The sequence below is a fragment of the Manis javanica genome, chromosome 7, assembly GCF_040802235.1.
Source record: "Manis javanica isolate MJ-LG chromosome 7, MJ_LKY, whole genome shotgun sequence".
NCBI lineage: Eukaryota > Metazoa > Chordata > Mammalia > Pholidota > Manidae > Manis > Manis javanica.
The window spans coordinates 138,809,163-138,880,963 of record NC_133162.1 but is presented as its reverse complement, the minus strand read 5'-3'; the positions used below and the strand labels follow the sequence as shown (position 1 = coordinate 138,880,963).

Sequence of the window (71,801 nt, the reverse complement as noted above, 5' to 3'; positions counted from 1 at the left end):
TTCTTGCTTATTTTCCAACGTATGGAAGAAACGTCTATGCCTGATGCTGATGCATAGCTGGGCAGTGTGATTTTGGAGCATGCTGTCTCAGCCTCGACACTGTTGACATTTTGGGCCAGTATTTCTTTGCTCTGGAGGCCGCCCTGCACCTTGTAGGAAGGTTAACAGCCTCTTCTCACTGGAAGTCAGTTGCCGTTCCCCAAATGCCCCTGGCAATTAAAATGTTCCCAGGCATTGCCACATATACCCTGAGGGCAAACTGACCAAGCCAAAAACCACTGATTTGGAGGAATGTTTACATTCTCCAAAATATTTCCCTCTCTTCTCTTATCTAGAACCTGGCTCTATTCTCTGCCTCTTCTTCCCCTTGCCTTTCCTCCCCAGTGCACCCTCTTTCTCCACCACAACTATATCATCACCATCCCGCTGTTTCACAACTAAGCAAAGGATACTAGTCTTTCATGTAAAACCAAGCATGGATTGAAATTTAAGGTATGTATCGGGGAATGACGGGTGAGAAGTCTGGAAAGCAGATGGCCAGGCAGGATCATGGAGAGTCTTAAATGCCACAGTGAGGGACTGGAAATATGTACACGCATCATTATAGGTATATCATGTAATGCATCAGCAGGAACATAGCTCTCAAAGGAATTATAACCTAGTTGGGGAAATTATGTACTCATATGGGAAAAACCACACAGCTACCTACTTCATGTACCTGACGAGTGGCAGGTCGTAGAAACAGACGGAAAAGAAAGCATGTACTTCATCATTCAAGCCTATAAAAAGGCAGTTCAGGCAAGAGGAATGAATTAGAAGAGACAAAATATGACTACCGTGGCTTTTGGTGAATTTGTTTGACGTGCCTGGAATATTCGAAGGGTGCAGAAAGTTGCTGTACAGGAGTAGGAGAATGAATTGGCTTTCTGTGGCTGCTGGAACAAAGTATGACAAATTCGCAGCTTGGAACAATGCCCATTTATTGTCTCAGTCCTGTAGGTCACAAGTCCAGGTGCTTGCTGGCTCCTCTGCTCTGGGCTTCACGAAGCTGAAGTCAAGCTGTTGGCCGGTGTGGGCTCACTGCTGGGTTCTGGGAAGAAGCAGGTCACCATGCTCACTCCGGTAGTCCTCAGAATGAGTTCCTCGCAGCCACAGGGCCGCCCTTCTGCCATGCGAGGCGATGTGTTGGCAGGGCCTGGTGGTCAGGCGCGGACCTCTCTGGGGAGGGGGCATTATCCTGGCCCCCACGGGGGCACTTGTTGGTCAACAGCGGGCTCACCCACAAGGCTTGACCAACAATGGGCCTCTGTGGGAAGGTTTTGTGTGAATAATATTTTAATATAAACTTTATTTTGGAATGACAATTGGATACATAAAAAGGCTGTGAAGATAGTAAGAGGGTTTCTGTATTCCTGTTACCCAGCTTTCACCATAGTCATCTCTGATCGCCATCCTGGCACTTTTATCACAAAGAGCACCGGATGCTGGTTCGTGATCGCTAATGAAGCTCCAGACGGTGTTTGGTTTTGCCCACTCTACGCCCATGTCCCCCCGCGGTCCCATGGTCCCGCACACAGCCCGCCCACCGCCACCCCTCCTGAAGCTCCTCTGGGCTCCGAAGCTCCTCTTCTCGCCCTCCCTGACGTTTGCTGGCAGCAGTGTGGCCAAGTATCTTGTAGATTTCCCCTGTCCTGGGGCATCTGACATTTTTTCTCATGATGAAACCTGGGTGAAGGCCCTTCTGGCCACAGTGTATGATGGCGCCAGGGTGCCACACGACCTATCTGGCAAAGTCACTATTTTTCCACTTCCCTATTAAGATCCTTTCTGAACCACTTGCTTTGTACATGGGCAGGAGGGATGAAATGAAAGGAGGGAGTTTCATAACAAAATTTGTCACTGTCTGAGTGAACTAGATAGAGAGCTGTGGCTGGAGAAAAGAGGAGGAAGATTATTAGAGCTGGTGATGGTCTTGAGAGAGGGTTGGGGATGATTCCAAAACACGCACAGGAAGACGATGGCCAGGTCCACGGCATCGAGGTCTCAGGGGGATGGTAACTCGGGGATGACTTCCCCTTGATGGGATGCGGTGTCAGGAAGTGTCCTTACCTACGGGACCATCAGGGCAACAGCTGAGTGTGTGGGGGGAATGCTGTAAAGAAGGTCAAGGGGAAGCTGAGCGTACTCGCAGTGAAGATCTGCTGACTGGACGTGTGGTCAGAGGTCTCCAGGCCCGTTCACCCCAGAGTGGCTGCAGCTGGTCCACTGGCGCCAGCCTCCCACACTACCTCCCACTACCATCTCTCTGGCTGTCCTCACCGTGACTCCAGAACAAGAGCAGCGGAGGACAAAGGGCGCAGCCTGGCAGAGAGGTAACCTGGGCCCTTTGGCTGATGGACCCCAGCACCTGCCCGCTCACTGCTTCTCTGGGAAGTCCAAGGCAGCTGCTTCCCTTAACATTAAAAATTCAGGGCTTCAGACCTGAGCCAAGTGCCCTGCAGCTGCTCCTGTGTCCCCTCCAGGAGCCCTGCACATGGAGGACTTTCCTGGCAGCCCAGAGCGGTACTCCTGGGGGCAGGAGCCAGGTGAGATGCTTCTTTTTGCTTTTGTCAATTACCTAGTGTGGAACAGAGAGCCCATCACTCAGATCCTTGGGGAAAACAGTCTGGCACCTCGGGGCCTCGAGTGCAGACCTCGCTGTGTCTTTCCAGCTGGACGCCTGGGCAGGCTGCTTGATCCTTCGGGGCTCAGGTTCCCCTTCTGAAGCGCCAGGGAAGCAGTGCGCACTCCGCAGGGAGCCTGTAAACACCGTATGTGGCCATGTGCTGAGGGTTAGTAATGACGGGCACTTACACAACATATGTACTAGTGTCAGCCTTTCCACCAAGCGATCCTAACTTCACCCACTCAGTAATCCCTACAACAACTCAGTGCCGGGGGAGGCACTGTTGCTCAGATCAGGAAACTGAAGACTCTTTTCATAAGTGACTTAGCCAAGGTCAAACTGTCAGTAAGGGCAGGGGTGACACAAAAACACAGACAGCCGGCCTCTGGACCTCTCTTCCAAAGCACTGTGGCATGTGATCATTGTCTACATAGCACATGGAAATAATTAATGATAGCTGTGGTTATTGACAATAAATCTTCTTTATGATATTAGGGCCAGGACAAGAACCTCTCTTTGCTATTTTAGCCGCTCCAAGTCAATGCCAGATGTTGGTGCTATAGCCAACGGAGAGAATAAGTCTAAACAGGAGGTGTCTGGGAAAATATTGGCTTCCCTTCAGAACACAGCCCCAGAATCCTGAAGGTACTGCCATGGAAATGCATTAACGAGGAATGTGGGCTCCGAGGCCCTTACTATCATCACGGCAAGAGGGAAGTGATGGACGTACTGCTGTCTCTCAGCTCGTTTCGGGGAGCAGACAGCATTACCTGCCCTGCACCATCCGCTGGGCCTCTCCTCGCCGTGGCCACCACCTGTGCTGGTCTGAGCACATTTGCCAGAGAAGCGACCAGACCCCCTCTGAGCCGTTGGTGCTGGGCATTTGCTCAGACTTCTGCTCCTGGGCTTTTCTATTACCATCGGACCTGGGCAGGTGGTGACTGAAAGACACTAGTCGGGTCCCAGGGGGTCCCCCGCTCTCACTCCATAACAGCCGTCTGGGGTTTACCCCACCAGGATGCCACCTCCTCACCTTGTGTGCGGGTCTCTTGGCGAGAGGAGTCAGAGGACCAGGAAGCAGCCGCCACATGAGGCTTAGCAGGACTCTAATCAAGTCCTCTGGTAGGATTGTTCCTCACTGGAAACAAGGATCTCCAAACCAGAGTCTGGAGGTACGGGGGTGGGAGGCACAGGCCCCTCCCACAGGTGACGGGGTGCTAGGGAAGGTGGTCCCTCTTCCTTCCCTGGCTTGGAGCCCCATGCATTTTGTCTGGTGGAGCCATGTGATGGTCGTTCCTTTGGGAGATAGACCCTGTGGGGTGGTGGACCCCCTCGTATGATAATCTCTCCTTGCTGGCACATCAGCTCCCCTGTGATGGGCCTTCCGTTGCTCTGCGAGGCTGGCAGCTCGTGGGTAGGGTGGTGGGTGGGAGAGCAGGTGGACCTCACGGTCATGTGCTCACTGCCATCCTTCCTGTGTGGTAGAATGTGCCTTCTTGTCTGATGCAATGTGAGGTGAGGTCCCGTGCTCACCCTACTCAGGATGCACGTCAAGTCCAGCCAAGAGCAGCTGCTGCCCTTCCGAGGGCAGATGGGCCCTGTGCCATCAACCGCCCAGGTGCTGATTGATTTCCTGCACAGCTGCTCTATCTCAGGGGCTCAGGGTTGGTCTTAGCTGGCATCTTGGATATTGGCAGGAACTGTGGCTAAGTGGCTTGTTGAACGGAGGTCTAGGCTGCTGGACTCACATGCAGCCTCCGTCCCACCATCCATGATCGCTCATGGACGCCCCCGGTGGGTGTCAGCAAGTCACACACGCACCTCGGTTCAGCGCCCAGCCATGTGTCCATCTACACGAGTGTCCTGGGCCTCCTGCTTCAGGTCTGGGTGGCCTACCAGGCCCTTACCATTGCCCAATAGGAGCCCGGATGTTTTGAGATTGGGCCACTTCTAAGCCTTCCTAGACGGTAAAAGATGCTAAAACAAAATAGCTTCTGAGCACATGAGCCCCTGGTCCAGATAAAGAGGCCAAATGTGTCACTCTACAACCTTCTGGTAAAACTGTAGAAATATTGATGGGTTGATGTAATATTCACTCATGTGGAGGGCCTTTTCAAGAGACTAAGGGTGTGCATTACACACATATACACCTGTCCATGAACTCACAGGCCCTGGACTGGGTTTAAGAGGAGCCCCCCAGGTATCTTAGCAGGAGCCCAAGGAAGAGGGGGGCTTGCATGGAAAAGGTCTGTATGTGTAGCTTTTCTCTAATGGACTGAAGTCCAAGGAAATTCACAGACCAACATAACATTTGAGGAATTTATTTAAGCTAAAAAACTGCCAGTTAAGACTAAAAGAGACAGGGTACAAAATGAAAGGAGGCTGTCATCTCTTAAAATTCTGACAGGAAACAGAGTGGTTAAAACAAACTTCTCAGTAGCACACACAGCTTTTCCTTAAGAATGGAGGGAGGACCGAGGGGGAGCCAGGACCCAGTGGGCAGAGCCGTGGGCCAGAGCACCGTCCCCAGGCCCTGAGACCTGACACAGAGATGGTCGGCAGTCCCAGCCAGATGTCAGAGTCCGAGCAATTCCTTTGCAGCTTCCACTTCCCACAGGCCGTGGGGATGCGGGGTAGCTCGGGAGCAGAGGGCCTGCCTCTCTGCTTTTACAGAGAGCAGACTGGGGGCAGCTGCACTGAAGGAGCCTTGTCCACATCTGTGCCCAGCACAGGTGATGAGGTCCTGGGGTCTGAGCCTGGTTGATCCCGACAGGGCAGATGGGCAGGGGAGCTCTGTGGGGAGTCTTACAGGAGAACTGATCTCACTCAGGATGGCTCCACCCTCATGGCCCAATGCACCCCCAAAAGGCCCACCTCCAAATGCCACCACCTCTGGGGGTTAGGATTTCAGTGTATGAAATTTAGGGGGACACCAGCACTGAGACCAGAGCATCTCTCTTCACTTGGCCTCTGCTGTGCCCCCTTACTTCTCAGACCCTTTCCTCTCTGACTACACAAGGAGTTCTAAGCTTAGTCCCTTCTCTGCCACCCGTTTATTGTGCATCAACAATAGTCGGGTGGGTAGTAGGTTACCTTCGGTCTCTAGCTGGTATTTCCTCATCTCTAAAGTGAGGACGTCACGCTGAACCACCGTGCAGCCCCAAGGCTCTGTGCTTTTATGAGGGGAGGGACTGAAGGGAGAGGTGCGGCAGGAACTGACCTCACCCAGGATGGCTGAGTGGGACCTCAGCCCAAGCCCGAGTCACATGCAGATGCACTGAAGTGAGGGACTCTTGGGCCTCCCTTTTCCCTGTTGGGTAAGGTCGGGGTGTTTTTTCCCAGAAAGAATAAAGAACTCCTGAAGGAAGCTGTAGAGGGCTGATGGTGCCCAGTGTTACTGCTGCTGGGGCAAAATCCTTCACTCGCCACATCTCGACAGGCCGTCGCCTCTGCGTGGGACCTACTGCACTAACGCCATCTTCCTCCTCCCACACTGAGAATGTAACCCTAACACCTTAGACGTGCATGTTCATCTCCCTCCCCTTCATCCAAGCGGCGTCACCCCGTCGTATTCTCTGCAGGACTGGTCAGCAGGCCTCCATCTATGAAAACCTTAATGGGAAGTGCGATTCAGAGCCGCATCCTGCTACACGGGGAATCAGACCCGGGACTTGGAAAACCATCCAGTGACCGTCTCACACCCGCCCCCAAAGGGCTGCTTGGCTCGCCAGTTCTCCTCTCTGTTCTGTCTTCACACGTGTGAATTGGAGAAGAGAGAAGAAGACGGTTTCCACAGACTCAAGCTAATGCTGCACAAAATATTTAAACGTAGCATTTGAAGTGTATATATACACATTGGGTGGGTTTTAATTTATGTAGGTTCAGGATAAGATCCTTTTCTCCTCGAGCCCAGCCCTTTCACCAGACAGACTTTGTTCCAGGCACTGACCTAGGGTAGCAGACAAACGGGGGTCCCTGGCTGAGCTCATATGTGTGTGTGTGTGTGTGTGTGCAGGGCATTGGCAGTAAGTCAGCAGAACAAATGGGGAGAGAGAGGGAGTGTGCCGTGCGGGCACGCCCCATCAGCTAGTGTGGCCGGCGATGGTTATTCAGGAAGTGATTACTGAGCTTAGCTCCTAGGGAAGGAGCAGCGGGGCTTTGGAAGGTTTCCACTGGGGGTGGATGGCTTGATTCAGCCCGGAGGTGCCAGGCAGGCAGCACTCCACAGCTGGGCATGGTCTTAGAATTAAAACCCATAGAGTTTCAATAAAATTTAGCAAGGTCATTTAAATATAAAAAATCAAGTTAGATGCTTTTTCTTGGAAATTCAGCCCTTTTCTCTGATAGGTATGAGGACTAGAATTTTCCACGAATTGAATGAACTAAATCTGCGATTTTGACCAAAATACATCTGGAGCATTATAAAACATGTGATACACTGGAAAACACCTCTTTGGTAACTATTAGAGTTATGATAACAATTGCCAGATGTCCACATAACAATAGATAAGGGGGCCGTGGGTTTCACAGCTGTCCCACGGGGTCTATGAGCAACAGCCTCAACGTCAGGTCCCCTCCTCCACCCAGTCACCATCCTTCTGTTTGTATTTCGTCTGTCTGTCTTCACATAGGGAGAAGAGCAGTCTCTCAAAGTCTGCATACAAAATACAAAATAAAATTATTTTAAAAGAAGATTTGAGTTCATAGAATACTGCAGTGCACTTACTCCTTGAAATACGGTGCATTAACAAGTTCTTTGCGCAAATGGATTGACATTTTCAGCCCATGGCTCTGCCTCACATCCTGGCACGATCTACTTTTACAGGCATTACGCTCCAGGTATACAGTGCGTGTCTGCAAGGAATCAGAGCCTTAGGGAGGTAAGTGGTTGCATAAACTAGTGGATTATTAATGAGCCTGCAGCTCAGTGAAAACATAATTAAGAGTTTATTCAGAGCGAGAGGGACTCCAATCAGGGCAGGTGATGGAGGCACATGTTCAGCCCTGAAGCCTCCACCAAGGCCTCCCTAAGTGCCTTTCACGTGAAAGCAGATTCGGAATCAAGCCAGTTTCAGAAATATCTTTGCTTAAAGGGAAGTTATATTTAATGGATACTTTGTAATATTTACACCCATTGTCAAAGGGAGAGTCCTGGTGTAGCCTGGGGATTGATTCACCTGTGCACTGGGTGGGCTGCAGCCCCGGGGATGTGCTAGACTGCCCAGGTCTGCCCAAGCCTCGGTCCGAGGGGTGCATCTCCCCTCCGGCTGGCAGCACGACAAGTGAGTTCCGAGCACCGAAGGCTTGCTGGGATGGGACAGGCATGACCTGATCACGTGTTTCCCCTTCTCTGAACTTTGGAAGCAGGTTTGCACAACGGAGAGTCACCTACCATGTGAAAACAGTAGCTACGAGAGGGACCGAGGTAAGCGGGGACTGCGGGAGCAGAAACACCCTTCCCAGCAGAAGCCACGTGGGCTGGGGCGACCCGAGCCGCCGAGGCCGCAGGGTAGGCGATGTAAGACTCCCATGAAGGGAGGGACAGAGACTTGGGGATAGAGGGGAAGAGAGGAAAAACGGGGCTGCCTTAGAACATCAAAAATAGTACAATTACGTGTAGGGTGCTAATAGAAATGTGGCTGAAAAAATGAGAGGGAGATTAGAATCTGGAAGACTGAAGGATTTGCTAAAGCGGGCAGCAGTTTGCAGAGGCGGAGTCCTCGGTCACCTGGAGATGGACAGGAGAGCGTGGCTCCACCATCCAGGTGAGCAGGGGCAGCCACGGACACCCACTGCCTGTTTTTATGGTTCAGGAGCTGGGAATCGTTCTAACACTTTCAGGTGATCAAGAAAAACGTCAAAATAAAAATCATATTCCATGATGTGTATAAATATGTGAATCTCAAGTTTCAATGTCCATAGCCAATTCAAACAATGCAACCCCACCCGTTTGTATTGCCTGCAGCAGCAGACTGGGGTAGTTGCGTCCGGCCCACATATTTACTATCTGACCCTTTCCAGAAAAATGCTTCCACTCCCTTGCTGGCTCTCAGCCAGCACCACATGGTGATTCTTTCCCTTGTGTAGGCTGGCTAGTCAGACCCTTGTGGTCAGCTTCATCACCTGTAAAACTGATAAGGGATATATCTCAGGGGACTATGGCAATGATTGGAAATAGTCTCAGTACGTAAGCATTGACCTGGCAGAAACTGTTAGAAGTCATCAGACCTAAGCAACCCGTGACCCTCCTACTAAGGCAGCCGCTGACCTGTACTTTGCACTCTGCCACCTTCCCTTATTTTTCATGTTTTAAATGACTCAAGAGTTCATGCTTTTCTTCTACAATAAACATCTCCTGATGGTGGAATATCACATTGACTTTTTAAAATGCTTGATAAAACAAAACACGCAAAAACAAACAAAAAACCCTAGAATGATGTTCCCCTTCAAACTCCTCTCTAAACATGGCTGACTAACTTTTTCCCCATTTCACCAACCTTCTGTATCTCTTACACCCCTCACTTTACCTCGCTCTTTCCTCCCGTGAAACCCTAAGCAGGGGTGGACACTGGCTCCATGTCAGGAGAGCTTGCAGACGATTCTTCGTCTGGTCAGGCCGGGCACGTCATTGGCAGCAGGTCTCGCTGGCCACCGCCTTCCTCTTGACGCTCTCCTCTCGGACCAGCTCTGTCCCGGCTCCTCCCGTTTCACCAGCATCTCCTCCCAGCTGCTGGGTGACGCACAGCCTTACACCAGCCCCTGTCTTCCTCCTCCGGCATGCCTGCAGCCACCTCTCTCCTCTCGCTTTCTTGCTGTGTATTCACACCTGTGCATTCGGTCACGGTCCCCACGCCAAACCTCCTTTCCACAGATGGCCTCCCTGACATCCCTTGCATATCCCAAAGGTGCCCCAAACTCACCTAAACAGCCCAAGACCGAAACAACTTCCAGGCGTGAAGCTGCTAGGATGTAAGACCATGTTCTTGCCATCTGGGGACAGAGGGACAGAACTGACGTGGACAAGCTGTCAGTTAGGCTCTGGGCTCCTGTCCTCAGTCGGTGATTCCACCCCTCTGACCTGTGTAACCAGCTGGACACACTACACCCGTGTATTACAGGGTAGTCCACTCTCTGGTCAAGGGCTGGACGGCAAATAGTGTGAAGTATGCAAAGAAGATGTGAAAAATCAGAAGTGTTTAATCGATGAAGGAATGAGGGAGGAGAGGAGAACCCAGGTGCTGGGAGAGGACGGGGTCTCCTCAGGGTGCTGCGGCGTCAGCCTCCCCTGTGCCCTCGCATTTGGATCTGCACTGGAAGCCTCGCAGTTATTTAGAAAACTGGTTCATGATTGTGCGTCCACAGATCACAGGTGGTCTGGAAGCTGGATGGAGGAACCGCCTCTGCTCAGGTGGGGTAATGACACCCTTTTCCTCATTTAGAGAACATGTTCATACAAAGGGGAATTTTCAAAATTTTAAGTTTCTTGTGATACATTAGTATCCACCCCAGTTTATAAACAACTTAACATCTCAAACAACATAGTCATGAAAAGAAATTTAGAAAATACTAGTCAAATATTCAGATGGATGTTCTTAGGTCAGCTTTCATATTTTGTTCTAGAAACACTTTCTAAATTTCAGGACAGAATTCAGTATATTAATATTTCATAATGTTCTAGAGGAAATGGTGTGACTTTCTGGTGCTCTGGCACCTCAGCGAGTCTGAGAACTACTTGTTTACAATCTTCTGTCGTCGGTAGATTGGAGCCGTTTAATTGCCTTGTTTTGTCTTGTGTTATCAAGCTGCTGTCCTCATGCCCACTGAGTCCTTGACTAGTGACACCGAGACGGAGTCGGCACTTCATGCTGGGCCAGTGGGAGAGAAGGAGAAGGAGGGAGGGAGGGAGGGAGGGAAATAATATGTCGTGTTTTCAGCAAATTAACTGATTTTGGATCTCGGGCCCACCATAGACTGGTTGTATGCCTCATGATTCATCACCAACATTGACCTGAGCTATACTTCTACTTATTTACTTTTATTTTATTTTTAAAACCTGATTCACTGTGCCCCTTGTCCCCAGATACACTCCTCTGTATTTCATTCCTCTCTGTCGGCATCTGTTAGTTTCGATGTGTCCTTGATTCTGTTTCCATACTGTTATTTGCATTTATGCATCTATGAATTATATATAGCGGTTTTTTTGGGGGGGGATGCTTTTACTAACTTAAGGAGTATTGTAATTCTGATTTTGTACTTATAATGCATCTGAGATCCATTTTAGTATCGTTAGACCTAGTTCTTTCCTGAGATTGCTGTATCATATTTTGCCATTTTAATGTAATAGTTTAAAAATATAATCCCCTCATTCCCATTTAAGTTTTTTCCACACATGGTCATTACAAATAAAACTGTGGCACATACTGAGAGATTTTATGGGGGTGCATTTCCTGGGGGTGGTCCCTCTAAGGTAATGTTCATCTTATTTTAAGGAAATACTTCCAAAGTTCTCTGCACAATGGTTGCATCAGTTTTCACTCTTATTAGTGCTAGGCAGGGGTCTCCTATGTTATCAGGATTTGAAATTGTTTTACCCACATTCTTTTACCAATCTGATGACTTGTGCAGCTGTTGCTTACTGCTACTTTTAAAGAGTTTTTCTCTTACTTACTGAGGAGGAACTTTTATTTTCATATTGTTAGTAGGAATTTGGGCTTCACCATTATTGAGTTGCCTGTTTATCTCCTTGCTCAAATTTTTAAAAATAGGCTTTTCTTCTTTTTTCTCCCTAAATAATTTGTGAGACAGACATATTATCCTCATGCTTCCACCTGACAATTCTTCTTTATGGTTTGTCAGTGAAAAGATTGACAAATGTTTTCTTTTTAATGAGTTATGTCTCCTTTCCCTGGGTGTGTGATTCATAATCAGAAACATGCCATTTTTAACAGCAGTACTGAAGTGCCCTTGCATCATAAACTGCACATAGTCATGCAATTTGAGAAATTTGACTTACTAAAGGGGATATGTGTGTACCCATTACATGCATGGTGTAATCTTGTTAGTTATTTAGGCTTCATTTTGTTAATCTTAAATTTTTCTCTTAGAGGTTTCATCCTCTTTTTTTGCTGCTGTCAGGTTATGTTGTTTATTTTACTGTTGGTACTGTGTATGCCACTCTGTTATGTTTTTCCTGTTTATTTTTTCTTATGAGTATTGAGAAAGACTTCTGATATTTTGTTACTTAGCAATTTGGCTGAATTACTTTTTATTAGCTTTAATATCTTGTCAGTTTTCTTTCTTGTAAGTGATGTGTCAGCTGCAAATACAGTAACTACATTTCTTTTCTTCCTATCTTAATTGTTTTCCCCTATTGCAGGCATCCTGTCTTATTACTGACTTCAAGTGAAATGTTCTTTCAGGATGTGTATTAAGTATGATGTCTGCTGTGAGGTTTCTATAAATACCATTTGTCAGATTAAGAAAATTATTTTCTATTCCTATGTATCTGTAGGTATTTATTTGTAAGTTTGTGAATATATATTAACTTTATCAAATGTCTTTTGCCCTCCAAGTTGTGATTTTTCATTCTTTTGTACCTTAATTCTGTTAATTTGATGAGACAAAGTGATGGTTATGTGATTACTTCTCTGGTTTTGCACTCCTGAGATAAACCTACACAGATATGAAATTATATTTTGCTTAATACATTTTTTGGTTGCATCAACTGATATGTTAAGATTTTTGCATTTGTGCTCAAAAGGAAAATGAGTCCACATTTTTCTAACTCTTTGAGTTTTATTGTCTGACTTCAGTGTCAGTGTTATATTAATTTCATTTAAAAACCTGGGAATTTTCTCTCTTGTTCTAGTTTGGAAACAACTCCTTTCTGAGTATGACTTTTTCCTTTGAAATATGGGAAAATCAGCCTGCGTGCCGTTTAGGTCTGGGAATTTGGGGAGGTGGGGGATTGTTGATAATTTCCCATTTTAATACCTATTTTTCTGTTTATTTTTTCTATCCCTTGTGTCAATTTTGGCAGTTAGTGTATTTTTTACTGTATATATTTATCCATGTTAAATAAATAGACTTCTGGATTGTGGCTTAAAATCTTTTCCAAAATGTTCTCCTGTTATTTTTAAACCCTTCTGTATTCATGGCTACTCCCCTGTCTGCCTCTTTCCTGTTCCGGTGATTGATGGCCCTACTGCCAGTGTTGACTTGTGTCCTGTTGACACGCTTTTACAGAAGCCTGACTTACCATGTGTTTGCGATTAGATCGTTTCCTTCTTTGTGGACTTGTGGTGTTTAAAATATTTTATTCCTTCTCTTGCTTCTTTAAGTTTAAGTTTATGATTTATTTAATTTCTTGAGGCAAACACGTAAGGCCATTCATTTTTGATATTTCTTTTTTCTCATAAATACCTTTAAGGTTATCCTTCTTCTGTATAAACATTTGATAAAATTTAACTGCTGTTTAGTCTTAAATATTTCAGAGTTTCCTTTAACTTTACCTTTAACCCATTGGTTAAATGGAAGTATACCTTAAAATTTTTTAACTTGAGAATACTTTTAGTTACCGATTTGATACTGATTTTCAAATTTGTTTGAATTGTGATCAGTGGAAATAGTTTGTATGTTGAAATGTATTGAAACTTCCTATATAGTTTATTTTAATATTCCACATGTTTCTAAGATGGATAGAGTGTCCTAATGAATGGCAAAATTACAAACACATCAGTTATTGTTCTTGTTAAACATGCTACCCACTTCTTCTAAAACCTAGGATAATTTTGAGATGGTGTGTTTTGAGGCATGTGTGTATATGTGTGTGTGTGTTTCTGTGAATTCCAATACATTTGTAGATTATACATTTTTCCTAATACTTTGTCATATATTACATATCTATTACCACATATGTCATATGTTTTATATATATATAGTATAGATCAATATATTGTGGTTATTATATCCATTTGTAGAGGTTTTTCATTAATTAGTATACACTGTTCTTCTTTATTTGAATGTTATTTTGCCACATTAAAATGATCAGATTGAGTTACTTTGTTAGTTACCCCTTCTTTTTTCCTCCCTTTGGTTCCAACCTTTTTGTGATCTTTTTTCTTCATACTTTAAAATGCAATGTTATTGGTTCCACTTCATTGAAACTTATGAGTGAGCAAATCCATTCATATATCAGGATGGAGAGAAGCGGGTATTTGCTGCCTTCCTTCCTATTTTGTCATTACCACACTTTCTTTTTCTAATTATTGCCGCATAGATCTTTTTTTTCTTTCTCTATGGCTGATTTCCAAATTATACATTCTATATTTTTACTGTAGCACCGAGCTTTTAAGGCTTGTCTGTGTACACATTTTCCTCACTTATTAAAGATTATCAGCACCTAAATACGCTCTCAGGAAAAAGCTATGGTTTATCAGCTTTGTCACTAACTCATCATTAACCTTCCCAAACCGTCACACTGACTTCCCTGAAGTTTTAATCTCAGATGTTACAGATATTCCTGGTTTTTTTCACTATCAGAAATAAATTGTACAATTATATTTTATTAGTTCTAGGACACATTTATAAAAAAGCAGCATTTGTTTTTGACTAAGACTATGTTGCCATAGTTGAATCTTTTTCTCTCTTGGTGGCACCTAAAATAATAGTACATCACTTAATGTCATCTCTGGTCCAGTTAAATAGGGTGAATTGATGACCTTTGGTTCCCGTTTTTCTTGTTTCCCCATGGGATGGTTCAATACATGATGTGACACTTCTCAGAGTCCTTGAGTCCTAATCGTTCTGGGTCCTTGCACCAGCTTGTCGGGTGAAGGCTCGGCACTCTGCCAACCGTTTCAATAAAAATCCAGTAACACTTAAAAACACGTATACTGATCTGCAGGCACAGCACCAGCCCTTCGTCCCCATTTCCCCTTCCTCAGACAGACGGGCGCTTCAGCTCTCCCACTGGTTACATGGTGGGTGCCGGGACGCAGGCGCGGGGTGCTGGGGGGAAGCTGGTTGGCCTCACGAGATCTTCTGAAGCCGTCATTGTCCATGTCCAGTGTCTCCGACTGCTTCTTGTTCCCAGCTTGTTTTACTTCATGTTTGCAAATGCCTCTTCTTATTTCCAAAATACTGATAATGCTTTCAGCCCCGCATCGAACTGCTGCAGTCTTGCTTCTTCTGCCACGGTGAGTCTCTTTCCGCGTTTCTTTCACAGAGTCTGACCTACGTCGGTGTCCCGTGGCCCTTTGCCCCGAGCTCAGGTTTGCTGTCTCAGCTGTCGGCTGTCTAGGCTTGTTCTCCTCTTGAGAAAATGGGGGCCTGGCCGCAACCCAGCAGTCTGGACTGATTCCTGTAGCATGGGCTCAGACACCTCATTTCCCACGACATCTTTGTGCCCAGGCACTCTCCTCCAGGGACCAAGACACTCCTGTCTGGTGACCCCGACCGCAGGTCGGTGCCCAGCCCACGGGGAACGGGTGTGGGTGCTCGCCGGCTGGTCGAGGCACCTGTTCCTATTGGCCCGACATTATCTTCCTGCCTCCAGAGACCTGGGCGAGGTGGGCCTTCGGAGGCAGCGCATTCTCGCACCTGATTCTGCTACTGGACACTTCTGGCCAGCAACGCCTGCCGACATCTTTATGCAGCATCGAGGAGGCTCCGAGTAGCTCCGGACCCCAGCGCTGCCCCTCGTCCAGCCACATCGCCATTAGTGAGGCCCGACCGACCTTGGTGCTCCTGGCTTTTCTCTAGGCTTATTCCAGTTGGCACCCGTGCCGACACCATTTTCTTTCGTGTCTCCAGTGTTGGGTGAGTGGTCGTGTGGACAGCTGAGCATGATTTGCCAGCTCGACCCACCCTGGAAGCCCCCTTCTGTTCCCTCTGGTCATGTGAGTCTCTCCTGTCACCAACACCCTCCCCTCTAAAGAAGACGGATGGTGAGACTTGATTCCTTACATTCCGTGGGAGGTGATACTTTCAAAAAGATTCAGAAAGGGTACAAAATATTGGTGTGACATTTCAGGCACAAAACAAGCTAGATATACATACTTTATTATGGGATAAATGTGCCTCCTAAATCTCGGGATATAGGAGAAGCCTGCTGTAATGTATATAACATCTCATGGTCAGAATCGCTCTCGCTCTCCGTGTTGGACATTTCATGAATAAATGAATAAATCTAGGAAGGTCTTGCCGTGAGCCTTGGAGAATGTCCTACAAGACAGAGCTCACAGAGGGCTTTGATCATCAGGGCGGACTGCAATTCACGGGCATAAGGAGTTGGCATGCTAGTCGTGCAACAAGGAGAATGTTACACCAGCCATAAAACACGTTGCTGTTTCCGATTCTCATTGTTGGTTTACTCTGAAAAATTTATTCTCCTTGTTGCTGATATTTGAAGTCAGTTCCTTAAGTAAACTATTAAATGTGATGCAGAAATGAACTCAATGACTTCTGTGTCAGCAAACCAAGGTCTGTTTGATTTTCTGGTTTTACATGAGGTTGAGGATGCAGACAGTGTTAGTCAAGGTAACGGCGTGAAGGTGGGGCATGTTTTTGATTACAGTAGCACTGCTGAAGCTTTTGCGAGGCTTTCCTTCTTCAGACATGCATGTCCACACACCAGGATGCTGTGTTAGGCAGTGCAAATATAAGCCACATAGATGACTTAGTTTCATCTCTCACTTGCAGTCCAGCTCACAGCCTTTTATGTGAGGCTCACTCCACCAAATTAATTTATTCACATGCTTTCCCTCAAGTATGCTTCGTGCTACTGTTCCATCCATTTGCTTATGAGAGTTTTGAGCATGAGAAACCTTTGCTCTTGTTTAGATACATCCTGATTGTGTCTCGAAGCCCACTTCTCTCCCTTTCTCAGGAACTTTCCATGTCTCTCTGACTCTGTGTGACACCATCCTTGCCTCAGGGCCCATGATTTTATGTCCGTTCCAAGTCTCCATCCCTAATGTCACCAACCCCTGCAGTTTACGGCAGGGAACCTGCAGTCGGAGGCATCAGGTTGGGGGATGTGCTTTAGTGAATGGAGACAGGCAGGGAGACTTTGAAGGAACACTTCGAGTGGAGAACACAGAGCCAAACCAGTTCTCAATCAAATGGAGGAGATGAGGGACAGGCCTCAAGAAAATATCGGAAGAGAGAGTAACAGGGAAGAAAAGACAGAAGCCCACTGGGCTGAATGGGGAAATAAAGGCGATTTAGATCAATTTGGAAGCGGTGAGTTAACATCACAAACATCTTATTCAACGGCCTTGTTACTGCACCTGTAATTGTACATTCAGGGGTAGCTTTCTTGGAGAAGGCAACCCCGAGGCCAGGGATCGTGTCTGTGTGCTCAGGACTGTGCATCAGAGCCCGGAACAGAGTCTGGGGAGGGCAGGTCCACTGGAAAGCACCAGGGCCAGACAAATAGTGTTCAGTTAGAAATAAAACAAAACTCTCATTTCAAAGATTATGGTGTTATTCTGAGAAGAAAGTGTAGGCACTTAATAGGCAGTGACTCACTGTGACAAAGAGGAACTCAGCTCACCATGAGGCAAATGATTGCTTTATGCATTGAAACCAAAAGGAAAGACTAAGTTCAGACTAAACTTGAAGCAGCGCAGCAAACATGAATCAGCATCTCCACGGACGAATCGCCGTCTGCGCCTGGATTGGGAGAACCAGTGCCCCGCTTATTTGGCCAAATGCTGCCTGATTTATCCCATGGTAACTGTATGTATTTATGTGGCCTGCTTGGGTCAGCTCCACAAACACTTGAGATTGTAGCTGGGTTACAAATACTCGCCATCCACAGTACCACCAGCAGGAGCGACTGTGACTTGGAATTCCGTGTCCTGGTTCTCAGGAGCCGGGGTTTTTCCTGTGAGGCTGCTCACACATCACCCCTCCCTGCAGTGGGCATCTGGCCCCTTGCTGCTGGGTTCTATCACTGGAGGGAGAAAATACACGGATTTGTTTGGTGCGTGACAGTGAAAAGCCGTGTCGGGTTCGTGGAGGTCTGAAATGTAGATAAACAGTAACTCTTCAAGAATTTTGCAACACCATTCAAAGACATAGTTATGCCAACAACACTGGTGGGACCTGCTCCGGGCAGAGGAAGCCTCAGGCAACTTTGGGGGAGAAACATGCATAAAGTGGGACAAACACAAAAGCATGTAACACAGTGAGCGTGACATTAGTTACTTACTGGCTGTGGGGAGCCACATGCCAGCAAAACAGAGTGTAAGCCCAAGGGGCTGCTGGGCAGAGCAAGTACCTTCTCTACAGAGTGAAATTTTTAAAATCTTGTTTTTCAGACTTCAAATTATAGCGATTATTTTTACCAATTTCTTTAGTAGTTATTCAGTCTTCTCCAAAACATAATTGAAAATTTAAAACTTGAACAGAATACAATTGATAACACACCCAAAAGCTGCATAGACAACAAACGATAATCAAAGGACCAATATTTCAGACCACAAAGCAGACAGAACAATGAGATCAGCTCACTGAAGACCCATCAGGTGCTGTGGGCGGACGGAAGGACGCGGGCGGGGCGTCTGTCTCCAGTGCTGTGGGTCTCAGAAAGCTTGCTGGGTCAGAGGCAGGAGCTGTGCCCAGCCTTATTTGGTTTGAACAATCAGAAAAACCCCTGAATTCAGGCACACCGTAATAATACAAGAGGTTTAAATATGTTTGATATGAAAAGTAAGTACAAGAAAGCAAAAACAATTTGCTTTAGGCGGTGAGGAAGGGGAGAGGGACACGACTGGCATGAAGTCATTTTATCTCCTGTTAGGGAATTAACACTGTCTAAAGAAATACAGGCTTATACATGTGTCATCTATGCATGGCTGCATAGCAATTCACACCCAACTCAGTGTGTTTAAGAAAAACATTAAAAAAAAATTAACACACAGATCTGTGAGTCATGAGGTGAGCTGGGACCCACCGGGTGGATCATCTGTTGGTCTTAACCGGAGGCTCTCCTGTGTCCACAATCAGCTGTTCCATGCGGCCACATCCCGCCCTGAGCCGCCCCCTTCACATGACGAGCGAGGCACGTGCACCACCACACAGGGCTTCCCCAGGTTCCGACCGCTTCCCCACGGCTGTGCCCTGGGGCACAGACCTGGAGTCAGTGTGGGGGGGAACTGTGAGAACGTGGCCGTGGAAAAGGTGACTCGTGCTCTACCGTAAGAATATGACATGATGGTCCATATCAAAGTATTCACACAACAAAAACACAAATGTTCTTAATTATCAGAAGAAATTTCTGTCCCGCCCCAAAGAGACCAGATATAAATATACACACAGACATATTCAACTTATATAATATATTCAATTTATAATACCAGAAAGTACAACATAAAACAAAGTTCTACCAAATGTGTCACGGCAGCACACTTAAATGGGCTAAATTTCTCTACTGAGAGATAACATTCTCAAACCACGTCACATAGTAAAACCCAATTCTATGCTGTATCAAAGATATTAAAAAAAATGATTCAGAAACATTTAAAATATAAAGGGGCAGAAATATGCTAGTGACATTTAAAAATAAAAATAAAAAAGGGAATTGAATTGTTTTCAAAATAAATTATAATAAAAAAATTTTAGTCAAGGTAGAATTAAATAAGAAAACAAAGAACCTTTAACTATATAATGGGACTGAGTTCTCAATAAATATATCATAGTGTTAATTATTTATATACCAACAGCATAGTAACTTATGATCAGTCTTCAGAGAGCTTAAAAACCAATTATTAGCACCAAATCAATCTTAAGAAAACCATGGTGGAGATACACAAATGTAGAGTCATTGCAAAGTTGGTAGACTCCAGAATTTTTTCAAGTTTATTTAAAAGTGCATGTTTTAAGGAAATTGGGGGAAAACATCCAGAAAAGACTAAGACTCCCTTTCCCAAGTATTTTTTACTCAACGCTTTCTCCTCAGCATTTGTTCTGATTAGCAATTGCCTAAATGTCTTCTTTGTGTCTAACTTGAATTGTTTTTACAGTAAGTAAATCTATGTTTTTATTTTTTCTTGTTCTTCCCTCAGCATAAAGGTAGGTCCTTTACATAATGATAATTATGTAATTGGTACATTTTATTATTTTCCTTGGGCTAAACAGTCCTATTTATTCCTGTCTTCTCCTGTGCATAATATCTGGTTGAACCTAGTTTGAATTAACTATGCCTTTGCTATTAGTGAGGCCGCTATTGCACTTTGCAATTCTATTTCAAAAACAAAATGCTTAAATTGATTTGTTGTGGTTTCAGTGAATTATTACCAATCAGTCTGAGGACATAAAGCCAATTCCTGATGCCTGCTCCGGCTGGAAGTGGACCAGGGCCTCTGCCTTTTCGGCCACCCAGTGCCCCTTCCCTGGCACACCCTGTCTCTCATTACCTTGTCTGCACTCAAATCTATTTTAGGTTTCTGCACAAATGGATGAGGGTTCTAATTGAAATGTGAACTTCTATGGTAGATGCATTATGTTTAAATCACTTCCACCCAATCTCATTGGAAACCCACAAGCAAAAGATGTTCCCATATTAACAACGGGGAGACTGAGCCCAGGAAAATGCCAGCACCTCCCCAGAGGCCACACCGCTAGGTAGTGATGAAGCATCCGTGGAGCTAGATTCCAGGTTGGGGCTTCCCACCCCTGGACGTCATCAGATGCCAACTCCAGTCATTTCACTTCCAGTTCCGTGATCCATCATCTGGAGCAGAGCTTAAATCTTTCCAAAGTCCTCAGGGTATCCATGCAGGTTCTAAACGCAGTGACAGCCTTGAGGCTCTTATGTCTGTTTAGCTTCCTCCTTTCCATGCACTTGTGTGTGTGTATTTGAGTGTGTACATGTGTGTTTGAGCCTATGGAAATATGTGTACATATGTGTGTATGTGCACGTGTGTAAGCCTGTAAAAATGTGTGTGTGTGGGCATATGTGAGTGTGTGCACATGTGTGAGCCTATGGGAATGTACGTGTGGGCATATGTGAGTCCCTGAGCATGTGGGCGTGTGTGTGTGTGTGTGTGTGGACAAGTGTGTGGGGGCATGTGTGAGGCATAAGCCTGTGTGTGTGGGCGTAAGCGACAGTGGTGGCAAGTGTGAGTGCACGGATGGGTGTGTATGCCATGTGAGAGTGTGCTGCATGAGTGTGTTTGGCAAAGGGTGGGCAAAGGTGTCACATCCTGTGATTTCTCTCCAGTCCTTAGATTGTGGGGACAAAAAGGCCTCATTGTGCACAGGCAGCCTGCCCGCCTCGGGCCCTGTGCACTCTCTGCACCCGTTTCCCACTGGCTGGCTGCGGCAGGAGTGAAATGACACTCTGACCTGCCACTGCTCAGGAGTCCAGATGCCCCCGCCATGTCCCTTGGACTTAATACTCGGGCACCGCCAAAGTTTCAGCCACACGTTTCTTTCTGGCTGTGTCTTGGCCTTGAGTGTCTTCCTCTGTCCCTCTGCTCACCTAATAATTCTTATTTACCCCTTAATCCCTATTCTTTCTTGATTTCCTTTCAGGATTAACTCACTTCGCAAGCAGCCATGGGCTGGACATGAAGCGGCATTCGAGTGGACGGCTGTCAGCAAAGAGAAGCTACTCTCTTCTTGGTACATTTTGATGATTTTCATTTTGCTTGATAAAAATAACGTTTTGCTCCTCTGGAATAAAACCAATCAGGGTTTAGTTTCTAGTTCAGCCACTGGTCGGCTTTTATCAAGTTCGTCAGCTTCTCTGACCCTCTAGTTCCTTGTCTGTAACGTGGGGACGAAGGCGACCATCTCTGGAACCGTCAGTCAGACTGAAGCGCTCAGGGCAGCACCGGTGCCATGAGAGCTGGGCCTCGTGGACGGCGCTGTCATGACCATCGCAGTGATGTGACCCTCTTATTCAGTGCACTTGTTTTCCCTTGTGGTGGACACAAATGCAGCCTCGCTGGCAAGAGAACCCAGGGCTTCTTCCCCTGGATCTTCTTGTCTGTGTCTCCCATCGCCTCCCCCTCCTAAGACAGCCGTTTTCCACAACCGACCCTCTGCTCCTCTGTCGCTCACATGTTTGTCCCACGGGGCTCAGAATGTCACCCAACTCCAGGACGGCTTGTCTACTGATGTAAAAGTAGGTGGCCATTACTCAGGACCGTTCTCCATAACAAGTAAGGTTCTTATTTTCCAAATGAAATCTTTGTTATAAATAGTTTTGATATTTGGTAAATGGGAAACAACAGTCTTTCGATACCTGACAGTGAAGTAGAGTCTGTTTTTCCACAGGTCAGGTTCCTGGTGGGCGACCTGTTGGCAACCCTCACTGCGTGGGTCGCAGTCTGCAGTGGGACCAGAAATACGACTCAGAGTCAACAGAGGCCAGAAACGTTCAGAGGTCATGGTTCCTGGCAGCTGCTGATGTGCAATATCAAGCTGCTTTAGCAAACCTCTCCTTATTCTTGCAGCCAGATGCTACAGAGCATGAAAAACATAAAACATAATAAATAAAAAACATCCCCTTTCCCACACCTGCCACCCTGCCACCTCCATAAGTGGATGCCCCAAAGAAAGGGATTTAAATGAGCTCAGGGACCTGATAAAGCCCTCCCAGGTCAGAGGTGCATTGCGTCTGCACACCTAGGGGGCTTGCTCAGCTAATGTACCTGTTTCATAAATTACTCTGGAGGAAGTCACTTCATTATTCATGACTTAAACGTTCCTGTTGCAAATGGTGATCTATGTCATGTACCGTTGCATTACCAATTCAATGACTCTTCTGTAGGGCAAACTCCCTGAGCTGTGATGAGGGATGGGGCCGGCTGTGCACAGCTGGATCTGCTGGGTCCGGGGCCAGAGCCCTTCAGGCTGCAGCGGCTGGAGAATTTATGAAAAGGCTCCCAGGGAAGGTGTCTGCCAATGATGGGAAATTGATGGCCACTATCTAAACATGGAGCAGCCGCTCATCATTTACAATGTGGCCATCTTTAATGCGCCTTCCTTAACAGATAGCATTTCATGGTTTTTGGAATGAATTTGAAGGTAGTAGAGAACAAAGTCTGCCCTGCAGAATCCATCACAATAATGTTCATTTTCTTGTCACTTTCCATTTTCTTTGTGTTCTGAAACCAGTTTTGCAGGAAGAGATGCTCCAGTATGTTTGAGGAGGTCTTTTTTTTTTTAATGCTGGTAATATAAAGGGTAGACTTCGAGGTTGATATGGTGGTAAGACAATCACGTGACAGAACTGAGCTCAAGGTCCCCGACGGCTGTTTAGCCTCCTGGGGCTGAGCACCCACTTTGCGTAGCAGTGTAATAAATTCTCTGCTGTCTCTGTACTAAGATGGGAAGATGCGTTGGTATAACTGGACATGGCCAAGGGTGCATTTCACGTTCCGGGCTATCTAACGCTCTACATGCCTGTGTACTAGAGAATCACCAACATTTGCTGATGCCCTCATCTTAGCAGAGAAACCATCCACACAACTCATACTACACATGTCAGGCTCTCAAATAAGGGCAGGGCAATGTCTTTTAAGGTGAATGCTGCCGGCTAGTCCACCTGCAGAGTGGCGTTACTGCCAGAGTTGGGCTTCTACTTTGGGAGCCCTTCTAACCACAATAATATAGAAATCACAAACTCAGAATTACTTTGAGGCCTTGAAAGAAACTCACCAGTTTTCTGAGGATTAAGCTTCCTAGCTGCACGATGATGCCCCTCTGAATCCAGGCTGCCTGCTCTGCATTCCCAGCCATGTGGGCGGTCACTTCAACAGCGTGGCTTCCTCGTGGGCGAACCCAGGCTAAGTGCTGTGTCCTTAGGAAGTGGGTGGATGGTGGCTGTGTTCAGAAGGGGCCACACCTTCCAAAGGGACCAGTTCCCCAAAGGAGCATGTGAGTCCCTTTGTGAGAGCTGATCTCCCAGATATACACCCACCTGGCATTTTAGGGTCCTGTTTTAAAGTAGCCTCAGTGGCCAAATTTCCTTGTCTTTTAAAGCAGACACTACCAATGAGAATACAATACACATTTAAAATTATTTAAAACTTCTGCTCTGGGCTAATGTAAGCCCTTTACAAGACTGGCTCTCAAAGTTTCGGCAGACACATCCTGAGAATGAGCACATTTTAGATCATGGTTCAGCTGCATACATGTGCATATATACACACATTCATATTAGAGTGTGTGCACTTATCACATGTGAAATACTACATGCTTACTGCATACACTGGACTCTTATAAATGTCTAATCTATTTTATTTTATTCTAGTTTGTTAAATAATTCTATCTCCAGGTCTAGAATGTGTTCGACTGGTTATCAGGACCGCAAGTGGACGGCATGGCCAGTGCGAATCCCTCCATGTCTCTGCCTGTCAGCCCCTTTCTCTCCCCCGTCCCTCAGCCCCCAGCTCTCTTCCCCCCCATGTCTGTGCTTTATTGTTTTCCCAGGAAGGGCACAATGTAAATCACAGCTCTGTAGAATGAAAATCTTAGTCTTTTCCTTCAACTAAGACCTCATTAATCAGGAGGAGAAATTTGGGACAGAAAAGAGCATTTTTATAGCACACAAAATACCACCACTCCTGTTGCTATTTAAATCTGTTTGTTCCTAAGGAAGGCCAGGTGCACTGTGCCGATCTAGGGTGGAAGGCAGGGTGCAAGGATCAGTCTCCAGATCAGCGTGCTTCCTCACCGGGTCAACCAGTAGGAGCCTCCAGACACCTACACCTACTGGGGGCTGGGCTCTGTGAATTACCTGTGAAGGGTAGGAGTCGCTACTCCCATTTGCTGGGACACGTCTGACTCTTGAGGTGGTGAGCGCCATATCCCCCGTCCCTCCCTGAGACAGACACGGGAGCAGAACCCACGGCTACGCTACAGACCTGCCCTCGAGCAGAGCTGACATTGTGGACTCGGTTCAGGACAGGATCTGCTTTGTCCTCCACCCACCGTGGCTAAGGACTGAGAGTCTGTCATGTGCAGGAGCTGAGACCGAGTGTCTGATCGCCCTGAGTGAATGACCGAATCAAACAGCTCATGCAGCACCGCCTTTGCCTCCTCCCTCAGTCGTGCCCCTTGAGCCCGCGGCGTCGGCAGCAGGTGCACAGCACTCACCTCCTGTAAGCCTCCTGCGCTCTCACTCTGCTCTTCTCTGGCTGTTTTCTCGGGCATTCCACAGTAGCCCTGGTCACCTTACGTTCGCTCTCAGATTTGTTAGAAAGTACCACGATCATCCTTTACAGTGAACAATGTTTAGGTCTTTTAAAGTCCAAAATCTTGAAATATAAAAATGAAGACAGGTGAAAATAAATAAGCACCTCAGAACCTGAGTTGCATCTGCAGGGCCGGGTCCCTCTGTTCCTCAAATCTCCACCTAAGAGCGACACAAAGAAGTCAGAGCAGAGGCTGTGATCTGGCAAGTGGGCTGGTGACGGGCCCAAGCGGCTGTGTCCAATCACTACTTAATTCTGTCGAGTGACAGTCATGTCTATGCAGACCCCCACATACATGAAATACTGTTCAGGATCATAACTCACAGGTACTTCGAAAATGGCCAAAATATGGGTAAAAATGAGATTCCTCAGAGTGTTATTTAAAATATATGGTAGAGTTTAAATAAAATCTCACTTCTTTTTAATATGGAATAGAAACATATTTCTTCATATGCAGGAACTATTTAAATGAGCAAATTAATTGGATTTTGAAATACACCATTTTCTTTGATCAAAATTAATTCACTTGCATTAATTTTAAGCACCTGGAACATTTGTAATAATAATGTGAATATTTGGCCTTGGAGATTAAAGAGGAGTAAAAACAAGAAACAGAGGCAGAGTCAGCGTAGGAAGGAACGTAAAGAAAGAAAGAAACACGGAGCCTGAGAGAGCCAGACACCCGGGTCACAGCCGGATGGCAGAGCCAGGGGGGGAGACAAGTGAGGCTGGTGTTATATTCAATCCCCCCGGTTAGGAAGGTCAAATCATAATAGAAAAATACAGGTAAGTTATAGATCAAAACATGTGAAAGGTGCTATTCTGTACATTAATCAAACACTCACTAAATGAGTGCCTACAAACTACCAAGTGCCCTTAGTCGCTGCTAACATTTGAATGGAATCCCTGGTCTCCGATCTCAAGAAGTTTATCATGGTCCCCAACACTGCAAGTTGTCCCCGTGGGGCATGGTCACGGCCAGCTGGTGCAACCACAGGCTCCCACGTGGGGCGCTCCCCGCTGCCTGGGCCACGGCCATGTACGTATTTGGATCTAGTGGAGTGTGAGCAGGACTTGCACAGTCACATCCCTGGGGCACTACTTAGAAGTCAGCTTATAGCTCCTGTCTCTGTCTTCTGCCTATAATTGGTGGAAGCACCATAGTTGCCACAAGGCCAAAGCAGCCTGAAATATGGTACCGTGGGGACCACCCCCTGTGCGAGCACCTGACCCAAACAGACACCCAGTAATTGAAGCATGAAGCTTTCTTTAATTTTGTGTTAGGTCCTCGAAGTTTAGGAGTTGTTTGTTAGCTTGGAGTAAGCCTGCCTTAGCCAGGACAGCCCCTCTCCCGAAGCACCCATCGCAGGCGCTGAGAGTCTCTACACAACCGGCTCTCCTCCAGCCCAGCAGCCAGCCAGACAGGGCTGCACTTTTAAAAATGCACATCTGAACATGTTGTCTTTAGATGATCAACCTCTAGTGACCTCAGTGGCTTTTTGTTGCTGAGGATAAAGTCCAGCTCCCTAATATACCCTCCAAAGCTGGGCAGAACCTGGTCTTTGTTCGGCCTCCCGCCTCATCACGGACTTAGTCTCTCCACCCCCTTACTCCAGACATGCTGATTTCAGTCCCCGGAAATGCTGAGCCCCCGACTCCTTTCTCTGTTACCTGAGCTTTGCTCTCTTCTGGACCTGGTTAGCCTAAACCCTTCCTTTGGAGCTTGAAACAGTTGTCACATGGTCAGAGACAGATTTCCCCAGCTGAGCCAGATGCTCCAATAGCAGCCCTTCTGTCATACGACACACGTCCCTCAGTAGCAAGTTTTCTGTTGCAATTTTCACCATAATATATGAGTGCATGACCAACGTCTGTGCTGTCCACTACAGCGTAAACCCCATGATGTCAGAAGCGATATTTGCTCATCATTCGTTCCCCTGCTGCAAGGCACATTGGTGACACAGAAGGTTTCCACCTGTATTTGACAAATACTTTCAAATATCTGATAACCTCACTGGTAGGAAAGACATGACCAAGCATCGGTGTCTCCTGTAACCATCCATATAGTTTCTAATGACCCAAATGAGATTATTTTTAAAGCTGTCATATTGCTCGAGTGTCTGTATGGGTTTGTGGGCCCATCGGCATTTAAAGAAGCACTCACCCGAAATATTCAACCAGAACCATGAATTCCATTTATTTGCAAGAGCAAATGAAAGATGACCTTATTCTTATTCTATAGGATATTGGAGTAAATAAAAATTCTGGGCTGGTTGAATTATTAATAACCACCCTGCAGAGCTAGAGAGCAGAGGTTAGAAGTGCAGGACCACGTCCTCTGCCTTCTCTCAGTTAAGTGCTTGGGAACAGCACCTCCTATCAAGAGATTCCTTTACATTGTAAGGTCACTTTCATTTCAGCTGATCCCTGAAACACCCCTGGCTGAGTCAGGGCAGCAGGTGCACCTCTGACCACAGCACAGAAACCACGGCACAGAAGAGTCAGTTGGTTTGAGGAGCTCAGCAGTTTAAGGAAGTAGTCGAGTCAACGCAGCCCACCTTTCCTGGCTGCCCACCCTTGGGCTGTGCGATCACTCAGGCACCTGAGGATTTGTGCAGCGGTGAAATTTATAGCTGACAAAACAGCAGGAGCGGGAGGAGGCTGGAAATGAAGTCATGAAAACCATGAGCCTTCCACTCTCCACTTACTAAAACAAAGCTACAGAAACAGTATGTTTAGTAAAAAGATGTCATACTCCGATGAAAGTAATGTTTACCCATGATTCATCTCCATTTAGTAAGCATTCATTGTTTGCTTAGTTAATAGTATTATCATTGTAATTATTTACCAGAACTTAATTGGGAGACACATTTCCAGGTAACTTCTGCTGCAACTCCAGTCACTACTTTCTGCAATAATTTTTCACAGAGGCATTTGAAAAAAAAGATAAAACAAAAAGGTGCCGGTAGTTACCAGCAGCCAGGCCGAGCGGCCGAGCCCGCGCTTTGCGGAAGAGCTGCCCGAGGACGCCTGCCGTTAGAGGGGCCGGCAGGGGCCCCAGCCTCCTGAGCGCGGTCCCAGGCTGGCGGCCCCGCTTTCCCGCGGGAGTTCCCGCCGCGAGGACGTCGGCGGGAAGAAACCAGCGCCGCGGCGTCCGGGAGGCGTGGGGCGGGACGGCGGTTCACGGGGCCTTTCCCACCAGAACGGGGCCTGACGGAACACGCGGAGGTCTGGGCCACAGCGCCCCGCGTCTGACACCCGCTGCTGTCACCTGTGGCCCCGCTCAGGCGCCCCTCGGGGAGCCCGGGTCCCGGGAGCGCACCTGCAGGCGGGCACCACCGGGGCGGAGGGCGGGGAGGATGGAGGCGAGGAGCCCGTCCCTGGGCCTGGCACGCCGGCCGTTCCGCCCACTGCGGCCCCAGGGTGCGATGCTGCCGTGGCCTCGGAGCCGCCGGGGGAACCGGGTGACGGGCAGGCCGCCCTCCGCGCTCCCGAGACGCGCCCCCGAGACGCACCGGCCCGGGCGCCCCGCCGGCGGCTCTGAGCGCAGGAGGCGCCCGCAGGCACGCAGGCCCCGCCCACTCCGGGTCAGAGGGCAGGGTCGGGGGGCACGCGGATGAGACGGGCGCGCGGTGGCCGCGGTGGGCGCGTCTGCGCAGGGACGTGCTTTCCCCTTTGTCCGGCCATGTGCGGCTTGTGGCCTTCCCGCCCCTGCCCGAGCGGCCGTCTCTGAACGGGGTCCCAGCGGACCTCCCGCCGCGGGGCCCACAGGAGGGCCCGCCAAGTGCGCCCACGGGTTCCGAGTGTCTGCAGCCCAGCGGGGATTTCTGTCAAACAGAACCAGCGTTTTCAGGACGCATTTCATGGCTGAAGAGCTCAGACGTCTGGGGAACATTATCTGCAAGAGGAGCAATACCACTCATTCCAGGGGAGACCAGACGGGCGGGCAGATCACGGACGTGCCCCGCCAGGGCGGTCAGGCCGAGCGCCTCAGGTCCCGGAGGTCAGTCCAGGAGGGGACGGAGAGGGGCAACCTTGATGGTGCTGTGTCAGAACCGTCACATGCTTTGTCCCACGTCACAAGCACCGCAGCATGTCACATACAGCTTAGTATCTTTTTACAGTAAACTGAGGGTCCGCCCGAGGCTATTGGTTTAATTCAGATTTGGCTTAGTGAATATTCATTAATCTAGTTTATTTATGTGATTTAATTTAATCGTTTAAGAAAAGATGAAGTCTGGTTCTAATATCAAATTACAGTTTAGTTTATGTGTTCTTGTTTAACATCTAATTTTAACGAGTTACATAAAACACACATATTAGAGTCTGTAGTTCAGCAAATTAAGCATTTCATTTAATATTTTGTTTCACATTTCTGTTTGACTTCAAGACACCCTGAGATAATCTGCACTGGAGCGGACCTTGCCTGTCATCTAGCCCGACCCTGCCTCGGCAGCCCTGACGTGCAGCCCGGCTCTGCCCTGGTGACGGGCGCTCTGGTGGGGCTGCCCCGGCGTCTCTCCTCGCCCAGGGCTGCGCTCAGTCCTGTCTTCTCCACCTGGTCGGGCGCTGCGACTGCTCTCTCAGCACGCGGTAGGCCGAGAGTGAGCACCCCCTCCTCCACGTCAGGGCCTGTACTGGCTGAAAGGTTGGCGGTGGTCTCACACACCTGGCAAGGCCTCCTGGTCGATCTGAGAATTATACTCGGGAGAGAGGACATTCTAGGACGAAGGGTCAGCAACGCAGCAAAGGAGAGGGGGCGCTTGAGCTGAACCCGTGAGTTTCTAACTGTTAGTGGTTTCAGAATGATCCTTGTATTCCCTTTTGTTCCTTTTCCTGAAGTTCTCTTTTCATTATTGTGTTGCATTTGAACTTCCAACGGGAAATAGTCATTTGTACAGAATGGAGCTGGGTCCCTGGGGCAGAAGGGGCTTAACCTAAAATATAACTGGCAAGGCTTTGTGGCAAGGTGGGTGGACACACAAATTCCTCAGCTTCTCAGGAAAGAACAGAATCTGAACAAAAGGCCAAATCTCTGAACCTGGTCCAGAACTGATCCTTAGAGAAGCCCCTCTCAATACAGCAAGAATTGAAGCTCGAACTGAGGAAACTAGCCAGAGCGGGTAATCCTCAGAGTGAAGCCAGGCCGGGGCCGAAATCAAAGAACAATATTAGAAAATGCTGCAATGATGAGAAAGAAGCACAGCGAGACAGTGGAAGGGAGTGGCGGACCGTGTTTCCCTTTTTGCTGGACACACAAGCCAGGCGTGTGGGCTTTGCAAACTTCCCTAGAGATCAGACAAGAAATTACAGGCTGCAGAATGCAGAACGCTGGGTGGGCAGAAGAGAGGGCTGGGGCACCAGAGCTGGTCTAGGCACTAAACCCCTCTGGACCTAGCAGCAGCCTCCTTCCTGGTGTCACAGGGCCACCAGGGTGCTCGCCTGCCTGTGTCTGGGAGGTGGCCACCTTACCCCACAATGCTGCCCTGCTGCCTTGGGGGTGCAGCCTGGAGGACAGAGGCAACGACCCCACAGCCCGGTGCCCAGCCCTGCAGAAGGGGCAAGGGGTGCGTTTTCCCAGGAACACAGTCAGGTTTTACTAGTCCAGGCACCCTGCACACCAGCGTCTGTCACTCTTCCCGCTTGCTGAGTGGTGTTGGAGCTGTGTGGCATGTGCAGGATCTGCCAGCTAAGGGGAGGTTGAGTCAGAAACACGTCTGGTTTGTCCTGTTTATAATTGCTCAGCTGCAACTTCATATGACTTCCGGGATTCTGACCCTTCACATGCCAAACCAACTGGCATCGTGTCCCAAGGGCATGGGGCCCAAAGTGTACCACAAGGTGAGTGTGCTGTCTGGCCCCAGCACACAGGCACATATGTATGTAGCCACGTGGAAACAAAGTTTGATACGTGAGAGCCAGTCAAGGGGAATTCTTGCAAATCGTGTAGTTCATTCAACAAATAAGTGATATATGTTCCCTAAACTTGAAAGCAACCCTATAAAGTCACTTGGCACTGCCAGTAACTTAGGCAGCAAGAATAAACTTTTCTAAACGATCAAAAAAATAAGAACAAAGAAACTTAGATCAGGTTGCCAGAAGAAATATCAAATTATCTTTCTATTCCCTTTATAGATAATAGATGTTACAAAACTGATATCATACAAAAAGGCCGTCAAAGAGTTTGCAGGGCAGAAACGGGAGGAACTGCGGCCTGGAGACGTCAGCCAGTGAACAGCAGCAGTGTGTCTCCTAGATCGTACAAGTTTATTCATTGTTTTACAATTTGTATTTGTATTTTTTATCATTAACATCCCAAGTTAACTTCATTTGGAATTTTGCTCTTTTTCTTAAAAAGTTTGAGTCTCTGGCCCCTCAAACTGATATCCGCCTTCACCTCTCGCCCTGCTTACATTCTGTGGCATCTTCCATCCGAGTTCACGTCTCTGTCACCACCTGGGTGCTGAGGGCGAAATCTGAGTAGTCCCAGTATTCCCAGCACCCCATGTAACGAGGCCCAGCAGCTCTTCCGTGTTTTGCTGGCTGAAGACGTAACTGGTGGCTGTCAGAAAGAAGTGCGGATGGTGGCTCTACATTCTGACAGGAACAAAGCTGACACTGGGGCCTGAGCTGGGGTACAAGGGGCGCTGTGGGGTGCCCCACAAGAGGTGACAGGATGGGGGTGGTCCCAGCTTATAGGAAACGCAATAGGGTGTGCTTGGGAACAAATGGGAAAGAAGCTCCAGGCCTAAAATCTATAGCCTTCCTTCCCTGGGAGGAGGAGATTTCCTGCTGCAAATAATGTAAGGCAGCAGCTTCTTTTCAGTCACACAGTAGGTGGTCAGTAGACACCACGCCCACCATCCCTGATGACCTTCCTCAAGAACTGGTTTGGGCCCCCACACGCAGGCTGGTGCAGGGCGTCAGCCCCACACAGGCAGGCTGGTCTGGGGCATCAGCCTGGTTTAGGCAGAGTGGACAAAGGTGAGACTCTGTGCCCCACATGGGCTGAGTAGCGGGGCCGACTGGGCTCACGGCGTTGGGTTGGAGTGGGGGTGGGGAAAACGGGCCTCGAGGACAGGAGGGCCCAGTGCCAGGGCTGCTTCGGGGGCCTGGCTTCTCTCCCCTCCCCTCCTTGCCTGGCGGTGGTCCTCCCTCCCCATCCGGGGATGAGACAGGGTCCTGGCTCAGTTGCCCCAACGGCTTCTTTTCAAAGGGAGCTCTTTAAGGAAAATCCCTAATCGCTCCGCACCTTGATGGATCTTGCATTTGGTCAGGTGCACCCTCTCACCCATAACCCCTCCCTCCGCCGTGTGGCTCGCCCACTTACCGACATTATGGCAATTTTCCCTTCACCAGAAACCTCCCCGAAGCGTCTCCTTAGGAAGCTCTTTGCTTGATGTTGCTGACATGCTAATGGGAGCGGTGGAGGGCACTGAGAGCCGGAGGAATCTGAGAGAAGCCGGCGGGGCGTTCCACGCTCCAAACCCCGTTGTTGATTGCTAAGTGGAAAACAAAACGACTCAGAGCAATAATTAAAAAGTTTTGAATACAAAGTTTGAATCTGAAGAGGCCTGTTGTTCTAAGGAAGAGGTTGGCGTGATGGGAGAACAGCTGGCTCACACCTGAGTTCTGTGGGGCCTGTGCACAGAGCTGGAATCAGGAGTTTGCTCATTTCTACCTTTACTCCAAGGCTGAAGCCACTTCATTAATTTGGTTATGATGAACAACCATTTATTCTTGAACTGAGCGACCTTGGAGAGAAAGTAAGGCATAGTCCTTAATTCTGAGGCATTTACAGTTAAATAAGGAGAAATGATTTTGGACACAAATTGATGGCTGATGGAGGTGCTCAGGGTCGCAGCTGCGGCATGTGAAGGACTATTCGTGCGGTGGTGCAGGAAGGTGTCATGGCGATTCCAGACCCCACAGGGTTCCCTATGAGGAGGGAGAAGGACTTGAGCTGAAATGGACAGACCGGACATTGATCTGTGGAGACCAGCCAACAGCAGCCGGGCCCATTTTCCCTGCACGCTTCTCCAGACTGAGAGTGAAACCAGATGTTTGCTTTCTGTGTCCCTCTCCACGGAGGGAGGTGTCATCTGCGTGGGGCGTCTTCCCAGAGGGTGCGGTTGGGTTGAGGACGTGTGGACCCTCGTAGGTGCCCGTTGTTTCCAAGCCTGGAAAATCCAGCACCATGGTTGTGTGGAGGCCACATTTCATTCCTCCCAACATGGAACCAGATTAAAGGTGTTTTGAAATATCTTTCATAAAGAAAGAGACTAAATGGAGCTTCTCCTCAGAAGACCGAGCGTCCCCCACCACTCCAGGCCACCTCAGCCTCGCTGCAGATGAGAGAATGTCCTATAATTTTCTGTTAAGGAGTCTGCTTAGTGTCAAGTGCGAGGCCACACACAAGGGGAGAGGAGCTGCAGTGAACTCACTGGAATGCGTGTTTCCTAGGCTGCCTCCTTCCGGGGATACACAGGGCTAAGACGGGACAACACAGGACTTTGCCCCGCTTTCATTCATGCCCCTCATGCGTTCCTCACATTTTCTCTCTTCTGCCCCATGGCTGCCCTGATGCCTCCCACTGCGTCTTCCTCCAGCCCGTGCATCGATAGCGAAAGCCCGGTATCCTCTGCCACGGTCCACACAGCCCTGCCACGCTGTCTCCCCACTGACCCAGACCCACAGCCATGTCCTTGTGTCCCAACTCACTTTTGGCTGGATTCTTTTCCAGAAGGAATCTTGTTTTCTCCTGAAAATGGATTCCCAATGGCTCATCCCACTGCCTTCTAGGCATGCCGGAAATTCCAGGGTCTGTGGCAAGTGCACAGCCTAGAAGAGGCCTTTGGGGTCAATACGTTACGGTGGCTTCGCTCTTTGTACGTTGCCCCAGGTAAGCACTGCGTGGCAGCTAGTGAAGGGGAAGAAGGGATGGCAAACCCCAGAATCAGTCAGTGACTCTGAAACACGGGCTGAGCACAGGAAGCGCCAGGCCCTTGCTGCTCCACTTGCTGGGCACTTGCAGCTCTCGGGGGAATTCTGCCATGAAATTTGGGAGCAAAGGAAGGAAAACCTAACATTTATAGTTATATGCTGTGTTCAGCAGTTTAATCACTAAGGTACACCTGTAATGTATGTTTTTCCTTTTTTATACACAAGGAGCTCAAGTCCCCAGCCAGTGGTAAGGCTCTGAATGTGTGAATCCAGGCTGTGCCACCACCCAGCCCTGGAGGTTTCTTCTGCTGTCACACACTGTGCAGGCTTTAAACACCTAAACTGAGACCCCACAGTTCTAGGGCCATCTAACAAGGTTTGGATATTAAGCCACAAAAGTAAACATATTTTAGGGAAAAGACGAAGGTGTGTTTCAGAATCTGGTATCGTAAAACCCTGTGCTGCTGTCTTACCCACGACCTTGCTGACGTCTGTCTGGTGTCCTGAAGCCGGGCAGTCTGGTTCCAGGATCTGAGCCATTAAGTGTGAAGTTTGAGCAGAGTGGACCTTGGCAAATAGGAGACTATTGATTTATTTATCAGGACCTCCCCGTTGATGAAAGGGAAAGAAGGGATGGCAAACCCCAAAGAATTAAAGGGGGCCCCAGGGGCAGGTGAGGGAACACTTCCAGTGTTTTGGAGACCGTGCTTTTTGGCACATGCTGGACTCTGCTATTGGTCAGGCTGACCAGCAGGCACAGACCCCATCAGGGCAGCCGTGACAGGGCCATTTCCCTGAAACCTGTCTGTGTCAGCAGACTGGGAGAGAAATGCAAGGCAGGCCGACCTCAGGGACGGGAAAGAATGTGGCGCGGGAGCCGGACCGACCTGGCGTCAGGGGCTGGGTTTGTCCTTAGTTATGACCTGATCTTGGAAAAGTCGCTTCACCTTCCTGTACATGAGCTTCATTAGTGATTCACATGCATTTCACCGTGTGGATCCTGAGTCGTTTGGCACAGCTGTGATGGGAGCACAGCTGTGATGGGAGCCGCGGCAGCAGCCTGGCTGCAGGCACCATGAGGCCTCGGTACCCCAGCTGGAGCAGCGCCGTGTGTAATGGGGCAGCTCCATATCCGTGGACGTAGTAGCTCCGATTTCCCTTTTTGGTTTCATTTTGCTGTAAGGAAACCATGGAAAGAAAGTAATATTTTACTCAAAGGAAGTTCAAAAGTTAATATTTAAACAAATGGAGATAGTTTAAGCTAAGAAAATGTTCCATTTGGTTATGATTGTAGAACACAGCTTGACCGGTAGTATGTATGTTCAGAATTTAGTTTTCAGCAGTATTTTGAGAAAATGATTCTTTTCTCATTTGCGAATGTTGTGTACTGTCCATACAGATAGCCTTTTTGGCTTAACAGGCATTGTGGGTAATGAGGTCATTAAACACAATGTTTGCACGGCTCACACAGAAACCATCTGTGTCTGGACTGTGTGTGGGTGGGGGGCGGCCTCTCAGATGGCTGTGGAGAACGCCAGACCCTGGCACATAAGCTCCTCTCCTTGGCTGTGGGTGACATCGGGAATATGATGGGGTCCCACCCTGTTAGATTACTAATGAGTTGACCTTGAATTAATTGAGGAAATTGCCTGAGGGGGCCCAAGTTCATCAAGAGACTCCTTAAAAGGGACTGAACCTTCCTGACGTCTGAGATGCAGAAGCCGAGGGGGTGGGAAGGGGGCTGCAGAGTGGCTAAGGGGTGGGGGTGCCGTCTGGGGGCTGAGAGCCGCCAGCGAGGCAGTGGGGCTGTTCTGCAACCACAGGAAATGAGTTCTGGTGGCAGCCTGGGGTTTGAAAGCAGTGAAGCCTCCAGTGAGAATGAGGCGGGCCTGCCTTGAATGAGCCCTTGGGAGGTCAGGCTGGGACTTGCCAGACTCCTGGCCCTCAGACACCTGGAAGCAGTGGTCTGTCTTGTTTCAAGCTCTTACAATTGTTGCAGAAAAACAGACAGAATATGCGTGCTGCAGTTTCCGTTTCCTGGGGAGCAGATTCTGGAATGGGGATGAGTAGGAAGGGAGCTTACCGGGAAGCTGTGGCATCAACACCAGGAGGAGAGAAGCGAGCAGGGGTTGAAGACGGGGGAGCCAGGCTGTGCCATAGTGACCGACCTTCGCTCTATTTCAGTGGGAGCTCCGACACCAGGAGGTCCTTCGGACTTGCCCTCAGCTGCGTGGTCTGTCCTTGGCCAGTCACTGGACGCAGGCTGCTCCCGGAGAGGGACGTCACCTTGGGCAAGGTAACTTTCTTCAGCTGAGCACAACTCCTGGACAGCCCTGCCCACGAGAGCTTCCTGGTTCCGTACTCCCTCAGCTAGCACAGGGCCTGGCAGGGGAGGGCGAGGGTACCTACTTCAGGAAACACACCTGGTTACACCCCTAGTTTCTTAAGGATGGTACCGTAGTGCTGCAGTATTTGTTTATGGTTTAGTTACTGTGTTGTTAACTATGAAACAATGAGCACTTACTACCCACCTGGTTCTCTTTCAGGTGGTTTGTATACAGAACAGCAAAGCCTCCTGCTTTCCCGGGACGCATGCAACAGGGAAAAGAAACCACATGGCTGGACAGCACATGGCAACTGTTGGGGGCTCGGGGGCTGGGCTGTGGTTGCCAATAGGGTGGTGCAGGCGAGCCAGCCAGGCCTGAACAGGTGTCGGGGGTGGTTGCACAGGACGGGGAACACCAGGGCAAAAGTCAGGGAGGACTGAGCCAGCGTGTTCACAGCACTGGAGAGCCGAGTGCGGCAGAAACGGCAAGTGGGGTTGGGGGGCAAGGGCGAGAAGCAGCGGGAGGCTTGTTCCCAAGGCCTGTGGGCCTTGAGGGTTTGGTTTCATCCAAAGGATGAGTGGGTTTATGGCTGAATGATGACTGAATGCTCACTCTCTGTGCACCGTGTCGGCCTTTATCTGTGTATGTGTTGCTCAGTCCTCTCAAGGACTGTGTATAAGACAGTATCACTGGTGTCCCAGAGTCATTAACGAGCACACTTGGGCCTTAGGAAGCTGATGAACTCCCCCAGGGTCATCAGACGATGAGCTGTGACGTGTGTGCAGGCTGTCTGCCTCCTGGGTGGTGTCCACAGCATCAGGTCCCCACTGAATGGCTTCTGATAGATTTTGTAACCTGCAAACTTTATGAAAAGGCCTAGACAGACAACCCAGAGCCCCACCACACCCACCGGTAACTAGGGGGAAGCTTCATGCCCCCCCATCACTGGAACGTGCTGTCACTCAGCTGAGGACATCTCTGTAAGTCATCATTTCCCACATCATCTCCATCCTGGGAGCAAGACTGCTTCCCCAGGGGGCCGGGTGTGGAGGAAGGGAGACGGGCCGAGGAGAAGCCGGCAGTCAGGCCCCAAGGCAGCGGGCCGACCCAGGATGCTGGGGCGCAGATGGGCACCCACATGGCCGGTCTTCCTTCTCTGACCTCAACCACATGGGCGAGCCTGCTCAGGGCAGCTAGAGCAGAGATCCTCACCGTGTCCACCATGCTGGCAAGGCCCGAGGGACATGCTGGTGGCTGCTGAAAGGGAGAAGCAGGCCACTGCCCCAGCCCGTTCTCGAGAGGCTGGAGGAGGGGCTTGGTCCTCGAGGAGGAGCCAGGGTGACACCCCATCACTGGCATGGCCCCACTGCAGAGACATGCTCAGATCCAGGGGTCCACGGCTCCTGTGGCTGACCGTCCTGCGGATGCCCTGACCTTCCCACAACCTGAGAAGGCTCACAAAGCTCCTTTTGTGGGAGGAATGGCCTAGAACTGGGAGTCACACATATGGGGGATTGCTTGGTTTTCACTTTTCCTTTTGATTTTGTTGTTAAAGAGGAGTAGAGACAGGAGATGTGTGAGAGAAGGTCACACCCCCCAGGAGCCCCTCATCCACACTCACCACTCTGCTCCCTTCATGCTGCTGAGGCCCCCCCCAGTCACTCTCTGCAGGGAGGGCAAACGCCCCTGTCACAGGTGTCCTCTCGCTGCAGCTGAGTGGCTGCTGATGGCTGGTGAGGCTGAGATGGTCCCGTGGGAGCGAAGCACGGGGCCCAGCTTAGAGGCCTTCCCATGTCCTGTATTTTAGTTCTGTCGTTTAGATTCTGTGTGTTCACTTCTGAAGCTCCCAGTAAACTAGTCTCAAAACACAAAGGGTCAAAGTTGTCTGCCTCCCCACTTTCCACCATTTGGAAGCCAAGAATGTGCAACATGCTTCACTGCCACAACCCGTGCCTTCACCTGGGAAAGTCGCCAGCAGCTCCTACTCCGTCTGTAACAAGGAAACAACCCTCTCGTCCGTGGACCCGCAGATCTGTGTGTATGATCACGCACACCTGCAAAGAGGCGCTCTTCGCAAGATCGTGTTTCCTGAGAAAGCGGGGACTTGGATTTTCATACAAACACTTTGTGATTTTTACCCACGTTTTGGAAAATATTCAGTGGCTATTTCCAGGATCCTGAAACCCAGCGGACCCACATGCCCTCCTGCCCCACGACCTCCCTGGTCTGAGAGCTGCCCCCTGAATGTCTGGTGGGACGCCTCCCATCAACCATCGAATACGCAGAGATGGCCCTGACGCTCAGGTGTATCGGGAGTTTGAAAACTGGCTTACCTTGTCTTTGACACATGAATCCCTTAAAATACTTTAAAACAAAGACATACAATTTAACTTCTAATGGAAGGCAGTGTGATTCTCTAGGCTCTGAGACTGTTAGAAGATACGGGCTTCCAGGAGCTGTCACCCAGCCACAGCACCGTAGAGCTTATCGGTCAAAACTTGTTGATGGGCATGTTTTTCACTCACATGGCGTCAGCTCTCAGGAAGCGGAGACGATTGCAGGGGACACAGAATCTCTAGATGGCTCACCACTAACCAGGAAAAATTATCTGGATAGACAGGTAAAAAGCACCTTGGGAGGAGTTTATTATATTTGTTTGCCCATTAACTAAAGTGTTAATTTATCTATTCAATAATCACCCTTGATTGAATGCCTATTGGGATCCATGAATTAAGGATACAGAAATGAAAAACTCAGACGTTCTCTGGCAGTAGAGGTATACAGAAAAATAAAAGAATTTCTTATGTAGTAGCATGAGGGCTTCCCTGAAGTACACTCAGTGAGACAGGGACAGTACAGGCTGGAATCCTGTCCCAGGCACTTTTTCAGATATGAGTATGAGTATCCAGGAGCCCAGGAGTGGTTGTCCTGGGGTGGCTGCGGAGGTTGTCTGCACAATGTAGGGGGCAGTGTGCCTGGAGCCAGCAGGCGGCTGGGGTTCGAAACAGCGGAAATTCACAAGGGTGGGAATGGACGGGAAGCAGCAGGAACAGTGGTGGGTTGGGATTGGGGCTGGGCCAGTCACTAGGTCTCAGCCCTGCCTGGAAGTCTGCACTTTACCCTGAAGACACGAGGGACCACCAGGGATGGACAGGGAAGTCCCGTGGACATTTCTGCTTTGGGACGGGGCTGCACACAGGGGTCATGAGAGCAGGTTAGACACTCTAGACTAGCATGGTTTCTTCATGAAATAGAATCCAGTGGATGGAAAATAAAATTTTAAAAGAAGCCAGGACTGGGACTGTCTCATTCACTATCTTCAGGCATAGAAGAGGGCCTTACATCCAGGAGAGGTTGGATATAAAGTCTGAGTGAAGTGACAAGAGAATGAATCTCTTACTAACCTGAAGCAACTAGAGGGGAAGCGGTGCTGGTGGGGACCCGCCGCCCACACACCTGTCCCCAGCCTTGGCCTCGGCCCCAGGGCCCTCCTTCCGGCTGCTCAGACTGGCACCGGGAGCCAGCAACAGTGAGAGTCAATGTTAACTACATTCCATTCAAAACTTTATTTTGATTAGAAATAATTAAAATACCGTTTTTATTTTCTGCTAAATGGTTATGTACATGACACATATCTCACCTGCATTAGAGAGACAGAGCATCAGTGTCTTTTATTCTGTGACTTTAGGAAGGTTTCACACATGAATTCAACCCCTTGTCTGCGGAGGGGATGGAGAAGCGCACGCCCATCCTGGAGCTTCCCCACTGGGCACTGTTGGCGGCCACGCCAGGAGCCCCATCTGTGGTCTAGGTCAGTGGCCTTCGGGAGGTCTGCAGCCCCATCCAGGTTTTTCTTTCTTGTGTACTTTTAGGGAGCAAGCCAACAGGAGGAAATGCTAAGCAGAGAACATTAAATTATAGGCTGTTGTTTTCTTTTGAATTAAAATCTTAGTGATACATTACCATTTTATCAAACGCCTCACGATGCTCTCATTTCTAAGTGTGATAGCACTTTCTGATTTAAAAATCAAACAAACCTAGCATTTATCCAGTGATTAAACAGCTCTGCTGCTTAACCCTCGGTGCTGTCCCTGTGGACAGATCGTGGACCTGGCATTAGGGGAAGGTCCACGTTATCTTCCACCTGGCTCGACAAGACGTTGGCAAAGTGAAGGAACCCCCAAGCTAATTAATGCTTGTTAAAACAGACTTTTTAGTGGTAAGATACAAGTATCTAGAGTGTGGTGCCCACGCTAATGGCGGGTGGAAGAATTTAAATAAGTGCCATAACCTGATGTGTACAATTATCTGGAGCTCAGTTTTGGTGGATGACTTACATGTGGTGTCATAATGTGGCAAGGAAAAGTGGAAATGAATTACAGAGGCCAGGAGACCTGGGTGCTGTACTGGCTCACGGCAAACGAGCTGTGCACCCGCTGGAGGATCCCAAAGCAAAACAAAGCAAAGCAGGGCCATTGTCACCTGCACTGGAGGAACCACAGATGCGTCCAGGACTCAGTGTCGTTTTCACTGCTTACCCTCTTTGCGATGTTGTGCAAAGTCCAGCCTCCCAGGGCCTCAGTTTTTTCACCTGTGAGGAAAGGAGGAGAGACTGTGGGTCACAAGTATTACGAAAAAGACGAAGCCCCGCATGGGGTCACTTCCACTGGGGGTCGGGACCGGACACCTCACCTCCCTGCAGACGGGCCCCGCAGGCGTGACCTTCCCCCCCAGCACTGGGAAGTTTGCCGGTGGACCCCGTGCGCTCCTCTTGGGAGGGCGGCCCTGCCTGAAACGGTGGGCCCCGTGCTAGTAATCCCCTTTCCTCCACCCACTTTCTGCCTTTATTCCTTCCTTTTCTACAGCTCAAGGAGCGCCTGTCCATTTGCTGGATGGAATGTGTCTCATTTGTCAATCGCTCAATAAAGCCAACTTGATAATTTAAATTCCTGTTTTATTTTTGCTGTTTAACAGGAGATTGTAGAATTCCCTGAGATATGTTATGCAAAACAGCTCTGGAAAACACTGATTACATTTTTTTTTTGTATGAACACAAGCGGGGCGCATCGGGAAGAGCTGCCTGGGATCCTGGGAAGGGGGCGGCCTGGAGCCGAGGACCCCCGGGGGGCGACCGCCAGGACGGAGCGGGGCAGGGAGCTGGGGGGAGGCGCGCCCCGGCCCTTCCGCCCGCAGCGCCCGGGCCCCCAGCGGAGCAGGGACGGCCTGCCGGGACCTGGTTTCTCTCCATCTAACGAATGCGGAGCCGGGGTGGCTGACCCTGGGGCTTCTGTCCACGCGGACAGCGATCTGGATCGAAGCGTGAGCTGAGCGGCTCTTTGGGGGCTTTGGAGACTTGGACGGACCGCGGGAGGAGCGACTCGGCCTCGGGGCGCGGAGCGCAGGAGCGGCCGGGGGGCGTCACAGCGGAAACGGAACGCGCTTGACACTTAAAGAGAGAAAGAGGCCCCCGGACGGTTAGGATTAAGCGCGTGAAAGAGAAGCTCACTGTCTTCGAAGCTGCCAAGCGGCTTTGCCACCCGACTGCTCCGACCACAGAACAGGAACGTGGCCCTGACGGGTGACGGGGCGCTGCCGCCTGGGCCGTGACCGCGTGGACGTGCCGGCCCACCGTCCCCTTCGCCCTGGGCAGGGCTGCCTGTCACTCAGAGCTCAGGTAAAAACAACGTGAAAACTGCCTGCCTCCCCAGTGCGCCCCGCATGACCGGCATTACCTCAGCTGTTGATTAGCTCACCACCTCTTGGGGGAAACCTCCCGGGTCCCTCCCTCTGGAGGCGTCGCCTCCTGCCCGCGGTCCTTTGGGCTCCTCTGCATGTAGGGGCCCATCTTGGGACAATGATAAAATTGCACCATTAATGTATCATGATAAGAAAGTGGAACTTCTCCACATCGGGCATACTGAAAAAATCATGGAATATCCATGTGAAGAGATACCTCACAGCCATTCAGTATTTTATTCACGAGCATATTTCTTTTAAGAGGCAAAATCTTGTTTTATAATGTTACCAGAAAAGGTACAAAGCTGTACATATAAATATGTTAGACCATTTTTAACGTGCTTGCAAATTCCTGAAGAGAAGGGTACACATTAAAATATTAATTCTTTAGAAGTGGGTAAATATGGGTAAACATTAATTTTTTTCTTCACAATTTTCTATGTTTCCATGTTTTCTAGAATGAATATGTTTACTTTTATAGTCGGAAAAACTGTTAAAATGGAAAAACCAAATACAAAAAAATTAAACTTTGCAATCGTGAATGTAATCGATACTCGTGTTATTCTGGACATCTGGGGCGTTGCCGCATCTCTGGGACATGACACGTCAATGTAACATGACAGCCTGGATGGGGCCCCAGGAGTCTGAGCCGAGTGGGGCTGACCTCGGATGGTGGGAGTGCGTGGACGCTCAGGGTGCCAAGGGCTCTGCACCGACCTAAGGCGTTAACGGCAGGGGAAAGCAGGTGTGCGGAGGAATGTGGACACCCCACCAGCTCTGCAGTGTTTCTGTAAATCTAATTACTCTTAAAAACATACGGTATAAGGTCAGTGTATCCTAGGTGCTACGAAGCAAAACAAAGCAGGTACGGAGTAAGAAGAATTGGGGAGAGAAGACATTTCGGGAAGGGATGGTAAGAGAGGCCCTGGGAGCAGGTGGTATTTGAAAAGAAGCTGCAGTGAAAAGGGACCCAGCATGTCAGTTAATGTGGGAAAAGCTGCCAGTTGGTGGCAGAGTGGGTCCGAAGAAACTGAGCTCATGTGCTTAAAGGACAGAAAATGGGCAAGCGTGCAGAGAGCAGTGAGCCAGGGGGATGTCACCCGAGGAGGCCAGGGAGGAAGCTGAGGCTAGAGTTGGTGACAGTGTGGGGGCCGCCTGGGGGCCTTTGGATCTTACGTGGTGGGGGACTGAGCAGCGTCACACGACCTGCCTTACAGATGCCTGTTTCCCGGCTGTCGTACGGGCGATGCAGAGCAGGGGGCCAAGGGGAGACCTTGTCACAGTGGGGCAGGGGAGTGGCGGCGGTTACCCGTGGGGCACCGGGGAGAAGTCGTCAGGATCTAATGACCAGCGATGGAAAGTTGATGCATTAGACAGAGCGACCTCGGTCTGCCTCCAAAGTACAGCACAGGGCAAGGAAAGAACCCCTCCTTTTTGTTCCTCGTCTTCATTTGCACTCTGGTGGTTTCCATGTTTGCATCTAGGACATGAGGAGGCCTCTCGGTTTGGTTCTATGGGACGGAGGTCACTGATGTCTGGCCCCACATGTTTCTCCCCACCTGGTGCAGCTCCAGTTTCCCAGCGTCAGCTGGTGTTGCCCGCCTGGCAGATGCTTCCTGCGGCTCCTCCATCCTGGTGAGGGAGAGCTGCATTGTCCATTTGCACATCCATGCGACAAGTATGTGACCTGCAGTTACTCAGCAGCACATTGCTTCAGATTCAGATGACAAGGAAAATGCTTCATAAAGCATCATCTAGTGGATGAGAAGGACATGTAAATGCATCCATGCAATTCTAGAAAATAAAGCGAAGTAAGGGAAGACCTAGGGGATGTTATTTTTGGTAGGGCTGACGTAAGAGCACGAACATATGTGATGATGTGTGTGGGAAGAACATTCTGGACAGAGAGAAGAGCAAGTGAGAAGCCCTTTGACAGGGTTAACCTGCCGCGTCTGAGCAACAGCAGGAACATGAGTGGGTGCTCTTTGCTGAGCTGGGGCAGAGATGAGGGCGGGACTGGGTTTGCTCCATGTGTATGGCTTTGAAGGGGGTGGAATGGTGAGGAAGCCCCATAAACTGACTTAATTTTCCAAGTATCATACTGGCTGCACGGTAGGGAAGAGACAGTAGGAACTGAGGGTGGACCCTGGGAGCGTTCCAGGAGGTTCTCAACAGGTGACGATGTGGGGCCAGGGGGGTAATAGAGGGTGTGCTGGAAAGTGAATCAATTCAGAGACCATTTGAGAACAGTCAGCGGAATGTGCTGACAGACTAGAAAATAGGATGTGAAAGAAAGCAGAAGTCCAGAGTAGTTCCTGGGCTTCTGATGGAACAATTAGGTGAATATTGATATTTATTGAGATGAGGAAGGCTGGGGAAGAATCATGTTGAGAGAGGAGGCTGGAAACAAAGAGTTTGTTTGTAGATATTAAAGTTTGCAATGTAGTTCAGATGCTCAGAGATGTTTAGGCAGAAAGAAGTATGAATCTGGTGCTCAGGGAGAGATGGAAGCCGGACTGAAAATACGGTGTTTAAAGCCACGAACCAGAGAGAGCTCAATCAGGGAGTGAGTGGAGGTGAAATTTCTGGGTGACATAGACAGATGACAAAATGGACTGAGAAACCTTCAATCCTCAAAGTAAAACAAGTTTTGCTGTGACCCCAAGTACCCTTTAAAAAAAAGGGGTGGACACAGCTCCCTGGGGAGAGGCCAGAGGCCACCAGAGCTTCATCCGCGGGGACCTGAAACTGTCTTTTGCTTCTCTTCCGGGCACCTGGCGGCCCAGGGTCAGCTCACCAGTCTGCAGTGGCTTGTGTGTGTGTGTCTGTGTTCACACGAGTGTGTGAGCTCTTTGAATCTGCATGACTGAAACATACTGCAGAAGTTAAGAAATTATTAAAGAATGAATTAATCATGAATAGAAATAAAGAAAAAACAGCTGCATCTTAGTATTTTGAATAAATACGTAAGAAGTAAATACAAGGGGAAGAGTGATGAGAAAAGACTCTAGAGAGTGGATTTGGGCTAATTTCCACATTATTCGGGGAAGTGTGGCTTTCTGACCTTTGAATAATTCCGTGTTTCTTAGAGACCCTTCAGGTAGCGTCATCTTTACGAACAGCATCTGTAAACTTCCCAGAACGTCAGGGTTCTGTGTGAGCAGGACTGGACCCCGAATGGTTGAGCTCGTCATTTCAGAGCCCCAGCTTATGTTATTTATGACCTGCTCCGATGAACACAATTCCCCACCTGGAGTCTGATGTGAGTGTTGGTCAGCGGTCACTATTCAGTCGCGTGGCCCCTCGGCTCCTCTGCTCCTGTGGGACTAACGAGGACTCCCTCATCCAGGATCTACTGGGCTCTCGCTGCCTGGCCGACGGTGCCAGGGGCCAGCAGCCTGTGTCTCCCCACCTCTTCTATTCATTTCCTCTCTCTGAACATTAATGTCACCCTTTTCCTTAATGTCAATTGAAATTTCAAAATTTTCTTAAATCAAAAAATGATTTTTATAGAATAAACATATTTGCAGAATAAATTTTCTTGGGTGGCACAAGGGCCTTTGTTGGCTCATATAATGACAATAGGAATGCAAGGATGAATCTGCTTTCTTGTTAAAAATGTTCTGCACTAAAATTATATATTTACTTAAGTATTTATTGAGGATCAAGTGTATGCTGAGTGCTGAACGTACTGGGGACATGTTGACAAGTGCAACAGATTAAAACTGAAATGGAGTTTATGTTCTATGAGGTTCAGGCAGTAATATACACAAACACAGTGTGCGATACACCCTAGGGTGATAGGGACTCCAGAAAAAATGCAGGAGGCCCAGGAGCTGGGAGGGCAGGGGGCGGGGCTGCGGTTCTAAGGAGGAGACCAGCGTTCCTTTCACTGAGAAGGTAGCATTGAGCGGAGACTTGAAAGAGGTCAAGGAGGGGTCTGTGAGGTCATCAAGGCAGGTTTTCCCGGGTGCAGCAGCAGCCCGGTGGAGAGCCCCAAGGGTGAGCCTGGTGAGATGAGGAGGAACAGGATGTCCCATAAACCTGGAGCTGCGGGGCAGGCACCAGCTGGAGGGGAGGGAGGGACGTGTCAGGAGCAAGGGAGCTCATGTGACAGGAAGAGAGGGGGACATGGGGGGGGATGGGGGTGCAGCAAAGAGGGAGAGAGGGAGGGGCAGAGGGGAAGAGAGAGACAGAGGGGGGAGGGACAGGGGTGGAGAGAGGGAAGGACAAGGGGGAGGGACGGAGGGAGGGATGGGGGAGGGACAGGTGGAGAGAGGGGGATTTGGTTACTTAAGGAAGATTACTTTCCTGTTCCTACTGCTTAGAGTCATCATCAGTGCTAATAATGGCTCAAAGCTGTGTGTGGAAGAACATGGCACAATGGGATCGAATCTCCCAAAAAGGCCCTTGAGTTCTTCTGCCAAAGTCTGAGCAGTGGTTAGTCAAGCACAGAGGTGGGCGCAGAGCGCCCTGGAATCGGACTAACTCGGCTCCTCCATTTCTCGGCTGACTGCTCTCCGGCAGGTTCCCTGCCCTGCTGTGTCTCATTTCCTCTCATTTAAAAAGTAGCACTGGTCTTCCCACCATCGTGAGGCTCTGGGAATTAAATGAGATGATTCGCGCAGGGCGGCTGAGGGCAGGTGCACGTGTCTGGCACACAGTGAGCTCCCCGCAGGTGCCCCCTGGTGGTGTTGTTGGGAAGAGCGTGTCATTCACGCATTTGGTAGAAGGTTTTAGCTCCAATGTCAGGCAAGTGTCTCCTGCAGACAGAGGAGATGAGATTTGATACTTCCCTTCAAATCATTTTAAAGAGTTTTGTCCTTGGAAGTCTTATCAGTGTGAGATGAAGGGATGTTTTACTGCCAGTTCTCAAAGTCTACAGATGTATTTTGGCTATAAATGGTTGAAGTATATCATAATAAGCGAAGGCATTGGTATTTGTCCCCAGGGCTTCTACATTTAGTGTATCAAACCTTTGTATTGATTGTTTCCCAAATGCTGAACACAGCTGCAAAAGACTACTCTGGGAAGTGTGGGGCAAAGGACCGTTTTCACAATTTGCCCAAATAGCTTACTTTGCTGTGACTACTGATGGCCCTGTAGTGGAGGAACTTCGGGAGTGTCTCCAGATCTGCCCAAGAAGGCCAAGGGTCTCACCTCCGATGTGCCTGCCCTCACGTCACTGATGGGAGGCTGCGGCAGGGCTGAGGGCTCCTGTGGGTCAGCGCAGGCTTCCAGTTGTCATGGTGATGCTCAGAGTGGAGAATGGAGGGGAGACACGGTAAAATGGACTGCGAGTGAGTGTTTGAAGGGGTTTGGTTCTCTTTTCCTTGCTTTTTCTCTTTCCTTTTGGAAATGAGGGCCATTCTGCTGACGCATGCCTGACTCAGTCAGAGCATCACTAACTTCAACTCAACTCATTCACTCCAGGACACTTGGCATAGCTTAAAAAAATGTCAGCTTTTTGGAAGTAGGATCCTAGGCTACAGAAAGCATCAATTCTTCTGCACACAGCTGAGCACAGTTGCTGTCACCAGCAGAGGCATCCAGCTAAAACAAAAAGACAGCCACAAGCCCGTGTTTGGAAGACATCGCTGCTCTCTGGCTCTGTTACCAACTTGCCATTTCACTGAAATTTCTTTTAAATTTATAATCCAAGCAATACTTTCCAAAGCAATCAGTCTGTAAATCTTATAAGTTCACCAATGTTATGCTTTAAAGTAAAAAAAAAAAATTCCTATTATGTAAGAACTTTTCTTAGTCTGTGAATTCTTGACAGTATTGCCTAGCTTCACATGTAGGGAAAATGCTTTGTAAAAAAACAAACTAATCAAAACTAAAAAACAAAAGTACTTTTATTTAAAATATATAATGCAAACATTTTTTCACTCAAATCATTTTCAGCACAAGAGCTTGCCTTAGGTTTAAGGTGTACAACATGCAGAATTTCTGCGCTACTCTTTGCAAGGCATATGAACATACAAGCCAGGCACGCACTGAAGCTTAGCACTGGCCTCGATGTTCGACAGGGATGTCACACTATTTATTTAGGTGTTCTTTATTTTGTTTCAGCAATGTTTCAGAATTTTTAGCATGGAAGTCTTGTGCCTACTTATTAAACTTACTTATTAGGTTAAATGAATTCCTAGGTATTCTTTAATTTCCTAAATTACAGCAAAATATACATAACATAAAATTGGCCATTTTAACCATATATGCTGTACAATTTAGTGGCATTAAGAGCATTCTCATTTTTATGCAGCAATCACCATTATCCACATCTTGAGCTTTCTCATAGTGTCAGTCCTAAACCCTGACCTGTGAGCGGTAGCTCCCTGTCCTCTCCCCCTTCCCCGTTAAGTCTCGGCACTTGCATCAGTTTGCTAGAGCTGAGGTGACCAAGTGACGTGGACTGGGTGGTTCAATGACAGTAATTTATCTTTTCACGGTCCTGTAGGCTGGGAGTCTAAGCGCAAGGTGTTTGCAAGCCCGGTTTCTTCTGATGCCTCGTGTCCTGGCTTGTGAATGGCCATCTTTTCCGGTGTGTTCACATGGTCTTCCCCCGTGCCTGTCTATTTCCAAAGTGTCTCTTTTGTTAAGGATGCAGGTCGTGGTGGATTAAGGCCCACCCCAATAACCTCACTGTAACTTAATTAACCTTTAAAGACTATCTCCAAATACAGTGGCAGTCTATGGCCCTGGTGGTTAGGACTTTAGCTTTTGAATTCTGGGGGGACGCAATCTGAGGAGACCAGCACCCTTGTCAAAAATAACAGTCAATATATACAAAGGTTTTTTTCTGGGCTGTCTATTTGTTGCCACTGGCCGCTGGTCTGTCCTCTTAACAGGACCAGGCTGTTCTGATTGCTATAGTTTTGTACTGAGTTTTAAAACCAGGAAAAGGGAGTTCTCCAACTTTCTTTTTCTTTTTCAATATTTTGGCTATTCCAAGTGCCTTGTTACTCCATGTAAACTTTAGACTAGGTTTTTCTGCTTCTGAAGAAACACATCACTAAGATTTTGAAAGAGATCACATGGAATCTGTACATCACTTTAGTAATATTGCTTTATGAAATATTTAGTCTTCCAGTCCATGAATACAGGTGTTTTCCATTTATTTATGGAAATAAATGATCTCCTTTAATATCTTCTATAATGCTTTTAGTTTCCATGGTTCGACTCTCTCACCTCTTTGATAAATTGCATTCCTAGGAATTTTTATCCTTTTTTATGCTATTATAAGTTACTTGTTTTCTCAATTTACCTTTCATACTGTTCACTGTTAGTTGCTTTTTAAGCAACTGAATTTTGCATGTTGATTTTGTATCGTGAAATCTTGCTGAATTCATTTATTCTAACATATACTTTGTGGAATCCTCAGTTTTCTATGTCTTCTCCAGAGGTCACTTCACTTCTTCCTTTACAGTTCGGCTGACTTTGATGACCTCTTCTTGCCTAATTACTCTGGGTGGAGCTTCCCGTACTATGTGGGCCACACGTGGCAAAAGCAGGCAGCTTGTTTTTCCTGATCTGATTTACATTCAGATAATGTTAGTTTAGTTTTTTTAAAAAAATATGACCTTTATTAAGCTGAAGAAGTTTCCTTTTATTTTGGGTATATAGAGTGTATTTATCATGAATGGATGTTTGATTTGGTCAAATTTTCCTACATCGATTGATATAATCCTATTTTCCTACGTCAATTGATATAATCCAGTGCCTTTTCACTTCATTTTATTGGTTTATCATTTCATAAGGTGTATGATCAGTGCCCATTGAATTGATTGGTTTTCGTATATTGAATCATCCTTGAATTCCAAGGATAACTCTCAATTGCTTACAGTATATATTCCTTGCAATATGGTGCTGAGTTAAGTTGGCTAATATTTTGTTGAAGTTTTTACAACTACATTCGTAAGATAAATGTTTTCTGCAATTTTTTTCTTGTGATGTCTTCCTGTGGCTGTGGCATGAGGTAGAGGCCACTGCTGGCCTTAGAGTGATTTATGAAGTGTTCCTTCCTCTTCTATTTTTTGGAAGAATTTGAGAAGTATTGGTTTTACTTCTTTGCATTTTTGTTAGAATTCGTCCATGGAGCCAGCCGGTGCAAAGCTTTTCTTTGTTGGGTTGCTTATAATTACTGATTCAATCTCTTTGCTTACAGATCTATTTGGATTTTCTATTTATTCTTGAATCAGTTCTGGTATTTTACATATTGCCAGCATTTTTTCCATTTGATCTAGACTTTCTAGTTTGTTGGCATAAAATTATTCTTTTCCTATCCATTTAATTCCTGTAAGGCTGGTTGTAATGTCCCTACCTACACTGACTACCTATCTGTGCCTGTGTTCTCTCCCTCTTTCTCTTACACAAAGGTAGGTTAGTCCTTGTGCTCTATGAAGGGCCAATGTTCGGTTTCATTGAGTCTCTCTATTGTTTATTATTCTTTATTTTGAACACGATTTTCTAAATTTAGCAGTGTACACAGTTACTTCTACATGCTCTAATTTCCCAAATAAATTCATTCCTGGGTTTTCCTCTAGGACTTTAGGCAGCCACTGAAAACAGAACTCCCAGACCAGACAATGCAGGAATTTGCAAATGAGGTCGGCTAAGCTCCTCCTGGAATCAGGCCCCAGCCGGAATGCAGGTGCCCGGCTTATGGGGCACCAAGGGTGAGTGAAGACGTGGCAAAGCTTTCCAGCACTTGTTAAATTGACTTTTTTTAAATGCAGAATTCACTCATTTGCTGTGAACCGTTTCTTGTTTTCCAGAGTCTGACAGTGATTTCTGAGAATTACCGTTGACTTTCTGATGGTTGTGTGGAGGGGTGGAATCTGGAGCCGCCTCCTCATTCATTTGCTGCCCTCCCTCCAGATTTATTCTTAATCTCAAACGTTAATTCCGTGATAGTGGTAATCAGTTTTAGCCTCAAGGTTCAGCTAGTTTTAAAAAACTAGGCATTTTGATATTTGGAAAAATATGTATTCACCGCACCTTACTATGAGCTTGGCGAAATGTTCATTCCTGCCATGAAGTTCATTCAACCCCTACTTCTTCCGGTACTGGAGCATGAGTAGTATTTCTGAGATTCTCCAATTTATCCTTCGCAGTGATGAACGGGGCTACTCTTGGCTTGTCTGTCCACAGTATTTGCTCACCTCTGAACCCTGGGTAGCCAAAAAAAAAAAAGTTATATAATTAGGATCTGCTACTTCACACCTAAATCAATTTAATGTCCAAAGGCAAATTAAAATTCTCCTAATTTGATAAAATCCTCATTTTTAACATAGAAATTTCAACACGAACATTTAAAAAATTTAAGAGGTAACAAAAATAACCTCCTGAATTCAAAACCAATACAGTTGTATAGACTAACGAACAAGAAAGTTTGTCTTTTAACTTAGTTACGCTTAAAATCAGAAATCTTACCTATATTTATAATACACAGCATCATTCTAAACCTGGGCCAGAGTTAACAAGCCGTCCTTCCCTCGCTGACAGCAGTTATTGCCTGGATTGACCCCTCACCCACCCTGTCTATTTCTTCACTGCCATGCACGAGTTTATGATATTTGCTCTTCAAACAAAGAGGGAACTCTTAATATTCTTAATATAAGTAGAGTTGACCCTTAAACAACAGGTTTGAACTGCACAGGTCCACTTATTTGCAGATTTTTTTTCAATAAACATATTGGAAAAATTTATAGAGATTTCTGACAATTTGGAAAAAAAATTCTTTTCTCTAAATCACTTTATTGTAAGATATGGCCTACATTTAGGGGAAAATAAAAGTACAAAAACAATAAAAAACTCTTCAAAAGCAAGTGCCTTGTGTGGCTCTACCACTGAGGCAGGTGATTAATGCCTGAGGACACCCCTGCCACCGACTAACTTCTATGACACTTCAATTTGTCTCCATTTTGAACCATTTCAACCTTATAAAAAAAAAGACAGTAATCTATAAGTGTCCAAATTCACCACTCTGATTTATGGAATGTTATCCCTTTTGCTGCATTTGTTTCATGTTATTTTTGTTTATAGGAAAAAAATCTTCAGGTACAATTGAAGGTCCTCCTCTTTCCATCCCTGTCCTTCCTCCCCGACCGTTGTACTGAGACTGGTGTGTGTCCTACTGTGCGCTGAATACACTGACGTGTACATCTGGACATGCTCCTGGTTAGGTGACCTCATCGACTGACGCTGAAGCTGAGGGTTTACCCAGTGACAGTCCTACATTCACTGTAGCTGATTCACTGAAAAGTCAAACTCATCTTGTGTGGTGTGGAGGCAGTTTGCTGAGGAAATGTTTCCCCACAGTTGCCAAACTGGACGTGAAGCCCTCAGACTTTGACGCTATCCTGGTGGGCACCCTAACTGCTGGAAGCCAGGAATTCCCACATCCTACCTGGGCTCCGAACCTTCCGCCTCCCTTCCCGCCACAGGCGGCTGCAAACCGTTCTGTTAACATTTTGGCCTCGATAGCAGTAATGGCCACTGAGGTAATATATTAAGCACCTATTTTGAGTTTTCTGTCTGTCAATGAACTGACAAGTTCCTAGGGAGGCCCCTTTCAGACCCTGCGTGTAAGCTCTATCTATTCAGCATTTCAGCAGAGTTCTGCATGAAGTTGTGCAGATACTAACATTTCAGGGAGATTTTTGCTTTTATTTCTTTTAATAACTTCTTTTCAAAAACTTGTAAGAATGTATGGGTGATTTGAGGTTAGATTTGGGGAAATCATTTGGTTTTCTGGTAATACCACTGCAGTGTTATACCATCCAGGTAGGATGTGGGAATTGCTGGCTTCCGGCATTTAGGATGCCCACCAGGATAGCGTCAAAGTCTGATAGTGTCAAATGCCTCAACATGAGGACAAGTTGTGGGTTTTAGATTTGTAGTTATAATATCGTACAGGCCATTGTTGGCAGTTTTGACCTAGACAATTTTCAAAAACCAAAACAGACCTGACCGAGCAGAATCATGGTGAAGAACCAGCGTGTGGATGTGTGTATGTAGGAGTCTGCATTTAATTTGGCCACAGAAACCAATACTCTCGTAATAGTTTCAGTATTTATAAGAGACTTAATAGGAATTTAGTTAAAAGCAACAGCCCTTGAGGACATTTTTATAAGATGCCCAAATGTGGCTTTGAAGCTTATCTGAAACCTGATTAAAGAAATGTGATGAATAAGGTTATAAAAAGCTTTCAGTTGGGAAAATAAGAGCTGCAGGTCATCATGTGCACCTGAGGAAGGCGAGTCAGCTGCAGGGAAGGGCCAGGAAGGGGCCCTCAGCCACAGAGAAGGCAGCGTGACCTCGAGGACAGCGGGGTGTCGCCACCTCATGTGGAAGCGAGCAGCAACCTGGGAGGAGGAAAAACATCAGAACCATCAACTGTTAAAAACAAAGGTTGGAGTAATTTGCAAAGCAAGTTTTATTTTAAGACAAGTAGGATTTGGTGCAAAAAGAATGTTGTTGTATGTGAGTAGCTGCTGGGCCTATTTTCCCTCTTCCGTGGTTCAGGGTGTAGTAGCTGCTAAGCAGGGGAGCTTTTGACAACACGGTGGGAGCTGGAGGCAGAAAATACACCCAGACCAGGAAGAACAAAGCTCAGGCTTCTGACTTCATCGAAGCGCCAGCCTCCAAAGTGGACGGTCAGTGGTTTGGAAACAGTATCATGCAAAGTTGGGCGGTAAGCTGTGACTTACGGCCGCTCGCTGTGTGTGGAGGTCGGGTCCCACAGACTCACCAGGCGAGCGCGCACCAGGCATGCGGGCAGAGCACGCCTCTCTGCTCTTCTCAGAGGCTACGTGTTTCACAAATGGAAGGCGTAGCGACCTTGCTTTGAGCAAATCTCTCAGCACCTTTTTCCAAAAGCATTGCTACTTTGTGTCTCTGTGTCACATTTCGGTAATTCTCACAATATTTCGAATGTTTTCATTATTATTGTATTTGTTATGATGTCTGTGATCGATGACCTTTGATGTTACTATTGTAATTGTTTGGGGGTACCATGAACGACACCCATGTAAGATTGTGAACTTGATCCGTAAACGTGCTGCCCTGACCCGCCGTTCCCATCTCCCTCCCCCTCCTCAGGCCTCCCTGTTCTCTGAGACACTGCAGTGTCAGCTTGGGCCTACAGAGGCCTCTAACCATTCAAGAGAAAGGAAGAACCTCATTCCCTCACTTTAAATCAAGACAGAAATGATTAAGCTCAGTGAGGAAGGCAGGTTGAAGGCTGAGACAGGTTGAATGCTAAGCCGCCTACACCAGTTGGCCAAGTTGTGGATGCAAAGGAAATGTTCTTGAAGGAAATTAAAAGTACCACACCAGTGAGCACATGAATGATAGAAAGTGAAACAGCCTCATTGCTGATATGGAGAAAGTTACAGGGGTCTGGATAGAAGAGCAAACCACCAAACGGTCTCAAAGCCTCATCCGGAGAAGGGCCTTGACTCTCTTCAATTCCGTGAAGGCTGAGACAGCAGAGAAGGCTGCACAACAGGAGTTGGAAGCTGGCAGAGGCTGACTTATGAGGTTTAAGGGAAGAAGCCCGTCTCCATGACATAAAACTGCAAGGTGAGCAGCAGGTGCTGATGCAGAAGCTGCAGCAAGTCACCCAGAAGATTCAGCTGAGATCCTTCATGAAGGTGCTGCACTAGGTAACAGCTTCTCATTGTAGAGGAAATGGCCTCTGTTGGAAGAAGATGCCATCCAGGACTTCTATAGCTGGAGAGGAGAAGTCAGTGCCTGGCTTCAAAGCTTCAAAGGACAGGCTGACTCTTTTGGTAGGAGTTAAGGCAGTTGGTGAGGTTAAGTTGAAGCAATGCTCACTGACAATTTTGAAAATCCTGGGCTCTGAACAATTATGCTGAATATGCTCTGCCAGTGGAACAACAAAGCCTAGGTGACAGCACCTCTGTTTACAATGCTGTTGACCCAGTGGTGAAACCTGCTGCTCAGAAAGGAAAGATTCCTTCCATAGTATTACTGCTCATTGACTGTTATGCCCCTGGCCACTCACAGGCTCTGGTGGAGATGGACAAGGGAATTCATGTTGTTTATGCAGCCGCGGACCAAGGAGTGATTTCAACTTTCAAGTCTTATTGTTTAAGAACACATTTCATGAGGTTACAGCTGCCTTAGTGATTCCTCTGATGGATCTGGACAAAGTGTATTGAAAAACCTGTGAGGATTTGCCTTTAAGACCATTCATGATTCATGGGAAGAGGCTGGGTATCAGCATTAACAGGAGTTTGGAAGAAGCTGTCTCCTGCCTCCTGGATGACTCTGAGGGTTCGAGACCCCAGTGGAGGACGTCCCTGCAGGTGTGGTGGGAACAGTAAGAGAACTGGAATTACAACTGGGGCCCGAGGATGTGACTGGACTGCTGCATCTCATGACAACTTGAATGTATGAGGAGTTGCTCCTTAGGGATGAGCAGAGAAAGTGTTCTTTCTGACATAGAATCTCCTCCTGGTGAAGATGCTGTGAAAACTGTTGAAATGACAGCAAAGTATTTAGGATATTCCATAAACTTAGTTGATGAAGCACAGGAAGGTCTGAGAGGACTGACTCCAGTTTGGAAAGAACCTCTACTGTGGGTAAAATGCTATCAAACAGCATCGCCTGCCACAGAGAAATTGTTCAGCAAGGAAGAGTCCATTCATGCAGCCGACTTCTCTGTTGTCTTATTTAGAAAATTCCCATGGCACGTCAGCAGCCATCACATGGAGCTCATTCACCAGCAAAAAGCCTAGGACTGGTTCAAAGTTCAGCTGATGGTCAACATATTTAGCAATAAAGTATTTTTTATTTGAGGTACGTACAGTGCTTTACTAGACTATCACACACCTTATAGACCACAAAATAGGGCAAACCTAACTTTAATGTGCCCTGGGAAACCAAAAGAATCCCTTGACTGTATTATGATACTGACTATTGTGGTGATCCCGGGACCAGGCCTGTGACACTGAGAGGCGTGCCATGTCCGTGTGAGCTGGGAGTGGGGCCCTGGTGACGAGAGCCTCTGACAGTGCAGAGAAGCGGGTTCCATCACCTGAAAGGATAGTCTGCTAGATTTGGGTACGGACATGTGCTTTCAGCAGTGTGGAGTGGCACCAGCCACGAGCCTTCCCAGGGAGCCCTGAGGCCTGTAGGAGTGGCAGGTGGGAATCTGTGGCTCAGACCGAGGCCCAGAGATCCGGCCACAACAGGGGCAATGAGCAGCCCTACGACTCATGGGCATGTGTGCAGCCAGAGCTCCCTGACCAAGCCAGATACTTTGTTGGCTCTCCAGTCGCCTGGCAAATTCCAGAACCAACCAATGAGTGGGGCGAGATTTGAGCTTTTGTAGCTGATCTTGTGCAAGTCCTTCAGTCCAGTGCTTTCCAAACTGAGCTCTAAGTCCCCACGGTAGTCAGATAAGCTGGGAAACAATGAGTGCAATATTTCCATCTGATGGGTTCATAAAACACATCCTATAGAAACGTTTTTAAAAAAGAACTTAGTTTATCTCAGCATTTCCTAGCTCCGCCTAGAAAGGACAGGTGGCAGGCACTCTGGGAAGCCCCCCTTGAATCCATCCGACTTACCGGCAGAGGCCCCGCAGTTTGTCCGAGGGTTTCCAGCCCCGGCCTTCCAGCTGAGAACCACACCCTGTGCCGCCGGCCCAGCCTGCGTGAGGCCCCAGCAGCCGACCCACCAAGCCTGTGGCAGCCTGTCCTTTCCCTTAGAAGGAGATGGCCGGACCCAGTTGTCCCTCACGCCCTCGTTACGCCCACCCTCCAACTGACTCCTGCTTCTCTGCTTTCCCAGCATTTCTCCCTCTCAGAAGCCTTTACACCCCTTCCCCACACGCCCAGCACAAATCCACATGCCATGTCCTCCTGGACGCTCCCTGGCTCTTTTACATTCGCTAAGTACCTACTGAACACCTATTTTGGCCAGGTCGTAGGTATTTGGGTTGATCCATGGACAAAGCAACATTTCCGGCCTTAGTGCCCATCCCTGTGGACGCCTGCCTCTCCCACGTGTCAGTGGACTGTAAAGCATCCGCCTCCTGTGTGTCTGTCTCGCACTCACTCTAGCTGTGTAGACCAGGATCCGTCCGGCTGTTTCAAAGCTTTATTCCCAAAGGCCAGCACAATTCTTGTCATGTTTTGGTCATTAGGTAAATCCTTGTCAATGACTATTAAAAGCAATCACATCATGTCTTATTCATTTTTCTTTTGTTTGCTGTAGTTTAAATATCTAGATCCTATCTGGGAAGCTGTGTTTCACAGGTCACAATCATCTGTACTGCAAATTTCTCTGTCCTATCTCAACATGCCAGGGGCAGCTCCAGGGCTGGGCTGATTCCCACTGCCTACCCCGTCATTCCAGTTCTGGGCCCCCCTCCACCTCATGCTGATATTTCTCAGATGGGAAGTCTGCAGCTTTGTCAACTTCCGGACAACCTTCCTCACAATGTATAATTTTAGTAAGTTAAGGAAGAGTGAATGAATTGCATGTGGAGCTTTTATGTAATATGGTCAAATAGCCTCTGTCCCCTTAAGCTGTCAATCACCTTGACCTGGGACAGAAGGTAGCAAGACAGCGTCTAGACTTTGAGCAGCTGGAATTAGATGCCCCGTTTGCCCTGTCGGGTTGTGACTTTGGAGAGCTTACTTAACATTCTGAGCCTTCGTCTCCTCATTTTCAAAACAGGAATGACCACTCTGTTGCTGACCTCACAGAAGGAGGGGACACTCAGAGGATGAGGGTGACATGCCTCTCATACTTGTTGGACACACAGCAGAAACTGAGAATGTTGCTCTCTCTCTCCCAAGGGTTTGGCTTCCCTTTTTTGGAAGGGACTAGGGAATGAGATATGAGAATGTCAAATCCGATGAGAGTGTTAAATGTAGACATCTTAATATACAGATTTTAGGTCTCCCTGAGTGCAACTTTAATTAGTCAAAGGCCTGAGCTAGAGTAACTTAGGGAAAATGCATCATTTAAAAAAAAATCACCTGCTTAATCTACACAGGCTCCCTTACTTGCTCCAGGCCTGTAATCAAGACTTGTCTGCATAGGCACTAGTGTTTTGATGGAGGCCTAAGAGGGTGAAGATGAAATGCGGGGAGGATGGGCTCCCAGCTTCCTTCTGGGTGAAAGATTGCTAGCTTTAGAGAACGGAGTGAGCCTCCAGAAAGTGCTTACAATGGGAGAATTTTAACATTTCCTTTTAACTGCACAAGTAGCATCAATGTGCTAATTATTCTGAAATGAGATCAGAATTTGCTGTATGGTTCTGCTTTATGAAATGCTTGAGCTCCATTACACCAAGAAATAAAATGCTGCAAATTCATTTCTGTTAGTTCGTGCGTAACGGACGTGGGGGCTGGTGGGAAGTTTCTAGAATATGCACATTTTGGTGCCTTTGTTCTCACTGTTTGTACTTACAGGTTTACAATCACAAAAAGGGGTAAATACATCGGACTCATAACTTTTATGAACCGTCTAAATGCGTAATGAAGATGATGCACAATAGTCTCTCATTGCCGAAGTACATCACTAGATATGGATTGTGAAGTATCTTGTTTACTTTTTATATAAACCCGCCACAGATAAAACAATATTGCAAGAATAACAGCATTTTGTGTAAATCAGAGACTGGATCTAATTTTCATTTAAGAAAAGTGGCCCTCATCCCTGGGGCTGAGTCCTCTCCAATTGCCTTTTAACCCAAATCAGGAAAATCATTCTGGTAACATCTCAGAGAATGTGTGAGGGCCTTGGCTGGGTGGCCGCTGTTCTTGGGTGAAACTTCAAGTGAGCCAAACCTCTTAAAAGAAATTATTGCTCTTTGAAAATCTTGTTCAGATGTTTAAATCAGGTGCCCATTGCTGTCCGCCCACCCATGGGTAATGCAGCCCGGCCACTGTGACTAGGTCCTTCTTGGTCTTACTGGGTTTCGTGTGGTCTGAGGTCGGAGAGCCATCACCTGACGCTCCAGGGTAGGACCACATGTGTTTGCCGTTGTCCATCCCCTGCGGCTGGTCACCCAGCTCCCCAAGCCCCTGGCCTTCAGAGGGCGACCCAGGATATGTGTACATACATGACTCCATGGTGTGACTCGGGAGCCGGGTGATGAGCCCCGGGGGGGTCTCTGAATGGAATGGTTTCCTTGCCCCCCCACAGTTACAGCTGAGCGCAAACCACAGCAGCAGGAATGGAAACAGTAGGAGCAGAGGCCGGCAGCCTCGCCCGCTGTTCCCCAGGCTCTCTCCTCTGGAAGACGAAGACGGGAGGCTCTGGAATATTGCTTTAAGCCACTTTGGATTGAAAAGGGTAGATATGACATCCCGGTGCCCTAAGCATATTATTATTATTTGAATGATTTTTTTAAAGTTCAAGCACTTCTGATTTTCAGCCAGTGAACGCATTGGCTTATCATTCAGAGGACAGAACAGATGTGTGTGTATAGTAAGAAATCTCTAGAAGCTTCTCCCATGTTGTCAGTGGTTTTGAACATATAAAGAACTATGCAAAAGTGCCCACACCTCCTGCCTCTGCTTCAGACCTATATTGTGATAATACCCTGCCTGACACTTAACAACTACAGAAAAACCAGGTACACCCTCCTCAAAATGTATATGGAGAAATGTATGCACACATATATGCAGGGACACATCATTCTGGATGTATTTTTCTATCACTTGAATTTTGCTCAATAATACATGTGGACAAATTGGTACATAAGTTCCTTTTCATTCCTTTTAATGTTTCCATTGTGTTCTTTGTGTGGACACATCACGGATCAGTTAAACTGCCCTTTTGTTGATGTGCAGGCAGACCTGTCTGTGTTTGATTTTTGGCTGTCTCAACTCCTGCAATGGATGTTTTGTACATATATTTTTATGCATTTTCTTGAGAAGTTCTGTGGGAAAATTTCTTGGAGCTGTTACTGATTAGAGGGCGTGTACAAACTGCCTTCCAAACGTGCATTCCCAGCATCGGAGCACGAGCACGCCCGTGTGCCCTCATCCTGGCTCTGTGTGCTTTGTCCAAATCGAGAGTCTGACAAGTCAAAATAGCATCTCATTTTATGAAGATGATGCTTCCCTAGCTACTGATGACCTTGAGTGTATTTTTAATATCTTTCTGGCCAGAAATGCATCTACTGCACAGGAAGGTTTCCTATGATCCCCGCCTGTGCCCAGCCAGATGTGCAGAAGGTCAGTGTCCCCAATCACACAGACCTGGGGCGCCTTGTGCAAGACAAGGCAAGTACGTGTGTGCGCGTGAGCGTGTGTGTGTCACACCACCTCAGACCAGCAATGCCACACGGACACATTCCTGCTCTTTGCTCTGGGTTCTCATCTCTGCAAAAGCATAGATTTGCCTGAATGAAATCAAATGAATCCTAGGTTCTTTATTTTTCTTTTACTAATTTGAGAAACTTTTTTTGAGAATTTCTTAATTCTTAAAATTAATTAAGATACAAATCAAAAAATAATTGAGACACTTTAGAGAATGTAGATGAAGGATTATTAAAATATGAGAGCATGGAGTCTCTGCTTTAGAGAAATTTTTTACTATGAAATTATATCCAGTTCCAAATTCCAAAAAACAGCCCTGGACTCAGTTGGCATTCAGCCCAGTGTTATTAAGCATTTGTGACATGCCACAGCTAGGCTGGGCTGGGATAGAGAGATGAAGGTTTTGTTCTCTACATTCCAGGAGCTCACAGTCAAGGGGAGGAGGAGATGAAAAGTAAATGTATGAACATAACGCAGCGAACTGCATCGTTAGGACTGGTAACTATCAAGTGCCGGGAGGAACCAGCTCTGGGGATGCCTGGGGTCTGCCGCCTCCTTCACTGTCTCAGAAGAGCTGTCAAATCCTCTCTGGAAAGAGATTTGCCGTGTATGTGTGTGTGTGTGCACACACACGCACATTCGAAGCCTCTACTGAATTCACTGATCCACACAATATGGCCATCTCCTACCCCAGAACTTCAATACGCTCGCACCGTGCCGAGAGGCAGAGAATGAAGAGGCAGATCGGAGACAGTGCTGTGAAGCGGTCACAGAACGGCAGGAAAGTGAGCTGCTAATGAAGGCCCAAGTTCCACATTTGCAGATGAGTTGATGAAATGGGCAGAAAAATCAGGTCTTTCTCAGATGTCACTGCGTATAGACGTGAGGGTGCAGAAAACAGCACGCGGAGGTTGTTGGGAGCAGAGCAGGAGAGCAGACCCGAGGCAGAACGAATCATCAAAGCCGCAGCCCGCACAGCCCCTGCTCTGGACGCGGAAGGCTCCCGGCCTGGTACAGAAGGACCACTGTTCCTGTTGTGCCCATGTTTTCATGCCGCCTAGCTCTCTCAGATTCAAGGAGTGCAGCTACAGATATTAAAAGGGAAAACGTTTTCTTGCAGCATTTTGCAAAAGCTCAGAGGTGAAAAGTGCTGAAAAATTTTCAAAAACTTGTCCTTGATCAGTTTTGCAAACCCAAGGGTCCCACATAATTCGAGTAAACAAGGAAAACAGCCTTTGCCGGCATGTGTAGCTCCTCCACAGCTCCTTGCAGGTATGTCCTGGCCCTTGCATCCCTAAAAATCTTCCCTGGAACCCACTGGTGCTTTTTCTTACTGATCTATTCCTCTGCTTTATAAACTTTGTAAAGGACCTTTGCAGCCTCTGAGGGGACTGCGCGATGCATCTCAGGGGAAAGATGCAGACAAAATTGACTGCTGCAGATGGTCTGTGCAGAAAAGCAATGTTTGGAGAAGTAGATTGGGGTCTCAGTATGGGGGCCTGGAATGTTTGGCTGTGAAATTTGGAGCTTATTGAATAGGCCCTGGGGCTGCACATAAAAAATGTGATGGTTTGGTGAGATTAATCAGATGCAGACCCGGAGCATGGGTGGTACAGAGGAACAGGAAGGGATGCTAAGGGCACAAAGACCATTACAGAAGCACAGCTGGGAGGCATAAACTCATACTTGAGCTAATTTTGCAGAAATGGAAGATTAGAAGCATATATGGATTCATCCTTCGTTCAATCACCAAATTTTGGTGGGACATTGTGAAGATCTGAATATGTATTAGGCAACCTTTAGCCTCTCACGCTTGCAATGAATTACTTTTTGTTTTTCAGACTCGCTCCAAGCATGACCTGCTGAGAGAGGGTCATGGAGACCCTTGGAGGGGGTGCCCAGCCCTTGGCTCCAACAGCCCTGGCTTCCAAGGTGGAGTGCCCCTCACATGGCTGTGACTGCCGCATTCCGTGCACAGCACCCTCATATGTGAGGCCCAAGAGGGCAGCGCTATGCCCTCTCATCTTGCTGTGCCCCCAAAAGTTGTGCTGCACAGAGGGGTTTCTGCATCCCTGGGGAGTCAGGCCTCAGGACAGAGGGGACGCGACCAGTGTTGACTCTGACTGTGGGCTTTCTAGGAAGGAACTGAGCTCTGGTGACACATGTTGCTTGTGAGGAGGCACTGGAGTCCAGGTTTCAGGTCCTCTCTGTCTGCTGCATGGGATTCTGCCTGATTCATGAATGTTTGAATAAAGACAGTACAATCTTTAAAATGGACTCAGTTGAGTTTTGTCTTTTGACCAGGTCCATACAGCGGGTTTGATTGCCAGAGAAGGAGACACCTCCAGCTGGAATCCTATTTTTACTTTAAATGACATAATAAGGTGGCTTATAAAAACAAAACAAAACTGAGTTTTCCTTGAAGTGCGGACAGTTTGTTCTACTATTGCTCTTCAGAAATGGTGTAAAGTCCTCATTCACCATCAGTGGCCATGTGGCCACATGGCCAAGGGCCACCATGACTGCAGCCCAGGACATGGTAGCTTCCAGCCATGACCTCTGCCCCGGGACCCCCAAAGCCTTTGCTCCTTAGGGTCACAGATGATCATACGGGGCCTGGGGATGTGTGTCTGGCTGCGTCTGGTTCCAGTGAACTCGAGGTGGTGTCCAGGGACATGCTTGCTGCCTTCAGCTGAAGGTTGACGCTTACAGGGAGTTAGACCCCACCCGTGACCAGTGGGCACATCTTAAGCATGTGGCATGTTTGCTCTTCACCTTTGTTCCCTTGGCTTCTAGCATAAGCCCACAGAGCAGTGCCCAGGTGTGTGGGCACATCAGGTGTGGCGGCTAAGCCTGTGGCTCAGGCCACTCACAGGTTCTTTCTCTTCTTTCTGAGGTTTGAGCCACTTCTGATGACAAAATCAGAGGTTTTATTTGTTTCTAAGGCCCAACATAATCAGATGAGTCTTTGGCTCTCTCCAGATCATCCTGGGACCCGGGGGCCCCTGAGGTGCTTGGAGGGAGACCTGAGAATTGAGTGCACCCAGAAAAGCACTTCTCGTCCAGGGCATGAAGCCCCCGGCAGGGAGAGGGTCTTCTTGGTGCCAGAGTCCTGACAGCAGCCCGTTCCCAGACTGTCCTCGGAGATGGACACACAAGCTCGTTGAATCCATACCTTCCAGTAAACTTTTCATAACAGAGAATTCTGCAAAATTCACCTTGAGACTCAGGGGGTCTGAGCAGGGAGAAAAGGGTGGTGTCCATTAGAGCCCCACCCTTCAGGAGGCTTGGCTCTTGATAGCTCATTATTCAGAGCAGACACCTAATCAGGGGGAGACGCCTAATCACCTGTCAAGGTCAGACTCCTTGAGAAGAGCCTGTGTGAGGAGACCCTTCTACTTTTCAAGCTAATTTTACATGTGCCATAAATCTTAGAAAGTTAAAGAGGGTGGGACTTGCTAGGTGCTGAGCTCAGCAACATTCCCTTACAGCTGCTAAGACAGTGTTCCCTCCTTGCCATTAGAAAACTCTTCAGGACATTTAGGAATCTGTCTACCATGCGTACAGCCCAGAAGAAATTAATATTAAAATACAAAGGCCATGAAACATGAAGTTCGAAAAATGAAACTAGTGCAGTTTACATTTGTAAACAACACTAATAAGATACTGCCTTCCTGGGGTACACATTCCTTTCCCCACCTCCTGGGTTTAACAAACACCAGCCCACAGACATATACAGACATACACGTGCACACACATCAGACGCACGGACTACATGCAGAGGGACAGCAAGAAAGAGAATCCACATTTATGGGGCATCTACAACGGCGATAGAGAGGTGCCTTTACTTACTTTCTCATTTATTAAGCAAAGTTGGCAGGTATGTATTGAAATTACTATTTTTAAAAAATTATACAGGTCATATAGCTGAGCCTCAAAGAAGTTACATGAATTTATCAAGCCAATATAGATAATCCACATCAGAGCCAAGATCTCAACCAGTCCCTTGCATCAGAGGCCACTACTGGTCCCATTAAGCCCCTTGTGCCAGCTTGCAGGGTCTCTGCCATGGAGCATCCAGGAATTCGGTGATATTACCCTCCTGTCACAGTCACCCTCACCCAACTGGCAGGGGCAGTGTTGCATTTTTCTTCAGAATTTATTTTCTATAGAGTCTAGACAGTGTCCTTGACAGAGGACACTTTACTGTCCCTAATCATCTTCTAGCGTTGGGATGCTGGGCCTCCTGGGATGTTCTCTGTGCTTGACGAGCTTTGCTGGACTGCTACCCCCAAGGCTGGGATCTCCATGAGGTGTGCTGTTCAGTGACAGACAAATTCCTTAACTTTTCATTCTCACTTTACATCTCGTTTCAATTTTAGATTCTCCACCAATTCCAAATTGCTTTAATCTCCTCCTGGAAAACCTCCCCACCTTCTGTTATTTCAAAGCAGCATGTCGCAGCTTCCTGGCAAAGTGCAAAAACTCATCTGCCACTGTTGGTTTCCAAGATATCTGGGTCTGAATAATGAGCCAAGGAGACTTCGAACCTCCGAGCCCAGTCTGTAGAAAGAATCAGAAGGGTTTCTTCCATACCTGTCCCAGAAGTCAAGTCCATTGATAAGCTACTGCTATAGTCCAGATAGGAGATGTTAGTGGCTAAGATTAAGTTTTTAGCCCAAGAAATGGCAATTCATTAAACAACTGAAAATGTTCTTTGTGGGTAGAATTAAAGGGATTTGCCTACAGACTGAATGTTTCACCCTGTGGGCAGGGATGAGGGCTACAGGGAGAGGGGCCTCAGGGGCCAAAGTTTTCTCCTTCAAGGGAATGTAGGGGAAAGGCTTTGCCACCAACAGTGATGACAAAGAATAGGGAGTTTGTGTAAAGCAGAGAAATGTAGTGTTCTCTTTTGACTACATTAAAATTGAAATGTTTGTTAGACACCCAAGAGAAAGTATTGATTAGGCCACTAATGTATTAATCTCATGCTCACGATAGGTTGAACTGGAAATGCAGGTTGAAAGTAATTGGTGACGTCAATAGGAAATATTTTGTACATGTATGTCTTACTATGAGGACTAATAATAGTGTATTTGTATATATGTATTAGCACTGCTACCCATGTGGTCCATCAGCGTAAGTGCCCTTCGGAGATTATAGTCCATATTCACAGCAATTCCTTTAATTAAAACATTAAAAAGGACTTTCATTTCCATTAGTGTGCCTACCTGGATCCTTTGAAGAGCTCTCCTGTTAAGAAAACAACAGGATCCTTGATAAAATGTACTTTTAAAGTACATCACTAGACTTCAGGAGGAGACAATGCCAATTTCTATTTAAAATATGTTGAACTGAAATCTAAGTGCAGAGTGGCGAGCAGTAAATGAATTCCAAAGCAGAGATTGTCCAGAGGGCACATAATGATGCGCTACAGGAATCAAAACATACGGACTGGGCTCTCAAGTGATGTGTGGAAGCCAAGCATCCTCTGAGCATTTTCACTGGGATCCTTAAAGGAGCTGGTCCCCATCTCCCCACCACATTCAGATTGCCCAGAGACAAATGCATTTCCTTCCTGAAAGGCAGCATCCCCAGGGTGCTTACAAGTTAAGGAGCTTACAAGTTAAGATCAACCATGTGCAGTCCCATAGTCAGTTCTACCACATCCACATGAAAACAAGCTGGAGCGAGGAATCAAGAAGCGCACACAACAGATTCAGGTCCCTGAGACACCAGGCAATGGAATCTCACAGACGAACACGAAATATCCACATAGCAGGTGATTTGAGACGTTAAAACCAGGATGGCTAAATGTGTAAAAGACAATCAACAATGGCTAAATTAATAAAGAAAATAAATCACTGGCTTGAAATCGTTGCAAGACTTAAACTGTAGGTTCTCATGATTTGGCAAGTGAGCCATACCCAACTTAGAAGAACACACGATCTCATCGCTTCAACGTCGCTCAGATTTCAAGAAGATAGGAAACAGTCTCCAACTCATTCTATGCAGACGATATAAATTTGGAAAGAGAAACAGGCAAAAGCGATATAAGAAAAGGAAAGGTGATGTGAGCTCACCCAAAAAATATAAACAAATGTTAACCAAACAAAACCTGCCGATTTTAAATGATAACACATGATGAGAAGTTTTTTTTTAATCTCAGGAATGCAAGTATGGATCAGTATTGGGAAATCTCTGGAAATTATTTTTCATAGTTATAAATTCAAATATAAAATACTTAATATGCAGAAAAATGATCTGATAAGGTTTAAGATTATTCATGATGCCTCAGTATCTTAGAAATATAAAAGTACTTCTTCACCTCATAAAGTGTGTCTACCTAAAACCAAGATCAAATATTATTCTTTTTAGTTAAGCACATTAGTGGTATTCATTTCCATTGGCTTATCCTGTACAGTGAAAGGAGAGAAAGTGATTGAGATGTATAAGGAATAGAAAGGAAAAAAATTGTGATTAAGTATATTAAAAAAACATCAAAATCTCTATAGGTCAGTAATTAGTACTGATTAATGAGGTTTTCAAGTAAGATCATAAATATAAATTAATTTTCATATACACAAATGAAGCAAAATATAAAGGAAATACAAAAACAAAACGAAACTGTCTCATAAACAAAGGGAAGTGGACAAACCAGGCTCATATCTGGTGTGCTGAAGCCGTGATTTTGGGGGAATTGCTCACAAAGACCATGAGGTACAGGCGTGTGGCTCCCTGCTTCCACCACCCTCAGAACCCTGCTCTTCAGACAGCGCAGTGGGCGCTCGGAGAGACCCTTTCGTGAGCTCTGAAGGTCGGCAAGTGTGCTTGCTGCACCTGATGACTAGGAGACCCCAATCCCCCCTCTGGCTCCACCAGCAGCCAGGGGACGACTGGGTATGACGTGGCTCTTGATTTATTTTGCCAGTTCCATGTTCACAGATAACGAGTCACTTGACATGATCAGAAGTCGGGGCCAAGATTGATTCAGTGGGTGATCAGGTTGGATTAGGTTGAGCCAGTGGTTGTCAAAATTGAGCATCCATCAAAATCATCAGAATCATCTATAGGGTTTATTAAATTACAGACTTCTGAGTTCAGTCCAGAGTTTCTGACTTATTAGGTCTGTGGTGGGGCCTGAGAATTTGGATCCCAAACAAATTTCCAGGTGATACTGAAGCTGCTGGCTCTAAGAACACACTTTAAAAATGACTGCCTTACACATTTGGTCATAGACAGTCCTGACAGACCTGCAGGAGGGGCGAGCATTGCTGAAGTGAGAGTGCGCACAACGGGGCGAGGCAAATCACCAGGATAAATGTGTATATATGTGCATATATGATAATATGATACATCATAGAAGTGGCATTTCAGGTCATTGGGAGATAGATAGCTATTAAATGCAGTGAGGAAAACTGTTACCAATACGGGAGAAAAATAAAAGAAGAAAGTGAATGCCTATATGATGTAATGCTGTATTGTATCATACACAAAATAACGACATGAAAGACAAAGGTTTAAACTGTGTAAATGTGGAGAATATCTTGGTGAGCTCATGGTAGGGAAATATTTCTTAATCAAAATAAAAATATTAATCATAGATAAAAAGATTGATAAATTTGGTTACATTGTAATTAGAAATCCCTGATTATCAAACACTCCACTATAAAATGAAAAGAGAAGCCAAGAAGTGGGAGAAGATATCTAAGCTATACATATTAAGAAACTAAAGCATAAATATCTTCTACAAATTAATTAAAAAATGAGAAACAAAATCCTTTACATCTTAGAGCCTCATCCACAACTGAACCTGAATTAGGTTTGAGATGTAAATGAAATTTTGGGCTTTGAATTGATGTAATGTTGAAATTCAGATTTAAATGATGAAAGTTTTTACTTTGAGTTGATTCCATAAGGAAATAAGACTAAGGAACCCAGGGAGGAGTGAATGTATTGTACGACTGGGGGGATGTGGCTCATTGGCATCAGAGGCAGACAGTAGAAGGAAGACCCCAGTGTGGCCCTGACGATTCTCCTGCCCTCATCACTGTATCTGCTTCATAAGTCCTCTCCCTTGCATGTAGATGGGGCCTGTGGATATGATCCCAGTCCTTTGAATAGGTCACATTACAAGGCTTAATCCCATGATTATGTTACATTATACAAGTTATAAGAGACTCAGTCTTACCCACTTGAGTAAGAGTCTCCTGCTGGTTTTGAAAAGGAATTAGCCAATGAAATCAGGCAAGAAAAGGCAATTAGTGGCATAAGGGTTAAAACACAAAACTAGAAGAAACACTATCTCAATTTCCAGATGATATGATAGTATATCTGGCAAATCCTATACAAACAATGATAAAAGCAACTAAAAAAGATGAAACTTTTCAGTGAGGTAGCTTGATATAAAATTGATGCACAGAAATATGACAATACCTAGAAGATAGACTGGACAGAGCTGCATTTTCAATGGCAACAAGGAATATGAAATATTTTGCTGCATGTTTAATAAGAAATGTGCAACAGCTTTATGCAAAAAATTCAAAACTTCCCAGAAAGACAAGTAAATAGGAACTAATGGGTAGTTTTGGGATAGGATGACTCAGTATAATAAAGATGGATTTTTTCATAAAGTAAGTGAGATACTTAATGTAATCCCAATAAAAATTCCAACGTGTTTGCTTATGGATCTTTAAATGTTGATACATATGGAAAGCAGACATGCAAAGGAGCAGGAAAATGCTAAAAAAGCAAGCTGCGGGAGTAGCTGGCCTACAAGGAATACTGTCAAGCTTCTGTAGGATACTGGAGAGCTTTACTAATTAAATGAGTGCAGCACTGGGTCATGACCAGGTAAACAGACCGGTGGCGCAGAACACAAAGCTCACATACATGAAACTTTAGTGCATAATAAAAATTGGCACTGAAAACATTGTTAACAACATGAACTTACTAAGAAATTGTGCTGGAATGAATAGTCAGTATTTTGAATAAGCAAATCAGAGAACAAACAAACAAAAAAGAAATTAAACCATAAGTCATACAAGTACTTGAAAAAAATGAGTCATTTAACTTTTAAATTGGGTGTAAAGTTCCCTAAGTATGATCTGAAATCATAGGAGTAGGTTTGAGGGGGCGGGGCGGGAAGACCCTGAACTCGCTTCTCCCAGGGGCACGATTTGGGTGCTTCTGGGGAGATTTCTGTCTGTGAGGAAATCAGAGCGAGAGGAACACCTCCACAGGGAGATGCGAGAGCTGCCTCCAGCAGAGGAGAGGCCAAGGCCCAGCCTGGCCCAGGACCCCTCCAGGTGCTGGGTCCCCTACTGGGAGGGACCCAGAACTGTGCCACGTACCCTGGAGGAGTGAAAGACCATGTCCCGTTCCAGGCACCCTGACCCTGGGGACTGGCAGCTGAAAGATACCCAAGGTCTGGTTTGAAACCCGCAGGGTTAGGACCAGGAGGGTCATAGACGGATAGGGGAGGGAGGGGCCTCCAACCTGCCCACCCCAAAATCCAGAGTGAATGCTGCAGATTGAAAACACCTGGGCCATGATCAGGGGAGACCCACTTACTAATTCAAGGAGCCTGCTGGAGCGGCAGGACCCTGCAGGGACTTCATGCAGGGACAGAGCTGGCAGGCGCTATTTCTGCAATCTCACCCTGGCTTGCTCTATAGCTGGGCCCGGGCCAGAGGCAGTGGCCTGACATGTTCATGGGCCAGATATTTTTCTCTATGACATTTTTAATAGGTCAAATGACAGGATTTGAATAAAGACCATATATTAGATTCCAGTATTTTGTAAATCTTAAGGCCCCTAATTTGACAGAAAATGGGTAGATACCTTAGCATGCCTGTTTATAGGAATTAATCATTCAAATATTCAGGAGTAAAAGGGCATTGTGTCTTCAATTTACCTTCAAATGGTTCAGAAAAAGAAAGAAATACCCCAAGGTTTAGAGAATAATCAAGTATGTATAGGATTAAAGTAGTAACATTAGAAAATCTGGGTATACTGTATACGGAAATCTTAGCATTCTTTTCACATTTTTTCTTTAAGTATGAAATTATTTCAAAGGAGAAAGTATAAAAAATATTTCCTGAGGCACACTTCAGACTTAGCAAATTAGGTTCTGTTGAAATGAGGCCAAAGAAATTTCATCTTGACAAGTTTCCCAGTTTGTTTTAATAAACAGTTAAAATGTGTACATCATTACTGTAAAAACTAAAACTAAAACAGATGAAAAAGAAGAAAAAACCCTAGCAGGTGTCTGATCTAGTTGCATTCATGTTTCTGGTAACCACATTAAAATATTTTTCTGGACGGAATTCTCATTTATACCTCTTATCCCTCAATTTAGTGGCAACTCCTTGAGGCCATCACTTGGATGGGAAGGACACACTCACGTCACAGATTCCCTGTAGGGCTGGATCTTTGTGTCTCTACAGTGCAAAGGCTTATGCAATACTATTTCCTTCCACTGCAGCTCAGAAACAGCTTTTCTAACCTCTTAGCACCCTCACTCTTTGCACTTCTGCATCCATTTGCCCCCCAGAGCAACTCCTTCTTGCTTTCTCTCAATTCGCTGCCCTAGAAATGACAACCCCCCTACTGCCAACATCCTGCTTTGGACCTTTCTGCTTTGAGCCACAGGACAGGAGCTCCCTGGGCTGCCTTTCATAATGCTGCGAGTTCCCAGGGCTGAAAGGATCCTGATGTTGGCAACAGATGTCTGCAGATGGGACTTCCTGGGCACGGGTACCCCGCCAGCAATAGGCAGGAGGAGCCCTGTAGCTGGCTGAGATTCTGGGGCAGCATGGGCAGTAGCCATACGGTGCACCAGCCCACTTTCCCTCTGCCGGAACTCAGCCACGTTCTAACCGAGCTGCAAGGCTGTCCGTACGGGGAAGCGACGCTTGTGCTTCTGCGAGAAGGAGATCGTCCTGGTGATCAGCCAGCCAGTGTGTAGCTTACGACAGATGTGTAAGATTTTCTCACTTTGCTTCCTACATTTACATATTCTCATAACCAGCTCTCTTTTGGATAGCATGTAGGTGATTAAAAAAATTTCTTATGATCAATTTTTTATAGTAAAATATATATAACGGAAGTTACCATTTTAACTGTTTTTAAGTGTATACTGAGTGACATTAAGTACATCACATTGCTGTGCATCATCGCATCCATTCCAGAACATGTTTAGCTTTCCAAACTGAAACTTTGTACTTGTTAGCCTGTAATTCTTAATTTCCTTCCCCCAGCCCCCAGAAACCACTGTTTTTCTTTCTGTCTCTCTGAATTTGACAGTACCAGATATCTCATGTAATGGGAATCATACAGTACTTGTCCTTCTGTGCCTGGCTTACATCCTCTAGCATAAGGTCTTCAAGGTTCAGCCGTGTTATAGTATGAGTCAAAATTTAATTCCTTTTTAAGGCTAAGTAATATTCCATTTTAGGGGCAGACCACATTTTTTTTACCCATCCGTTGGTCATTGGACATTGGGTTCCTTCTGCCCTTTGTGTTTTATGAAGACCACTATAAATGAAAAGTGATGTACAAGTATCTACTTGTGAGTCCACCCTCTCAACTATGTGGGTGG

General features: G+C 47.1%; 2 long non-coding RNA genes across 5 annotated transcripts; one reads left to right on the top strand and one right to left on the bottom strand.

Annotated features, from left to right (window-relative positions):
• Nucleotides 1-17,153: 17,153 nt before the first annotated feature.
• On the bottom strand, nucleotides 17,154-28,334 carry LOC140850518 (uncharacterized). Of its 3 annotated transcripts, none has more exons than XR_012133467.1 (4): nucleotides 27,728-27,824; nucleotides 24,782-24,942; nucleotides 23,342-23,483; nucleotides 17,154-17,624 (listed from the first exon to the last, which is right to left on the bottom strand). It is a non-coding gene; the product is annotated as an uncharacterized lncRNA (long non-coding RNA). The 3 variants fall into 3 exon arrangements; XR_012133468.1 differs by lacking the exons at nucleotides 17,154-17,624; nucleotides 27,728-27,824 and adding exons at nucleotides 19,085-22,141; nucleotides 28,202-28,334; XR_012133466.1 differs by lacking the exon at nucleotides 17,154-17,624 and adding an exon at nucleotides 19,085-22,141.
• On the top strand, nucleotides 27,961-31,272 carry LOC140850519 (uncharacterized). Of its 2 annotated transcripts, XR_012133470.1 has the most exons (4): nucleotides 27,961-28,107; nucleotides 28,718-28,882; nucleotides 29,270-29,655; nucleotides 31,015-31,269. It is a non-coding gene; the product is annotated as an uncharacterized lncRNA (long non-coding RNA). The 2 variants fall into 2 exon arrangements; XR_012133469.1 differs by lacking the exon at nucleotides 27,961-28,107 and having other exon boundaries at nucleotides 28,743-28,882; nucleotides 31,015-31,272.
• Nucleotides 31,273-71,801: the final 40,529 nt, after the last annotated feature.